We start from the raw sequence: 65,961 nt of genomic DNA, 5'->3' as shown, positions 1-65,961 counted from the left end.
CTATACCAATGGGATATATTTGTCCCACTGCCCTCTACCATTGGGACATTTGTGTCCCGTGAAACAATTGCAAATTGAGTTCACTGAAAAATTGGTAAAAACTTATACCAAATATAAAAACTACTTATATGACCAACGTGAACACCAAGTCTAACTCACTAATGAATTAAATAACACGTTTAAACATAGTAGACAATTATTTACTAACATTACATGACCATAACCTCAAACAACGCATGTTTTTGCAACAATATGGCCAGTATAAAAAAGCTGTTGCTAGCAAAGTTCAAGCTGTGGAGCAGCTGGTTGCCAACCTAACAAAAACTAAATACCCCACTTACATAAAAACACTTAAATTTACCTTTATTTTCATACAAATTATCATTTATATTTTTTCTGTTTTGTCTGGGACATATGTGTCCCAGTAGTAGTGAAAGGGTTATACCAGAAGAAGAACACAAGTGACCAAAGTAGTCTTATTAAGCTTATGTATGCATATATTTTCTTGATTGGGGTAAACAATGTAAATAAAATATATCACTAGAAATATCACAGACCGGAAATACGCGAAGGTGCTTTTCATGTAAGTTAGCTTCTGAAACCTATATGTGTATATATTTTTTTTATTGATGCACAACGCGGACTCTACTATGGAAGTGTAAATAAATTAGACAAGAAGTGAATGGATGAATGGCTGGAATAGACACATTTGACCAACGTATAAATCTTCTGTAGGTATTATTACAGTTTTGTTTTGAAAAGTTAATATAAAAACATATTATATTATTATAACACATTCATATTATTTTATGTTTGCTTATAAAAGATTAATAAATAACTAAAGGAGTTTATACCACATATGTACACACACAGAGGAATCCATACAATAAGAAAAACATACACCCATACAATTTTTATAACTCAATAAACATATATAAGTCAATAGATTTTAAAATTAAGATAAACTAGCAACCTATTTTAGAGTTAAAATTAACATAAAACAATTTATCATACATATAAGATAGAAATACATAAACTATTGTAAAATTGAATCATCAGACAAAATAAAGTAATTTCTTTAGACCAAATACCACAGAATACATTAAATCTTAATATCAAAAACAAGGAGATTGTTATACAAAGTAAGTTTACAACACCAGCTGGTGACTACAATAATGGAATTTATTCTCTTGAATGAGGACTTAATATGAGATTGACAAGAACCTTTATGCATCAAGAAATTTATTTAAAAAAAAAAAAACAAAGTTAATGAACATTTGAGTTATTAAAGACAGTCATACATTTTATTATTTGTGTTGAATTGGTTAATCTCGATTTTTGTAAAAGAACAGAAAAGATATTTACTAGATGATGAACACTTGAATATAGGATGGCAACCAGAACTCTCAGATCTTCAAGGATTACCAGATTAAATCACACCTAAACCGACAAGGATGATTGGAAGATGAATAAGTGTCAATGGAACACACAAAGTAAAACTGGACTTGAACTCAAGTAAGATCTACCCAATTTATGATTCCAAATCTTTCAAAATTCAAACCTTTTCTCTTTTGTATAAATTCAAACCTAACATGCACCAAAACCTTTTCTATGTTGGATATAATTTTTTTTATGTGCCCATGGCAGTATAATTCACGAAACCCTGTATCATACATGTGACAAATAAACTCAATAATAATTGTAAATCAAACGTTTATTTATTTATATCAATAGCTAGTTAAGCAAGGGCAAAGAAAGAGTTAACAAATAAATAAAGCAAAAGACAAAATTAATAGTACACATATTTTCTTCATCGTAATAAAATTGCACACCCATCTATGGCACTTGAAGTTTCTTAGACCAGAATTAGATTACAAGGGTTGTTAGTAGGCTTTTTTTAAAGAAGTAGGGCTTGAAAACCAACATATGTGTATATTATATTCTTTATAAGGACAAGGAAAACTTAACTGTGGCACCGTATGAACGGTGAGAATAGACACTTTTGCACTTTTTGTTGATAAAAAGGCAGTAGACGTCTTTCAGAGGTGTATATATTTTTGTTATTTGCAATATTTTGTTAAGGCAAACTCAACTTAAACACTGGAGATATCTTAAACCGGAAGTAGATTTAAAGGGTCGGAAGTAGATGCTCTTGACCGAAATAGGTTTCTGAGACTTGTGCAAATAGACCATAAATGAGACAGTAAAAATTGTATTTAATTATTGAATCTGGGTAACTAAAGTTAGATCCACCATGTAACTAGATTTTTCTTTGGTGAATGTTACCACTATTAAGTAAAACCATCACTAATGAAACCCCATGGCCTCTAGCAGAGCTTCTCCTCTTGCATTGGTTTCTTTGCTACCCCAAACAACCTCAGAGAAGTTTAATTACTACGATTTATGCAATTGCCAAGGGAGTGTTGCTTTGTGTCCTCGGTCAACTGATAAACGAAGTCAATGTATTCAACCAATGAGAGACTCGGTGGTGCGTAGCAATTATGGAAGTGAACACCGTCCACCTTTGTAACTACAAAACCAGCCTCTGTACTATTATTAACTACACTCTGAAAGGGTATTTGACACAAGATCGGCCTTAGCAGTGCTATCCATTTCCCAAGGTTGACTTGTTAGATGTTTATAATGGCTCCGATATAAGCGCCAAATGCAAATTTAGTTTGCACATGGTCTGGAGAAGCAGCTGTGTGTGTGTGTCAAACTTTTTTGTATGTCTATTGTATTTAAGTATACTTATTGAGAAAGTGTATAAATATTTACAGATAAGGATATTAAATAACAAAAATATTAAATTAACAAGGAAACATAACTTTAATTGAAAATAAACAGAATGTTCCATCAGAAATGTCTGAGAACAATTTAAAATAAATTTATAAGGTTCAAAATGAAAGGAAATTTTGATTTTAATACTAGTTGATGGGCAGTTTCACTCTTTTTCAAATTAAATATATTGACATTTTCATTTATTTCGAACGCTACAATATTAATACCTTTTAATTCATAAAAATTTTCAATTTTTTCATGATTGTGTTTACTGGAATACACAGAAAGGGGCTTGTCATCCCCATGATATTATTATTTTCTGTATATTATTTATTACAAAAAAAACAATTATGTTGCTTGAGTTGCAATCAATACTCCCTTAACTGGATATCTTTCATTAGTTACGTTACTGCTACAATTTTGACTATATGACATGAATTTCCATGTACCACAAAATGGTTTCTGATAGGGTTACAACTGAAAAATTGTTTTCCATAATTTTTGTGTTTTAAAAAATTGGTTTGGAATAACATATTTTTAAAATTTATTGGTTTTTATAAAAGATTACTCTAGGTAATTTCGATGATGCTTTTTTAGACCCATGAAAGTGATGTGGAGAAAGGTTATAAGTGATTGGAAAGCAACTCCAGAGAGCATTCAGTTATACCAAAATAGAGTTTTTAATCCACTATTGAAATGTACCCTTGAAGATCTGCAACCCCATTTCAAAACAGATCTGGAAAGTGGTTTCTGAAAATGCGGAAGTTATCCTTGTGATGTACAACCTTTAATTAAGAGAATAGTTAACAAACAAGTAGAGCCATCAGCTGTTAGCTTAGCATTCCTAGAAGTTCTTCAATCTACAAGAGATGAATGAACTGTAAGGAGAGGAAGGCTTTCAAAGAAGAGAAACGTTGCTGTACTTGAGAAAAAAGTATATCCCAAGAAGAAGTGAACCCTCCTGGACCATCAACAATTAAAGATTAACTGTTATCTTTTAATGATCAAAACCAAGTTTGTAATGATCAGCCAAGTCCCATCAGTATCTGAACAAAGCCTAGCATTAGTAACATTTTCAAAGGAGGCAAAAAAACCAACCAAGAGAAAGAACCATAAGCCACTTTACGACTATAGTGATGAAGAATTAGATGTCAATGCTGAATGTGTTTTGAATGACAATTCAGACAATGGGGATTGGGAATCTTTCAGAAAAAATAAGACATAGAGGTATTTGAAATTGTTGAAGTAGCGCTACCAAAGTTCCAAAAGCACTGAAACTAATAAAAACAAGATATACACATTTGTAATTGTAAAATATTATGTGGGTTATTACCTAGATCTAATTGAAAGCTTTGAAGAAGAGGGGGCTTATATAAGTCCCATGATGATGTCCTTAAATAATTGGAAGTGAGCTGTAAATAACGACATTCTTTTTGTAAATGGAAATACATTGTTGGAGGTATGGAGACTCCCAAAATACAAAACAAAATAGGTATTTTCTCAGTCCCAGTGTTAACTAATGACTATGGAAATAATTAAATACTGTGTGTGTGTTTCTTTTAATAAACAGATTGACGTTCTTTAGCTATGAACAATTAACCAGTTACTTTATACCAAATAAGCATAAACATTTTAGTTCATATCACTTTTGGGTTTTTAAAAATACTAAACACAAATTGTAAAACTCAATTGTATTTATGTTATTTTCCTAGGTCTAAACCCAAGAAATATTTGAATTCTGTCAGTTTTACATGATATTATAAGATACCACAGTGAATTCGGCAGTGTAACTTTGCACCTGTGTTGTATTACTGTTGTAATTAAATTATTATTTCAGATTGTGCAATGTAACCCGCCCTTATGATATACTTTGTACTACTTTTTAAAAGTTTATACAAAAATGAAAATAATAAAAACACAGATTGGATGCATATAAATCTCTTCTTTAGATCTTAGAACACATAAAAATATGTTCTTCCAGGTTTTAAAAATCTTACTTTCACATTGTATAAAGACGTCTAAAAATGGTGCAATGTAGCCCCAGTTGACCTGGTATGTCAGAAGTTCGCCGCAAAAGGGTTGTAAGTAATTATTTTATTTTTATTGGTTGGTCTGCTATAAAAACACGTTTTCATGAATATCAAACTTCTATATGTGATAAAATTTTTGTTGAAATAATATAGAGAATTGAATAGCTGGGAATAAAATTTAATCACTTTTAAGAAATAACAGATTTTAATACAGCAGAATTTAGCAAATTAATGGAGTTATACTATAATTTTGTCATTACTGCTATCACTATTGCCACTCATTATTAATGAAAGTCATTAATATACAAGTAACATCAACATCTAAAGCGATCTTAACACAAATTAGCCGTACAAAGGGATGATCGGTAGGGGTGCAATGTCATTACTCGCCTCAAGCGCAGGAAGTGACAGTGGTTGTATGTATTGTATTCCAACCCGTGTGGTTACAGATAGACTCGTCATGTTTTTAAATTACTAAGCGTATATCTTTTGTTGACACTTTTGCCCGCTGTTATAGTTTACACAAGTATGAGACATGGTTTTACTACGATTATACTTTGAGTTTAACGCAAGTTAAAATAACCTTGAATATTTGTATCAACTGGAGGGGGGTTACAACCCTCGAATTCCCCCGGATACGCCTAATATGTATAACCAATTTGATTTTATACATTCACATTCATAACTCTCATATACACAAATATCTAGTGTTGTCACTATTCGTAATATTTAAATCGTAAATAAATAGTAAAAAAAAAAAAAAATCTATCTTTTACTTATTTAGACTTGTTCTGAAACTTATACATGTTAGTGTTGTTTCAGGTGGTAATTTGCAGTATAAAACCTCACTTATGTGACAGCGAAAAGTCTCTGGTAAGAGATCCAAGTTTTTGTAGCTGGATTTAACACCATTCGATACACTTTGGCAGAGACATACTTTGCGTATTTATTTTATGAGAGTTTTGGATCAAGAAATAAAATTTGATATCCTCACACTAGCTACTGATCTATTTTTAGTTAACCTCAAAAAGTAAACTAGTCATTGTGTTTACTTTGTTTAATTTAAATTTTAAACTGGTGAACCAAAATTTATTCTTGTGAATTAGACTATCTTAAGACGTGAGTATTGTGGTGTAATATCAGACTTTTCCAACCTCTTGGTCTTAGGTAATTTGAAGCAGTGAGATCGGAAAAATGATTGCCAATTGTGAAACAAAACATGGACGGTTTACCCAAAGAGAAATTTAGGTATATGTATGAAGAGTTTATAAAATTAATACAATTTATTAAGTCTCTTTTCATAACCAAGCCTAATAAAATCCTTTTGTACCATATCATCTGGTAATTTTCTATACACTATTAAAAATCATGTCAAAGAAAAGGATGATTAATTACAAAACATAAATAAATAAAGTTTTATTGTCGTTTTTACAGAAAGCATTGACAAAGTCTCATTATACATCTAAGTGACATAGTCAAAATAGTAAGTATTATTGTAATATACCTTTTTACGTGTATTTTTATGTTAATAACATAATGCACAAAAAAATAGTAAATAGTTATACTTTATAAAACTAAACTATCTAAAAGTCTTCCATACTGAAAACCTCTGACAAATCATAAAATGGGTTTTTTAGAAGCCAGTTGTACAGTTTGACTTTGAACAGTTTTGATGGACAATTATTAATCAGATATTGTAATTTGTTGTAAATCTTTTTAGTAATTGATTTTTACTAAAAAATTTTTAGTAAATGACTATGTTGTTTTTTGCTTAATCTACGATGCTCAATAACAATATTACTTTTATTTCTGGTATTAAGATTATGCAAGTTGCTAGTCAAAATAAATGATGAAATGTTTTAAAAAAAATATATAATTCTGAGTCAAAAATGTATAAGTTAATAACAGTTTGCAACTCAAGCTTAATAAAAAGTGATTTACAGTGTTCTAGTGGTTGTGATTTTATTATTAGTTTAATAGCTTTCTTTTGCAGGATAAGGATGTCATTAATTTTAGTGCAATTATCCCATAATCAATCTGATTATTGATTGTAAATAAGTATGTAGATTATACATAGTTTTCAGTTACACAATTTATAATACGTCAAAGTAAACAAATTACTCTAGACAATCTTTTTGAAATATATTAAAAAAGAGGATTCCATGTAAAATTATTGTCAATAAGTATTCATAGAAATTTAGCACAAGAAAAGAGATTATTTGATGTGTCAATGGAAGGGGTTTGTCTTAGGGTAAACAATTTTTTTTTTAGTTTTTACTTCATTTAGTATAAGATCCATTTGATCTAAATCACACTGAGGCTTCCTCAACTGTTTTATTAACAAGAATTTGTAGTTTGTCAAAGTTTGTGTGGATATTTAAAAGAATTGTGTCATCAGCATATAAAAGAGATTTGGTCTTAACAGCACTAGGAAAATCAATGATATGTAATCAAAACAGAACAGAGCTCAGGACTGACTCTTGAGGTACAACATTTTGTTGGACCAGTTTCCATTAATACAAACTTTTTGCCTGCGATTAAATAAATAGTCTTTAAAGAACTTAGCCAGACTCCCAGTAATACTGTAATAGTTAAGTTTTAAGATCAGTTCATCATGGTCAACACAGTTGAAGGCCCTGCTCAGGTCAAAAAATGTTGCCCGAGCAAAGGCTTTATTCTCAAAAGTGTTTAGGACCTCCTTAATTAGTGAATCAACTGTATCAATGGTGCATTTACGTCTTCTAAAACCAAATTGTGATAAACTTAGATTGTTGTTATTTTCCAGATATGCAACAACTTCATCATGTACTACAATTTCTATTATTTTAGATAGGACAGGTATAATTGATACTGGGTGATAGCTCTCAGGAAGATTTCTAGACCCTTTCTTAAAAATCGGGCAGATTCGTGACGACTTCAATTCATCAGGGAAAATACCTTCTCTCTTACATATAGTTGATTTGTTCAAAAAGTATGGTAAATTCATTTAAATATTTTATATACTTTGGAACGTTGCTTTGTCACTGTGTAAAAAATTGTCAATTTATTATGTAAAATGAAGAAAAATGCATGACAAAACTTTTGGGTAGAGAATACTTTTTCATTATTAAGCAAGGTATTCCAATCATGTGACAACAAATTGTTTGTCAGATCATTATAGAAAATGCAGGTGTCCGAGCAGATTTATGCTAACACTGTATGACGTGAAATGACTGTATGACTTTGTTGTGAAATCACTTGTTGAGAGTCATAAATTATGTCCTGTAATAAACTTTATTTACTGGGATTATTATTTTATTTTGAAATATTATATATATATATATATATATATATATAAAAAAACTCGTAGTGGCACTTCACTACTGCTCAACCTCTTAGGTTTCAGGATTCTACCCCTTTAGTGTTTAAATTTATAAAATACTGAAGTCGCATAAGACACATATTATTAAACTATTTGAGAATTGGTACGGTTCTATTAGCACATCTGAACTGTAAAAAGAATATTTAATTTAACATAGAATATTTTTGAGATTTTAAAATTCGACAATTTTTTTTCCACATTACTATGTCAAGTACAACAATAGTATGTCCTATCTCAAATGCTAAGGATATTAAATGAAAAATGTCTTTATCATTGGTGAAGGCCAATAATTTCTAGAAAAATATTCTGTGGATGTACCCACTGTTTATTGTGAGGTATTCCTTAAGCTCCAAACTCCCTGGTAACTTATCGCACCTTAATTTTCATTCACATCAAAGCCTTCATGGAAAATCCTATTGAGATGATATAATGTTAGCTGTGGGAAAAATACCATTTTACTTAGTGTTTTGAGTGCATGGTTTTAAATATTAGAAGTATCAGACATCGCTCATATTAAGTTAGTTTAAGGCTTATGTAACATTCAGTAGATCTGAACGTTACATAACATTTGAGAATTGGTATATTTTTGGTAAATTATATATTTTTACATGATCTATATTTATTCAGATGGATCTAAATAAATATAGATCCATCTGAATATTATTTAGGTGATATTTCATCACACATTGTCTTAATTAATTAACTTTCATTTAGGACTTTATATATCTTTTATTTCTGGTATTGAATGTTATCTTATGAATCTCATCTGGATTTATACATTTACATATCATTTAAAGTCAATAGTTCATAATTATTTATTGTATTAATTCAAAACTGCCAGAAATGCTCTTTGTTTTACAGGAGATATATATGAAGTAACCACAATCCACACTTAATCAATTGTACAATCCATACCAACCACAGACCAAATGAGGAAAAGGACTAACCAACCACTGATCGTATAAATATAACTGCTTATCTAGTGATCTGCTTTTGTTTCAGTCCAATCTGCCCAGATATGTGATTATAGTTTGTAATTTTTGTGTTACTTATATTTTGTGATTTATAAATGAATATCCAACTGAGTGGTTTCCTTTAGTCTTATTTTGCTGGTTACGCTTCAAATGTTTATGAGAAATCCCAATATGTGGCTCTGCTTATTTTTAATGTTTGCCTCTCTTAGGGCTCGTCTAATATCAGGTAAATAACATATAACATACAGTACTAAAATTGTTAAAACCTGTTATTTTTTATATGTTCTAACTAAAGTTCAAATACAAAAATTTAAAATTATTCTCAAGATTGAAAATATCTTAATTCACTAAATTATTGTGAACTCTTCATTAATTAATTTCCTAAAAGATACGGAAGTTCAAATACAGATTTAAAATTATTCACAAGATTAAAAATATCTTAATTTACATTATTATTATGCATTCTTTATTAATTAATTAATTATTCCCAAGAGACAGCATAAGTTTAAATGTAGATGAAATTAAGGATATCAGATGATGTTTCAGCTGATGATGTCGATGTTGAGGATGTACCCAAGTGGCCGTCAGCATACATTGTGAGAGGAATGCTCCAGATCCCGTATGCTGAGATATCTGAACCGTTTGAAGCTTGGTATGACAATAGCCAGGGCTCAAGTAGGATAGACTATTATAATGGTAAGTCAGTCTGGAATTGATTATGTATTAAATAGTAATTGTATGAAGCTATCTTCTAAAAAATGTAAAGCTTTATTTTTCACTGCTTAGTATTTTTGTAATTTATCCAGCGAATTTACATTTTTTGTGTGATATAAAGTACAGTGCGTACTCTTCTTTTCCTCTCATTTTAATCTTGAAAGAGAATGTTTTTGTACAATACAAATTTTATTATAATAATATATTGCAATACATAAGAAGATATACTTTAAAAAGAGAAAAATAGTTATTACAAAGAAAAGAAAATATTTTCATTGTTGTTAAGCATAAATTTACAGGTATGCAGTAGACAATGTCAAAAAATTAAATAGAGTATTATAGGTATTTGAATATAAGCCTCTCCTTTGATTGAAGAAGAAAAACATAATAGTATCCTAATGAGTATTAGCAGTAAAGTTCAACAATGATGTGTATAACATAATTAAAAACCTAATAATTAAATTAAAGCAGGGTTAAAAACTGTAAGTACTAATATTTAATAGTTATTTATATAGTATAAAGCATTTCTGTCCTCTTTTATTGGATAACTAAATTTTGAGTGTAACATTTTATGTAATAATTACTTGAGAGATGGGTGTGATGTCCTTAATGCTCTCAAAACTCAAAATAACTGCTATAAATTAAATAACTTATTTGTCAATTAATATTACATAAAGTTGGAGTTTTCCTTGTATTAAATATGACAGTTGTGGAACCAGGCCATGGAGACCATTCCTCACCCCCCTGAGATTGTGAAAATAACATTCAATAACAAATTTAAATAACTTTCTATGGTATTTCTAGAAGAGAAACGTATTACTGTTTTCGTTCTAGGTTAAGACTTGATTCCAGTTTGACAACTTATTTACTACTACAATCATTGATTAACATTAGAGGCAATTAAATTTATGAGCACAAACTAAATTAAAAACCTGTTTGTTCAGTTTAGTTGTTACAAATAAGGTTATAAATACATAGTATAAATTAAAGTAGCTTTTTTTGGTGGTCCGTCTGTGCATCAATACTTTGTAAACTACTCAACGGATTTTGATGTGGTTTTCACTGTCGGCTTCATTATGGACTAGGACAGGTTCCTAGGTATGATACATCAATATTTCAATAATATAAAGTAGAAAAAGGTTTGTATAGTTCAAATATTGATATAATAAGTCTGTGGTGGCATATATTTATCTCTAAAGAACAACCAATAATAAAAATTTTCATCTTTTAAAGTTTACTTTTTTAATAGCATTTCCGAAACTATTTGCCCAATAAAGTATCCATATCAATGCATTAAGATATGTAAATATCAGGTCAAATTACTATTAAAAGCGAATAATTTTGGTAGATAGGTATTACGTTTAAAAGCCTGCGTGTTTTGGTTAAAAGCCCGTGTGTTTTGGTTGAACAAATAACAGCACCTGTGCTCTGATTGGTCGATCTGGCATTATACCACACTTCATTGCGAAGTGTAATAATAAAATCCAAGATGAACTATAGTTAAGTTAAACCGATTAGTAGAGTTACCACCTTACCTTAATATACTTTTAGATCCTCAAATGTAGGAGTTATTGTTGTAACGTAGTAAAGAAAAACATTTTATATTTTAATCAATTTACAACAATTTAATCTTGACAAAGGTTGTTTTTATTAGGTAAAGTAACTTATACGGTAATACAAAATGATAAAACTTTGATAGCAAGGTAACATAACCCAAATTATGTTATTGTAAGTATATGTGCAGTATTACTTGTTTGTTTTGACAAATCTGAACATAAATAGGTGTTTTGGTTTGATTGAAAGTTTTTTCCTGCCAGATATTAAAAAAGTTATGTTTTTCAAAAACTATGTGTACCTTCCTACTAAACAAACAAATAAGGTTAATATGAGAGTTTCTTTGTCTACTCATTAAAACAGGTGTTTTGCAGAATTGTGGCTCGAAATTGGTAATGGAAATTTTCCACAAGTCAATGGTAGAATTAATCTGTACAATGGAAACCTATGTATTCTGGTAAATGACATTCAAGAATAGTTCGACAAAGTATATCTTAAAACCAATAACATAAGTTGTAAGACTAAAGCTTGTTTCAGAGAGTGAGAGAGAGAGAGCAATTCTATCACCTACAATCGAACAAGTAGGCAAAGTAAATACTTGGATTCTTTCAAAAGTTGATTTACAGACGCAAACATACTACTCTGTAGACACTGTGCAAGATCTTGGTGAGGCAGTTCATTTTACTACAGAATTCCTGAATTCTTTGTAGTCTTCTGGAATACCTCCACATAATTAATTTTGTGTTGATAATAGTGTGTTCTGTCATTTTACTACATAACGTTAATCCCCCTAAATTATGCAACGGTACACGATTTCTGGTAAAATGTTTACAAACCTACATAATAGAATGCACAGTACTGACTGGATGTGGAATTGGAGAAACTGTTTTGATTTCTCTGATTACATTAATTCTTAAAGGTTTACCTTTCCAATTTAAGCAGCTGCAATTTCCTGTGAAATGGTCTTTTTCAATGACCATTAATAAAGTCACAGGGTGACTTAATCTTAATCATTTAATGTTGCAGGACTATATTTTAAACATTCAGTGTTCTTTACATGGACAACTATATGTTGCCCTTTCACGGGTAACTTCCAAGAATAAACTATTTGTGTTGTGCATGAAAAATAACTGATGTAAATAATATGTATTTAGATATTTTTTAGTTATTAATAGTAATAATAAATAAATTATTATAAATTGATCTAATTTCATAAAATAATTTTGATTGTTAAGGCGATTGGTTATCATTAGTACTTTATGTAAATGAACCACAGCAATATCAACGGCACATATTAATTATAACCCATAGGACAGTCAGTAGAAAGGGACACATGTAATGTGCAATAGTTTTGTTTTTATTGGTTTAAATAATAATATTTAAAATCATCTACAAAACCATCCATATTACAGAGTTTCGTAATAGAACTAAAGAATGAGAAAAAGTAGCTAAGAATTTCTCTGCTCTGTTATCATCATGCCTTAATGTTGACGACTAGAAGGTGAGTAAGGTATCTAAATTGTATAGTATTGTATTAAAAACTATTGTATTTCAGTTAAATAATGCTCTTCTGTATCTACACTAAATAAAACAATAACTTTATCTTTATTGGAATGTGATTGTTATTGAGTCCATTATAGTAAGCGAGTGGTTCACGCCCAAAAAGATGCATAATTTTTTTTAACCTCCGACTAAAGGGCACTGGGTTGAAACCAAACTTATTTATCCGAGTGGGCCGAAATTTGTTATTATCAAAAAACTTACCCAGTTTTAACACTAAAAAAAGTGTTGAAATTTTTTTATATTAATTAGGAAAAAATAAATACAAGATCAATCTTGAAATATTGGCTTTGCTATGTAGAACTAACTATCTTTAGTTTTCAAATGTTAAACCAAACACACCGATTTTGTTTTTCAATGTGGTGGGAATCAAAAAACTTAGATGGTAGTCATTACAATGACTGTATAAACCTTTAAAAGTAAGTATGAACACTAAGGTAAAAACTCTAAGGGTTTTTTGTGCACTGAAAAAATCATATAAAACATACTTTTTATATTTGTAGGCACGGTGAAGACTTATCAACTCAGCAAAGATGGCAAGTTTGGTACCTACTACAAGTTGGAACCAGTGCTCACTACCATCAGATGCTTTAAAACCGAAGGCACCTTACACAAGAAAGTCCTGCCTCAGAGTATTCTACCTGACATGACAGGTTATAAAGTAAGTTTTAAGTTTCATTATTATATTAAATTTTGTTTAATTCATCTATTTTAATAGTATAGTATCTCACCCTGAACTTAGGGATGATAACTGAGAAGAGGAGTATCATATTGCTCCAGGATTCTTTGTTTATACCTCATTGTTGACAGTAGAATATTTAAAACGTTAACAAGATTTTGGACATTTGATACCATTATATGTTGTAACAAATGAACACTATATTACAAGAACTGATATCAAAAATTTCTTCATGTGCCAAACCTAAGAAAAGGTTAATATTGCAATCTAATATATCAAGAAATTATAATAATAGACACAACAAAATTCATACTTGAAAATAGACAAATAAAAACTCATACAATGAAAAATCAATACGGTTGTTTCCTTGATCAAGAGAAACCAATGTACAGAGTTTCATATCTCTGTGACCTTTCTTTTTTCCATCTTTGGAAAAAGTGATGAACAGACTTCAACATATTTAGGATCTGCCGGATCCTTAATAATAAAAGCAATTATACTCTTTCAAGCACAGGTTAGAAAGATAAATTAAAAGTAACAAATATAAACTGTATCATTCATTAAGGAACTGGAAACTGATATGTAACTAATATTTGAAGAGAAAAAAAAATTATTTTCAACTACGGAATATACCAGCTGCATGTGAAAACACCGGATTCAGTGGCCAAGTGGTAGGAGGGGGTGTATAGGATCGGTTTCACCTGTTGTAAGCAGACACAATGAGTATTTTAACTTCCTTGTCACTGGAACTGAACATCAGCTTTGATACTTTTCCTTAAATCTTAATATTGATTAAAAATTTCTATCACTTGATATTTTTACCTTTCAGGACAAAAATATTTGTTTCATGTACTTATTTTCAAAAGGGTGCATTGAAGAAGACAGAGGTGAATATAGGAAACCTTTTATAGATACATTATAAGTCTAGTATTAAAAAGATACACATATAATTGTCATCCTATTATTCACAATAAAATTGTCAACACTAATGAATAATAATTTGATTGGGTATAAAATTATCAAAAATTTTACTTTATTTCTTTTGGGTTTGTGTTTTAATTTTTTTGTTTGATATAAGTTTCTTATAAGAACAAAGACAAATTTTACAATGGAAAACAACATGTTTCAGTTTCTTACTTTATGGTATATAAGAGTTTAGAATTTGGTGTTGAATGGTTGGAAAATAAAGGCGAAACATATAAATACACAACACAACTACCTGTCTGAAGACACAGTTGAAGTAACGTGATGTTGATAACTTACGTTACCAACATGACTGCATAAAATATTTGTAGAAAGGTCATAGCACATACATTAACATAGAGAATCATATTTTTGCAGTGTTTACTCACTCATAAACATACAAATTTGGGCTACAGAAAACCTGCTTGTCTTTTTTGGTAAGACTATTGCGGGCTACATATAGCCCAAATCATCTTCTTGGATAACACACTTTGCAGGCTATAAATAGCCCACTTGTTCTAAAAGGGTTTAAACAACGATTTCGGTAGAATATTAGTAAAATGTAAAAACAGCTGTGGTGAAAAAATATTTTGTAAGATTGAATGTGATTTTGTAATTTTCAATGCTTGAAGGATATCTAGCTTTGTTATTATAATATATTTTTGTAAATACTAGTAAAATGTTTAAACTTACGAAGTAATAATGTTTTTAGGTATATAATTATTTGATTTAAAAACTTGTGCCTCCTGTAATAGGTTACAGGTACATTAGTTACAGATTCCCTTCTATAATTTCCAGTAGTAATTGGACAATGGCAGAAGTTTGGGTGAAATTATATGTAAAAACATAATGTTACACTTTATAAGTTTGCTGCTATTTACAATTTCAGTGTAAACTGGTAAACTGACACTCTGTTGCTGGTCTAACAATGTATATGTATTTATATATAAATACATATATATATATAATTTTGAGTCCCGGCGGAGCAAGTACTTTTTTTTATTCAATTTTTATTGAAATTAAATAAGGCTATTGCCATTTATACAAATTTAATCTAAACAAAAGTCATTTGACAGGTATTTGGTCTTCCGATCATATGTTAGTTTAGTTAATGAAACACATATGTGACAGATACGGCCAAATACAAAATAATTGAATCGTAAAAAGTAAGGGCTCTGTGGTGTAATGGTAGCACATTCACCCGGCAAGTGAGAGATCCGGGTTCAAGTCCCGGCGGAGCAAGTACTTTTTCTGATTCAATGTTTATTGAAATTAAATAAGGCTATTGCCATTTATACAAATTTAATCTAAACAAAAGTCATTTGACAGGTATTTGGTCTTCCGATCATATGTTAGTTTAGTTAATGAAACACATATGTGACAGATACGGCCAAATACAAAATAATTGAATCGTAAAAAGTAAGGGCTCTGTGGTGTAATGGTAGCACATTCACCCGGCAAGTGAGAGATCCGGGTTCGAGTCCCGGAGGAGCAAGTACTTTTTGTGTTTCAATGTTTATTGAAATTAAATAAGGCTATTGCCATTTATACAAATTTAATCTAAACAAAAGTTTTTGACAGGTATTTGGTCTTCCGATCATATGTTAGTTTAGTTATTGAAACACATATAATTTTATAATGAAATTTTATAATTTATAATGAAATACAAAATAATTGAATCGTAAAAAGTAAGGGGTCTGTGGTGTAATGGTAGCACATTCACCCGGCAAGTGAGAGATCCGGGTTCGAGTCCCGGAGGAGCAAGTACTTTTTGTGATTCAATGTTTATTGAAATTAAATACATACATACATATATATATATATATATATATATATATATACAGGGTGTATATTATGTCTGGAAACACCCAAATATATCCTTTAATAATTTAAATATAAATTTGAAACCTCTTACAATCTTGATAGAGATTGGGCATCTACTTTTTGGAACAATGTTTTGTTATGTCACACCAACGGGGGACGTCCTGCCGAGGGTATCGTGAATATCCTTAATGGAAGCCTATACCTTGTGATACATAATTTTAAAGGTAATAGCTTACTGAATTGAATGCCACAAACCGCATCTCAAGGGAATTATTCTATCAGAAAATAGAGCATTTTTAGTATTGAAAATTTACTGATGTTCAACAATGTAATTTTAACATGGTTCTTGCCACAAAATGTGTTACACTAATTTTTTAGCATTTTTTTAAATGTTCAATTAAATAAAACAAAAAATTCATTTTAAGCTGGTTCTATTAGCACAAATTTTCCAGTTTTTATTACAGTACAATTATGGAAATACTTATGTTATTGATTTCTTATTACAAATAAAAAATAATGTATGCTGTTAGAAAAGTCTTACAACAAACGTTTTACCTGCATTTGGTGTCAAAGCAATTGTTCGAACTGTGTTCCTTCTACGGTTTGACAATGAGCCAATCTTGTGTAAAATGATTCGACAGAGTTGCCTAACATTTCTTCAGTTATCAAAGCAATCTCCTCTATAATCCTGTTTCTTAGGTCTTCCAAATTATGAGGCTTTCTTCTATAAACATTGGATTTTAAATGACCCCATAGGAAATAATCGATTGGTGACAAATCCGGAGATCTTGGAGGCCATTCGATTTCTCCTCTTCGGCCAATCCATTTATGAGGAAACCTTAAATCCAAATACTCTCTTACATGTCTCCCATAATGGGGTGGAGCACCATTCTGCTGAAACCATACGTTATCAAAGTATTCTCCTGATGCAATTTGAATAGCTGGGATTATTTCATTTTGGAGCATATTGTAGTAAAGTTCGGCATTTAAATTTCCATTGATGAAAAAGGGTCCAACAATTTTGTTACCTAAAATTCCACACCATACGTTCAGTTTTTTGGTTGCTGTGAATGGGACTCAGTAATCCAATGTGGGTTTTCACTAGCCCAGTAACGGCAATTGTGCCTGTTAACATTGCCATTTAGGAAAAAAGTTGCCTCATCAGAAAATAGTATGTTGGTCAGAAAATCTCTATTGTCATCACATTTGCGCATCACAAGTTCACAAAACTCAACTCTTCTGTCTTAATCATCCTCACTTAACTGTTGGACTAAATGAACTTTAAATGGTTTGTATTTATTAATTTTCAAAATCTTACTCACAGACATAGGGTGCATATCATGTTGCTGTGCAGCTTTTCTGAGCGATGTATGTGGGTCTTCAATAAATGTTTGCAAAACATCTAGTGCATGTTCTTCATCTGTTGCAGATTGTATCCTACCCGACTTTGGCCGATTACGTACACTCCCTGTCATTTCAAAACGCTCAATAGTTTTTGATATTGTTGAAACACTTATGGGATTCCTTTCTGGGAAAGTGTCATTAAACAAATTACAAACTTCCCGATAAGATCTTTGACGATCGCCATATCCTCGCATCATCAACAGAGTAATTCGTTCTCTTTCAGACAATTCCATTAAAATGCCAAATAAAAACTGAACTACTGTAATTAGATAACTTGTTGACAGCAATGCTTCAGAGACACTGATTAACTCGATAGGAATGATATGACCTTTGTCCATTTGTAATTCCCAAGCTTAGACCTGTCTAGTGAAAGCTCCATGCTCAACAAACTGAAACCTGTATACCAGATGATTAATAACACAATAATGTTTCTCATAGGCTAGTGACCTTTGTCTCTTTAAACCTTCCTGCTGACTGGAAAACACCAAGTACAGATTCATAAGTAATCAGAGAAAGTGACTCATAAGTTTTATTCATTGTAATAAAAACTGGTAAATTTGTACTAATGAAACCAGCTTAAAAATAAATTGTTTATTTTATTTTAATTGAACATTTAAAAAATGCTAAAAAATTAGTGTAACACATTTTGTGGCAAGAACCATGTTAAAATTACATTGTTGAACATCAGTAAATTTTCAATACTAAAAATGCTCTATTTTCTGATAGAATAATTCCTTTGAGATGCGGTTTGTGGCATTCAATTCAGTAAGCTATTACCTTTAAAATTATGTATCACAAGGTATAGGCTTCCATTAAGAATATTCATGATACCCTCGGCAGGACGTCCCCCGTTGGTGTGACATAACAAAACATTGTTCCAAAAAGTAGATGCCCAATCTCTATCAAGATTGTAAGAGGTTTCAAATTTATATTTAAATTATTAAAGGATATATTTGGGTGTTTCCAGACATAATATACACCCTGTATATATATATATATATATATATATATATATATATATATATATATATATATATATATATATTCAAATTGGCATAAAGTATTGGTTACAATGTGTTTGACAAGTGTTTCAATCTTTTTTAGTTAAATTTAATTAACATAAAACAAAATAAGAATATATATTTTTAGATTTATAGGTCTTTTTTATTTTCATTGTAATAATACATTTGCTCCAACAATGAATTAAAATGGGTCAGTAAATGTTTAAATTTTAATGTGAAGAAATGTTCAGTTCAAGGAGGAAGCAGAAATGAGAGGTGTGAAGGCAGAGAAGTGGGAGCGAGTGTCAGTGTCCGATACTGTATTCACTGTCTATCTCTTTTGGAAGGTAAACTTTCATTAAATACGATTTCTCATCATTCAACTAATCACAAATTTCCTTTACTTATCACTTCTGCTATATTATTGTAAGAGTTCATGTGTTTTACAATAAGATTGATACAGAAATTTCATATTTATTTAAACATAAATATGTTCATTAAGTGTAATTTATAATCCTTTGGCTTTGTAAGGTATCACATTGTTAAAAAAGTTTTTTACATCTGAAAATGCTATTGTATTTATAAGTTATAATATTAACAGACACTTTAATAATACAAAATTATAGTACATTCTATATTCTATTCTGTTGAGATTCCTTTTTGCGTTGTAACTTATAACTTTTACTTAAATTAATTTTAATTAAATTAATCTGTTTCATATTTTTTAATTTACAGAAGGAAGCAAGCACCAAAGTTATCATACCATTACGTTATGAACAGAAAGGGACAGACCATCATTACATGGACTTTGAATACTTTTCAGCTACTGCTCCGACTCCTGCAATATTTCAAGTCGAAGACAGTAAGTGACTTTTCCTCTGAAAACATGAACAAGTTGCTGCTTGCTTTATGACTAACAACAATACATAATCACAACCAAATTTGATAAAATCTGTAATTTTTTGTCAGGCTAGGCTCAGATAATAATTTGTTAGTGTGTGAAAATGTTATGCCCAATTAAGAATTTGAACCCTAGGGTCCTAACTTTCCAGCTACAAGGGATGTTAACTCAAGTTGTAATAGAGTTAGAAAATAGTACATTTTACAAAGGTACGTTTTAAACATATTTGATGATGTTCTGTAGATTAATATTATTATTCTTAAGGTTACATAAATTGTAATGAAATTATTAAAAGGAAATTGATTGACAATAGAGGATCTTATATTGGCCAAGCAGCAATAAAATGTTGTTACAATCAAACAATTTTGTTGGAGTTCAAGATTTCTTCAATAGGTTGTCTTTTAGAGTGTTTGTATTAAATGCACAAGGGGGTGTTGCAATGGATTTAACTGACCAAATTGATAAAGAACTGAACACTTAATTTTGCATCCATATCAGATTCCAGGTCAAAATTCAAAATTAATATCGCTAGTTTACAAAACATTATTGTTATTCATTGACAATTTTAAAGGAAAATGTAATTGTAGTATTGTTGCTATTTAAATTTGTTTACAAATGTATTAGGTATATTAAATTCACATGATAATATATTTGGAAATTTAATAGAATATTGCTTTAAATTTGTTGTTTCTAAATTATAAAAGTTTATAATATTTCAAATCTTTATAAAATGCACAGTAGATACTTAATAACAGATTAAGTCTCACCAAAATTAATGTCCTGTGTGCATTTCTTATTAAGGCCAGGGAAGAGAAATTTAATTGATTTTGTGTGACAATAGACAGTTTAACATTTTTGAGTCTTTCCCTACTGAAAACACTGTTAAAAAAAAGAAATGGTGATTTGGAACAAACCCAATTTAACAATTGTAACACAGACCTGTACAAAGTGGTGGTTTGTAAAGAGAGGGTTCACTTCAAGAATGGCGAAGTTCATGGGAGTTGAATTGATCTTGGAAATTCATAATAACAACACCAATTTACTCTATCTATTGAAATGTAATTGTAATCTAGAATTTTGGTACATAATGTGATCATTAATATTAATTTGCTTTGGTTGAATTTTGCTAAATGACGAATCCATCCAACATCACTTTCTTGGGAAAGGAAGGTTTTACTCAATTTTTAAGAAAGTAATTTTTTTGTGGCTTCCAGAATGCTGACATTTTACACACACATAGCCTATGTAACATTAAAAAACTTATATGACAGTTAGGATAATCTACGTTCACCTTTCTGTACTGGGGTGTTACTAAAAAAGTTATTATTTTTTTCTAAAAGAAAGGCTTTTTCAACACAGCTTCATTTATTTTTTTAAATACATGTATTCAAATAGTTGTTTAATAAAACCATAATGTTCAGAGACATCATGTAAATCGATGAATGAGACAGAACTTGGTGGGGTAGAGGAACAGCTTGTGTACAGCTTTAACCCTATACAAGAGTTTGTGGATGAGAATATGGACCATGTGAACAATGCTTGGCTCAACTATAAACAGGAGTTCAATAAAATGTACAGCCCAGAAGAGGACATCCAGCGGAAAAATATCTTTAGACAAAAAATGAGGTAAGTTTATACACAGTGCATTACAGTTCACAAATTAATTGAATTTAGTTAATTACAAACTGAACATGGGATTAATTGAATTTGTTCTTATGCAAAGTGTACGAGGTGTGTTCAAAAAGTATTACGAATTTTGTGTATTTTCAAAAATTATTTATTTATTCGTGAATATCTATTTTGTCCCCTTCAAAGTAATCCCCCTAGGATATTATACACTTGTATACGTTTTTCCAATCTTCGAAGCACTTCAAAAAATCATTTTTTGTATCTTGTTCAGCTCCTCCTTCGATGCCATCTCTATCTCGTCAATTGTGGCGTAGCGTTGTCCTTTCATGGGCCTCTTCAGTTTCGGGAACAAGAAAAAGTCACAGGGGACCAGATCTGGGGAATACGGTGGCTGCGGTATCATTAGTGTGTTGTTTTTGGCCAAGAAGTCGTGTACAAGCAGCGATGTGTGAGCAAGGGCGTTATCGTGGTGCAAAAGCCAATTTTTGTTTTTTCACAAATTCGGGCATTTCTGGCGGATTGCTTTGCGCAAATTGCGCATAACCCCTGCAATCGAAGAAAACTGTAAGCAAAACTTTCACATTCGACCGAACTTGGTGTGCTTTTTTCAGTCTTGGTTCGTGCGGCAACTTCCATTGAGATGATTGAGCTTTGGTTTCCACATCATAACCATAAACCCACGATTCATCACCAGTTATGACCCTCTGGAGCAAATTCGGGTCGTCGCAGACAGATTCCAACATCTCATTAGCAATATTCATGCGATGCTGTTTTTGATTGAAATTGAGCAATTTTGTAATGAATTTTGCGGCGACCCGTCTCATGCCCAAGTTATCGATTAAAATTGAATGGCACGAGCCAATCGATATGTCTAGGTCCTCAGCAATTTCTCTAATGGTGATTCGACGATTGGCCAATACCATTTTCTTCACTTCATCACTTTTTTCGTCTGTTGTTGAAGTGCTCGGGCGTCCGGCACGCTCTTCGTCGTTCACATCTTCTCGGCCTTCTGAAAACATTTTGTACCACCGATAAACGTTGCTTTTGTCCAAAGTAGCTTCTCCGTATGCCACAGTCAACATTCGGAATGCATCCGCACACTTAATTTAGTTTTTCACACAAAATTTGATACAGGTTCTTTGTTCCAATTTTTTGAATAGGTAAAAATCGAAGACGAACCAAAACACGTGCAAGCAAAGCAGCTGTCAACAATTAACTGAACATTAAAAATGGCCAAAATTGTCAACATAAGTGAGAGACATATGTACCAACAAAACGCCACAAAAAAATTGAAATTCAAATATACGTAACCACGAAAATTCAAAATTCGTGACACTTTTTGAACACACCTTGTATGGGAGATAAATTGTGAAAAGAATCTAACAACATGTTAAATATTTGTGTTAATGTCTTCTATGATGTATTGTGTTTTAACAAAATTGTTGATGTGTGTTTGCTTTATAGAAATAAACATACAGGCTTAATTAATAGAGTTTGCTCATATTTCACTTGTATGTATAATGTACCCCAAAGCATTTTTTTATTTATAAAAGAAATGTTATTGTAACCTCACGACTTCTTGCACTGGAAAAGAAAAGGTATGTTTATTACTTGAATGCTTAGGGTACAAAACACATTTATATCAATTTAGTCACTTGATAAATAATAACTACTATGATGTAATAAATTACTCACATAATGCCTATAAAACAATATGGAGATTAATCAACAATGAAGTATCTAATAAGGACAAATATCCAGTCTGTTGATGTTAGTTTTCATTTAGGTATGGGGGAATATTAAATATATTCTGAAATTTTGATAGTTCACTGAGTTATAATTTTCATGTGATAGGTGTCTGTAACAAAGTATACATTGAGATAGATGTCAAAAATATATAGTCAAAACACCTTGAGAATGATTTATTCTCCTTAATTCACTCACACATAATTTATGGACTCGTCTATGGTGCCACATCACACATATGTTAAATTAAATATTTGTTTTACAAAAAAGACAGAGTTATACTCAGTTTACATTGGTTAGATTCTGTAAAGGACCATTTTTTTCAGAATTTAAGAATTGTTTTTTGCTAGTATATGAAACAGTGATTTATGTATAACAAATCAGCAGCCAACTACCTACTCTTGGCTCAACCCATCATTATAACACCAGAAGCCGTGATAAGCATACTTTTCCTTGTCACAGATTAAAGCTGTTTACAAAGAAGCCATTTTATGCAGGAATTAAATTTTTCTATCAACTCCCTAGTAATTTAAGAATAAAAAAATTTAGAAATATAAAACCTGTTGAAAAAGAGTTCCTGGTGAATAGTCTTGAAGAATTGTTTGAAAAGTTATAACTTTTTATTTTATATTTCATGAAAATAAAACATTATTTTATTGTATGATAGGTAGTAATAAAGCGGAAAATTTGAAATTTATTTAATGATTTAATAATCTAAGAGTAAGAAAAGTATTTTTAATCATATCTTCATAGAATTTATAAAAATATTGACACCATTCATACTATACCATATACTTTTATTGAGTAAAGTTGATTGATTGACTTCCAAAAAAGTGGTAGTGAACCTCACAACCTAGTAGCAATATAAGTAATTATTTTAAAATTAAAGTGACTTTTATTGACTTCTAATAGAAATAAAATAAAATAATAGATAAAAAATAAAAATAAATAAAATAATAATAAAATATGATTCAAGAAGCACCTAGTTGATAATCCAAATATATAAAAGAAGCACAGTGAACTGGAGGCCTTAGTTCCATCCTGTTTAATTGTAGCAACTACAATTAAAGCATGATTTTTGAAGTTTAGATTGTGTTTAATGTTAATGTGACGCAATTTTAGAAAAACATAATATTATATATCTGCCATTTAAACTCCCTATTTAAACTATTCTAATTCATGATTACAATGTTTAGTTTACATGCACATGTTCTATACATCTAGGCAACATTGATTATATCAAACCTACTCTCTAAATGTGTATATGTTCCTAGTAAAAGGTAATTCATCTGAGTGTGAAAGAACTGGATGCAGTCAAGACCCAAGGTGAAACCTTAGTAAACAAAGTTCATACATTCAGAGGCAGCAGTGACATTGTTACTATGCCTAGATCATGTGTTCATGAAGATCGGCTACGCCGGATCTTCGTTTTTGAGGGCAGTGCTCGCTCAGACACTGCCCCCTCTGCGGGAAGTGGTTGCCAAGCACTCCCGATCCTGCGCGGCCTCTCTCGTGCTCGCGCGGTGGTGTTTGTGCACCTCAGTGCCACATAACACAGCCATCTCTCTGACATTCAGTTTTCCATTGTATATGTGTTAAATAAGAAGCTGTCCTTTAATAAAGGTGCCATATGTTTCTACCCATCTCCTTTGTTTAGTGTCTACTCAAATATGAAACTCTAACTAGATAATGATCATTCCTCAAAAGTAGAAATCTTAACAGAAAATAAACCTATCACCCTAATGTGACTGTGAGAATTGCAATAACCTTGCTCTTCTTAAGGCTAAATTTACTAACCAAGACAGGTGTTTAAACTGTGATCTCAATTGGAATTATCAGAATAACCAGTGTACTACTCTGAGTACAAGATGTTAATAATGTAATCAACAACATATACCATTGGAACTTTTCATATCATCATAAGCTTAGGATATTACTTATTTATTTCTTCATTTATCTTACTTACTCAAGGGAATGATTTGTTAGAAATCAATAAGAAATGTATAATATAGTTGAAGTTCTGTATGATTTTAAATATTTTTAAAAATGAGAACAGTTGTATAAAAATCAAGTTTTAACACCTATTAAAAACTGGTATTACCTCATCAAGACTTTTAAAGTTATATGTTATATAAATATAATAAACGTGCTGCAATTTAAAAATGGTTTTCAAACTCACAGGCTGCCCTCCTGAGAAAGTGAAATGGTGGCACAAAAATGTAGCTTGGCATGATATGTAGTATAGCTCTTATTGGTTGTGCAGTTGCAGTTTTGTGAGTCAAATCTTCTAACACATTCAGTTGATTCCATAACATTTTTGACAGTGTCCAAATATAACCTTTTTCACAATTGAGTTAATTTAAGCCATATAAACCCAAGAAAAGCCACTGCAACTTTCTGGAATTACCTGTTGCTCCAATAATATATTCAGATGGTGATAAACATTGATGAACATGATTACATTTATTTAATTATTATTTTTAACATCTATAGATTTATAACATCCACAAACCGAGCCAATCTGAGTTACTCATTGGGCGTGAACCATCTTGTGGACTACACTCCTGAAGAGCTCAAGGCACTCACTGCTTGCTCGTTCAGCAGTGGCTTCTTTGATGGCGATGTACCATTTGAGGAAATTGGCAATGAGACATCGGATGGTTTATCAGTACCTGGTTTTTGGGACTGGCGAAACAGAGGAGCTGTCACACCAGTCAAAGGTTAGTCACTGATTATCCAGCTATCTAATCACATAATTATTATATGATAAAACGTCTTAAAACAAAAATCAAATCCATTAAAGACCTACTTTATAAAGTATGTCGTACTTGCTGTAATACCTGAGGTAAATCTCAGAAGTTGTAGTTAAGTGGAGTAAAATATGTTACAATTGCTATGATGTAGTTTTAAAACGTTGTCAGTATTAAATATGTTTTTACTGTTTATCAACCCTAGAAGTGAGGACGAGCATATGTTTAAAAATTAAAAAAGTTTATAGTAGAAGTATTAAGACAATTACTTTGTTTAATTAAAAACATTTATGTTCTTTTAGATATTTTTTTAAACTTAAAGCTAAGGAAACCCTTCATTGTACTTAGGCCTACAAGGACCTTTGTGCTTCATTTCAAAGTGATAGGGTTTTCAGGATTGGTAAGGTTGGTGGTAGGGACTGCCTCCTATTGAGATCTCATGAAGAGGGACAGCAGTTATATTTCAGCAGTAGATATTTCAACCTTTCCCCATTTGCCATTATTGATGTACCATTTTCTGGACATCCATCAGATATAAGTGATACACAGTTTCTGCTGTGCATAGTTGAAGTTTATTGGGAAGGTATAAGTCAGCCAGAAGTGAGCGCTCTTGGGGACTTCCAAATATTACAATAAACTTTTATTGATAAAAGAAACAAACAAAAATCCCTAAAAACATAATGTTTGACCAATACTGTGATTGGTCTACTGAATAGGATGCTAAGTTTCTAAAAGTGCATACAGAAATACTTTTGAAACACGTTTGATTCAGTATGAATTATTCTGTGGTTGATACAGTGGGATATTTACAAGTATAGAATTGCAACAGTGCGATACTGAGGAGATGCTATAATTTCTTCATAAATTTAATTGCATGTGGATTCTTCTTTACATTAATACATTTTCTATGCAATTTTGAAAAAGTAAGGTGTCTAAATATGCTGGTACCTTTGCTTAATAGCCTTAAAAAAAAAAAAAAAAAAAAAAAAAAAAAAAAAAAAAAAAAAAAAAAAAAAAAAAAAAAAACTATATTACCTTTTACTTTTAATATTTATTATTATCCCAGAAAACGTATTGTAAATGTTGCACATTAATGCATTTAGATTTTTTTCTAGCTTATAATATCTTGTATGTATTTGTTCAAAATAATGTGTTCTACGACATATGTTATGTTTTTAATGTTGACCAATTGACATAGACTCCAGATTCCAGATGACAAGTCTGTGAGTGTCATATGATACTGTACTGAGCAGAAGGTAAAGTGCATTTTGTATAACTCAACTTTACATTTGGTTATAGCTCTGCTCTGTCTGTCTGATTATACTGCACATTTTATCTTAACTTGATCCTTACAAATAAGGATTATGTGAGTGATAATGTGGTGATTGATGTGGGTTATAGTTTTACTTTCTTAGTGGCACTCTTTTTCTAATAACTGTTATTGGGTTTTTACAGGCAATTTTTGAAAAATTCACATAGGTAACTTCACTCTTACATTGTTTTTTCACAGTAGATATTTGTTCACACAAATTTACAAAAAATACAATTTTTACTCTAAATAACAAACATGTTATTCTTCTGCATAATTTTTGTTATCTTGGGAATAGTTACTATATTTTTACTATCCGTTTGAAGAGTCCAAAGTTACAATTGTCATTAAAAAACTTTTATTTCTCACATCCTCCACTTAATAATATTACTAAACATTTATCTTTATTCTAATAAGTGTTTTGAAACTAATATCTTGAGGAAAAAGCTTTATGAAATGATATATGAATAGTGCAGTTTAGTATTTATTTTTATTATTTAAATACAGTAGTAGTATATTACACCATGTATTGCATAACAGGCTTTACTGAAGTTGCATACAAAATTTCAACTCTGCAGCTCATTTCATTCTGATAGTTGAGCTACATGTGTTACCCCTTGGGGGTAAGAAATTGAATTCTTTCAATTTAATTTAATAGCTTTATTCTGTTCTGATTTTGATAATTTTCAGAGCAGCAATGTATTGTACTGAGCAATTTTGTTTGTTGCATTTATATTCTATCTTTTGTTGTTATACTGTTATACTAGTTTTATGTTATTGTTTTGTCTATGCATTCCCTATTATCATTAAGTGTTTACAGTAACACATTTTTGTTCCAGATCAGGGCAACTGTGGCTCTTGTTGGAGTTTCAGTAGTACCGGAGCTATTGAAGGGGGCTACTTTGTAAAGACCAGACGTCTAGTTACCCTATCTGAGCAGGTCTGCCATTGACTGCACATTATAAAAATATAATGTTTTTATAATTTTCTAACAAATCTACACCAATAGTTAATTAATATATTAAATCATATATATTTTATGCAAAAGATGTAAAATAATGTTTTTATGTTTACTAGCTTATATATTTACATCAGCTTGTTTTCTAAAGACATTTTGCTACCATCTTTAAAAACAGTTCATTTATGATTAACACATTTTCAGTAGAATCTATGTCTGGATATTGGGCTACAGCTGTCCATAAAACCAGTTTTTATAACTGAAAATATTGATTCATCTCTCTGATAAAATATTGAGTTAATAATATAGACTCTTCACTACCAAAAACTGTTTAGATATCTTGTAAGATTTTAAGGCCTCCAAGTGTTTAAAATGATAACTAATATGCAAGTCATTAAAGTTTTGCAATAGCAAAAAGTTTATATTCATTAATCTTCAAAACTACGAATTCATTTTCAATCTAATATTTACAATAAAAGCTTATGGATTCTTCCTCCGTTCTGAATGTGACAGAAGAGGTTTCTTTTTTAGGTTTTTTGCTTTGACACTAAACTTCTTTACTTACAATAGATTTTTGCTGATATTTAGGTTTTGATGGATTGTTCGTGGAACTACGGAAACAGAGGTTGTAATGGAGGGTACATGGAGGGTGCCTTCAAGTGGGTCATGAGGAATAGAGGCATTCCCTTGTCCCGAGCTTATGGACCGTACCTTGGAAGGGTAGCTATTATTGTTGTTCATAATTTTTATAACACATTTTTATTTATATATTTACTATCTGTACAATGTGATTTTATTTTATGTGTCCATTTTCTTCTAGGTAGATTTTCCGATAAATTGCCCTGTTGTGATTTGTTTCATATCTAAGCTTGAGCAAAGTTTTGTGTAATCTGTATCCCTGCCCTTTAAACCCAAAACATCATTAATTTGATTATTTAAATACCTGCGGAATATAGCCACATAGGAAATAGTATATATGCAGACAGTAAGGTTTAGATTGTTCTTTAAGTACAATCCTGACAGAGCAAGTCATTTTTGTACATCAATCTTTATTAGAATTAAACTACCCTGTTACTGAAATGAAATGAAATGAAAGAAAGTTTATTTCCGTTAAAGTTACAAACTATTACAATTAGTTTTAATATCTGAATTTACAATTAATGTATATACAATAAATAACTAAAAGTATTTACATAGCGTATGGAAATTAGCCTACATGCACAAGCAGCCTATGCGTAGGCTAGAGTCGTATTATTAATAAATATTATGTATATAAAACTAATCTCCAGGAATACAGCATTGATATACATCTTACAGCAAAGTTACTGTAGTCTTTATTTAATAAAAAAAAAATTATCGCCATTAGTGTATTCCAGTACCTGTCAACCGGTTTTTTTCAAGTTTACTGCCGAAGGTGGAGATAAATGTAGTTTTCAGTAATGTCTACTGTTAGCTGTTAGTCGTAGGTAAATTATAATCATGAGTAAACAGTTGGTACAAGAAATTGTCATGACCGCCCACACTCGGACAGTAACAGGGCCTCGGGTTCCTCAAGTCCAATAAGCAGTAGAAAATTTTTAACTTTATGTTTGAATATTTCAATAGACTAAGGTTCAAATAAAGAAAAGTTACTAAATTTGTTCCATATATTTCTAAATAAGGTCTGAGATATATAAAATGAGTTAGTATTTGAATACGACTTAATTAATGGTATAACAGAGATCCCCACTCTATTAGAGTGCCTAGTATTATAAGAATGTGACTTTAAAGAGAGAATTGAAGAAACATTTTTATATATGTTTGTTAATATACTTTTTATATACAACTGGCGCAAGGAAAGAATTGCTGTTTCATGAAAAAGATTATAAGTCGGATATCTTTTATATTTCCTAAACCCTACTTTTAAAATACTTTTCTGGATAACAAAAAGAGGTTAAAGGACCGATTTCCGAACTCTTCCTCAGCAATGTTTCCAAATGATAATAAGGACTGTACGTAAGCAAAATACATAGTTTTAATTTCTTTGTCATGTAAAATATCACTTAATCTTTTGAATGGATAAATGTATTTTCCGACTTTTTTTTAAATAAGCTACATGCTCCGTCCACTTTAAACGATGATCGAAAACCACACCTAAATACTTTTAGGACACTACACTCTCTATACTCTTACAATCACATATTAAATTTGTGTAAGTTCCACAATTATGAATTTTCAATTCATTGAAAGGGCATTCTGTATTAATACTTAAAGAGATTGGCATAAATTTTGTTTTTAAGATATTTAATGACAGAATATTTTGATCCAACCACTGTATTATATTCATCAAATTGCTCAATGCCTTGGCCTGTGTTTTCAGCCAACATCTTACGGAGATAAATATTAAACTGTCATCTGTGAACAAAAAAAGTTTACCTTGTAACTGAATTTTTGCAATATTGTTGATATATATAACAAACAAAATTGGGCCTAATGTGCTGCCTTGTATTACCTTGTAGTGTACATTTTGTGGATTGCTATTTTTTCCGCATATAGACACAACCTGTTTCCTGTCATTCAAGTAGCTAGTGAACCACGCTAGAGCATTACCGTGGATTCCTATCATTTCCATTTTTTTTAGCAAGATTGTGCGATCAACTGAGTTAAACGCTTTTTTTAAATCTAAAAAGATTAGTAAACACCTATTATTTTTTGAAATATTGTCGTTCAATTCCTTATTTACGTCAAAAAATACATCGTTAATATTCTTGTCTGATCTAAATAAAAATAAATTGGCACACACTCAATATATTGTTGTTTTGTAAATATGATACTAGCTAGTTCTTCACTATTTGTTCTAAAACTTTGTAAAACACCCTTAACAATGAAATAGGGCGGTAGTTGCTTTTGTCGGTAAAGCAATTTGATTTATAAAGGGGGTAAATTTTTGCCAATTTGAATTTTAGGGAAAATACGCCAGTTAATATGCTTAAATTAATTAGATGTGTTAAAGGCTACAAAATAATATGCATATTAGACTTTAACACGTTTGCCGAAACCCCATCCCATCCAGGTGCGGATCCTCCTCTCAGTCCAGTGATTTGTCGTGCAACCTCTTTTTCAGTCACAATGTGTATTGTGAAGTCAATGTTTAATCTAAAGTTAGAGTCTCTCACCACTGGGTTCCCACTTACAATGATCTCGTCTGCTAACTTTCTGCCAACTGATGAAAAAAACGTATTGAAATCATTACTAACTTGTTTTAATATTTCTTTGTTATTTGTAGTCGTTCCAGGAAGAAAATTTTTGATTGGAAACACGTCTCTAATTTCAACCCTCCTGGCCAATTTTTATTCCATTCAGTTTATTCCTGTAATACTGCCGCTTTGCGTATTTCAAAGTGTTGCTCAAATGCTGCTTAAGGTTTTTAAATTGGTTTCGTAATTCACAATTAAAAGGTTGCTTTTTAAGAATTTTGCTTATTTTGTCTCTTTCCCGTATAGTGTTTATTAGGTTGGTTGAAATCCATGGCTTGAGTTTTTTCTTATGGGTAACAGGATTTTAAATTTGTTTTTTTTAACTTAATAATGCTCCTGAAACAATATGAGCAAAACTATTTGCACACTCATTTGTATCACAGCAGTTCAGTATGGGTTCTCAGTGAGTATTAGTAAGATTGTCTGTGAACAGTGCTCGGTCTATGTACGTGATGGGCAGTGAGGGCGTGTCCTGGGCAGCACTCCCGAGTGCAATACTAATACATTTTTTATTGTGTTGTATATAATAGTTGTCAAGAACTTCAATAAAACTGTTTACATCGCTATCAAAAGTTCTATATATTGCTAAAAAGTTAAAGTGCTTATTATAGTAAGTAAAGTCAAGTGAAATGCTGTATACGTCTCCTAAGGTTATTTGTGATGCTGTCACCGATAAGCCTTTGTTTACATATACAATTACACCATCGTTTTGATTTCGTCTTTTGTCCGTCAGTACAAGGTCAAACCCATCTATATTCACCTCCTCCTCTCCTTCCCCAAGCCAACATTCTGTAAAAACTATAATATCTAACTTGTCTACTAACAAACTTAAATTACACTGATAAAATGCAAAAAAATTTTTTTAAACTTATAATATTTGAATGAAACACATTTATATGGGTAAGTGTACAATCCCTGGAGTAAGAATAAAAATTTCTATATTCATCTATACAATCTATTTCAGTGCAAATAACTGGAAGAATAGTATCATCATTCATGCCTTTTCTCTTATTTATTGACAGGCTACTTCATAAATTGTGTATACTCATATGTTAATTCAGTGAATGCATTGTTTCCCTTTCAAACCATGCATTTCTTTTTGTGTGTGCTGTTACAATAATTGTAAAAAAACCAATTAAAATATTTTACAACTCTATTCTTGATGATAATGCAATAAATATTAACACAGTGATCTGTAACATTATCTTCTTCTCAAGAAAGTAGAGTGATAATCCGACTCTTGCATGAGTTTGAAGATATTTTTATTTGTTTGCCAAGACATCTTGCAATAGGTCATTAAAGGGTCTTTGACCTTTTTAATGGAATTGACCCCTTACAGAACTTATTTAATATTTGTTTTAATACTAGATTCAATAATACTAATTCTTTGGGAAATTGAGTACCAAAAGAATGAGATAAGTTAATAAGAATACACTTATCTGTATTAAAAACAACACAACTTAAAAATTTGTAGTCGATTTACCCCAATATTTTGTTCTGAAGTACTGTATAGTTAATTAAATTGCTATTTACATTAAAATTTCAATGGTTAGATTCTATGATAGTTTGAGCCTAAGGTTACACATATTTAAAATTTCAGTTTTTAGGGTTTTGTGAGGTGCTTAAGACCAGCAGGACTGGCAGCCATCTTGAGTTTAGTCCTATAAGAACAATATTACACTTCAAATACTTTTAAGACTTTATTTGTAGTCCCATAATTATAGAATTGTACACATTTTAAAGATATAAGTAATACGCAACTAAACGCTTTTAAGTTTTTCAAAATTTGTATTGGTTATTCAGAAAATAAATCTTAAAATATTATTTAGGTCTTCATTTAAATATTTTAAAAGCGTACACTTTAAAAAGAAACTATAAAGCATTTGTGTGTGTAGATATATTTTTAAAATTAGGCTTCTTCCATAATTCTATGACTACAAATAAAGGCACAAAAGTGTTTGAGGTTTAATATTATTCTTATGGGGTTGATCCTAAGATCAACTCAATACAGCTGGCTCAAACAGTTTGTTTCCTGTGAAAATTTAGAATAATATAATATAACAAAAATAACATGACAGCTGTCATATGAACTGGAGCATTCCATATTTAACAGTTGAGTTATGATTCTTTTTAATGCAGCAAAACTACTGTCATATGAAGAAGGGGATGCCAGAAGTGAGGATCAGAACCTATGGTCATGTCAAAAAGCTGTGCCCCATCTGTCTCAAAAAGGCTTTGATAAAGTATGGCCCCGTCGCCATCGGCATGCACGCTAATAACGCCTTCTTGTACTACAAGCGAGGAGTCTTCAATGACAATAGATGCCGTGAGTGGATCTCCTTTTACAGATGAATGTCCTTACTTTTAGAATCCGTGGGTTATGATCATGTATTCTCATAATGTCTCATTATTTTCTATTTTTATAAAACTATATTATTAATGGTTCATGATTTTTTTTTTTCAATCATCAAACTGTTTCTGGTATGAGTTAAGTGTATTACATTTTTTAACAGCCTGCAACATAAGAAGATAAACAATATATGCCATTGAAACATTATTGTTTTTTTTTTCAATTTTGTTTGGTAACAAAACAGTAAATATCAGCTATCTGTTCTATAGCTAGTCACATATATTCATTCGGATCCCTACTATGGTTATATATCTGAATTGAAGATTACTCTTGTTTGTGTACAGCAATCCTTGAAGGGACTCCCTACTTATACAAAAGCTCTAAGCTGTGATTTCTATTACCAACAAAGACATTGGTTTTTTAATTGCTGGTGATGTTAACATCATTATTCTGGAGTCCTCCAATGAATCTCTTTAGTTCATCGATCTCATTAATAGTTTTAATTGTCTCACTACTATTCATAGAATTATGCGAAATACCTATAATGGTGACTCTTGTCTGGACATTATAATAAAAAAACACACATCTCTATAATTCTAGTACTGTATTTAAATGGTTTTCTGATCCTGAAGGACAGTTATCAAAAGGTGTTTTTACCAAAAAATTAACAAATGTGCATAGCTACATTAAAATTTATAATTTTCAATTTGAATGATAGCAGTCGATTCTCCAAAATTATTATATAAACACTGTTTTTAACATTCTCTGATATTGTTATAAAAACTTAAACACTTCATTTTTATTAGACAGAAAGGTGATTTTATAAGGCCAGGGTAACCAGAGTAGCTCACTGAGAACATTCAGGAGAGCCAGGGTAGTTTGCATGATGGGTATGTTTTTGCAGCTTGATGGTCCTCATAGTCTCACAACTTCCTAAAGCAACATCACCAGTAACTCATTCTTGTTTCTAAGTTCAGGCAGGCAGAACAATCCATAAATCACATCCGAAACCCTGTTACGGGTCGTCTCAGCCAACTACCATTTGCAATAGCTCTTCCTAACTCACAGACTATTACTTCCATTTCATCAGTTCCACATTTTCTTTTTCAACAAAAAGGTTCCAGAAACTGTACAAGTCTTTTATCACTGTACAAGCATACCTTTGAAAAAAGATTGTGAAAATGGCAAAAAAAAGGCAAATGACTAGTTATTTGTAACTCTAATAATAAATTAAAAGCAACTTGGGAATTTGTTAGGAGGGAAATTGGTATTGTGAATAAAAGCAACATTAAAATAAAGTTAGGTATTGATGGTAAGGAAATCATTGATCAATTGACAATAGATATTTATTTCTCAGTCAATACATAGTGTACATAGAGAATTGTCATAGATTTCAATATAAGGTCATCACTAAACATTTTTTTTAGATACAGTAGACGCCCTCTAACCGGCCTCGGGTCAACCGGCCAAGAAGCAAACGATGAGTCATTGACGGGTCACAACTCGAACTGCTATTTTGGGATGGTTTAGACAATGCCTGTTCAGTTGAGCAGGTGGTTCCGAACTTGATACATACAGTTAGTTGGCAGTTTTAAGTTGTGCAGTTTAGTGTTGTGTTGTAGTGTTTTTAGGTGTGCAGTTTTTATTAAATGGACTAACAGTTTGAATGATTATATACTTTTATTTAGTTTCAAAAATGAGTGAAAGAAAACGTAAAAGAAATGTTTTAACTGTAAAAAAAAGCTCGATACGATCCAGCGAATTGACAAAGGCGAATCAGTGAAAAAGATATGTGATGAACTTAACGTTGGGAAAAAGCACTATCAATGATTGGCGACGTAATTGCAAATCCTTACAGGATTTTTGCACTAGTGTCGAAACAGAAAAGGTGTTGACGAATCGAAGAACATTAAAAAAACCAACAAATGAGATGGTTGACGATACGTTATGGATTTGGTTTATGCAGGAGCGGCGAAGAGGAACTCCGATAACTGGACCACTTTTACAAGAAAAGGCAACTTTTTTTATTAGAAACTAGGAAAACAAAATAACGCAGAGATTTCAGCCAGTGATGGATGGTTAGGAAGGTTAAGAAGAAGCAACATTGAGTAAATTTTGAAAAACATTTGTGGGGAAAAAATGTCCGCAGATATCGTTGCAGCAAACGAGTTTGTAATCAAACTAGGAAAGATAAGTGAAAGAAAAACGTTGACGAGACTGGTTTGAACTTTAAACGTCTACCACAAAAAACATTCTCTGTTGGGAATTAAAGTTCAGCTCCTGGATTTAAACTTAAAAAAGAACGAGTTACACTCGCCTTATGCACAAATGCTGCAAGGTCACACAAGCTCCCACTTTTGGTTATTGGGATATCTCAGAAACCACGAGCGTTTAAAAACGTAAATGTTTCATCACTTCCTGTGTTTTATCGTGCCCAGAAGGCAGCATGGATGGATGCCAACAGCTTGTTCTGGTTTGATGACTGGTTCATGAATGAGTTTGTTCCAAAAGTAAAAGCATATTTAAAGAAACGTAAATTACCAGAAAAGGCCATTCTAATCGTAGACAATTCTGGCACACACCCACCTGATCTTGAATGTGAAGAAGCCCCTGGTATAAAATTGGTTTTCTTCCAGCGAACGTCACAAGTCTCATTCAACCTATGGACCAAGAAGTCATAGAATGCTTAAAGAGACGTTATTGGTGCAAACTACTTTCAGAAATTTTGGGGAAGATGGACTCGGGAATGGAACTTATATCAGCTGTTAAGATCAGCACTTAAATATTAAAGATGTTATCCACATGGTCGCAAAGGCGTATGAGTAAATGTCTAGCACAACGTTCATTAAATCTTGGCGAAAAGCCTGGCCAGACATAGAAAACGTGGTTGTTAACCCAGCTGAAGATGATAATGAACAACCCATTTTAATAATTGAAGAAGATAACAACACAGCTCTTCTTAACGACTTAAGAAAATGTAGTACTAGTGATGATCATCTTGAAGAAAAAAATGTAAATGAATGGGTGACAGGTGACGACCTTGAAAAAGATTTTTTCAGTGATGATCAAATCGTAGAAAAAGTCGTTGAGGAGGAAAGTAAACAAGGCATTCCAGAGGACTCAGACGAAGACTATCAAGCAGAAGAAATCAGTCACGAAGAGGGAAAAAAGCACTTCAGTTGGCTGCAATGTATATTGAGCAGCAAGACCTGTCAACAGCAGATGTGATGTTCATTAAAAAGTGGAGAGACTATGCCTTCATAAAGACGATGGAGAAGAAAACACAAAAGAAAATAACAGATTTCTTTTATTATTTACCGGATATTTAATGTACTGTCCTGTTTCTGTGACTAAAATTACCATACTTCGGAAACAAAATGTAAGTTTTACCTTTATATTTTTCTTATACAATGTAGTACAGTATTATTGTATTGTTATTATGTATTCTATATGCCACTGATCTTTAAAATATTAAAATTTCAGTAATGTAACCTTTAGAATTAAATAACTATTTTTTTTTTTTTTTTACCGGTACAGTATTACGTAATTGGTACGTATACAGTATACCAATTAAGGTTATGTTCGTCGGATTAACCGGCCAAACCGCTTTCCGGCTGGGAGTTCGGTCCTGTAATGGCCGGTTAAGAGAGCGTCTACTGTAACACAAAGCTAACCAGTTCAATATAAAGATTCAGTAAGAAGTTTAAAAAATTATTGACAATAAACTATCATAATCTAAAACTACTATTACAGTTTAAAATAATAAAAAGCCCTATTTTATATGAAAGAGTCATAAAAAAACTCATTTACCGAATAGTATCCTTTTATTATCAAAATATTTATATTTCCTTAAAAAACCTTGTGCTGGACACTAACTCTTTGTTGTATTTCAATATTTTATTTATTATTTTACAAATTATGAAATTTATGGATTTTTCAAATTTAGAAGAGCAGTGTCGTTTCATCTATATAAAATTATGTCTGGTATTATGTTTATTAGCGTTTTTACCATGGGAAGAATTATTTTTATGTTTTGTGTAATATTTGCATAACTCATACAGGTATAAACTCGATTAAGTCTTGATTTTTGAATCCTTAAAAAGCTTCCTGCAAGGATCAGTGGTTTTTTTTTATTTATAATTCTTACAGCTCTTTCGTAGTAAGAATATTCTATTAAAACTTACTAAAGTTGTTCCTCTTCAGATTCCTATACCATAGTTTACCAAACTTTGAAACAAAGCAAAATACACTTTTCTCAATACTTCACAACTAACAGTGTTTGATAATATTTTTATTAAAAAACAAATTGAATTAAGCTTTTTTTGAAATTTGTCCAACGTGGCATGAAAAGTTCAAATTAATGTCAATATGAACACCCAGAAATTTAGCATTAGTGGAATCAACAAAGTTGGCATCAGTACTATTTTTGGTTAATCTTAAAAATTTGATTGTGTCTGTTTTATTTTCATTTAGCTTCAATTTGTTGGTTTATGATACAGTTCATAATATTGGTATCCAGCAATTGAGAACCCCTCTCCCTGACAATCAGTGATGTGTCATTAGCTTATTGAATGGTTCTTATGTTATCAGCATTAATAATTTTAAGTCAGCTACAAACACAAGAAACATTAAAGGGCCTAGTATTGAGCCTTGAGGGTATCCTGTATGGCTTACCTCCCATTGTACATTGTACACATCAATTTTAATGGGTATATTAATTGTACTCTGTTAAGGATGATTAAAGATAAAAAAATATTCGATATAACCCAGATTCTCTAGTTATCAATTCCTTGCAAACATTTTTTGCAGTACCACTGGTTTCAATGAGTTACAAAACATAAAGCACTTAAAACATGCACATATTTGCTTTTAATTTTTTTACAAATGATACTAATTGTGCTTCCCCAATAACTGAATTTGTATTTTACAGCCAAAAATAAAATGAACCATGCTATTTTGCTTGTTGGATATGGCAAACTCTTTGGGAGAGATTACTGGTTGATCAAGAACTCTTGGAGCAATCTATGGGGTATTGGTGGTTACGCCCTCATGGCTATTAACGGGAACATTTGTGGGGTCATGCAAGATCCTATGGTTGTCCTGTTTTAGTTTTTAAACTTAACTCATTTAAATTTTCATTGTTAGTCTTAACATTTTAGGTTTTATAGATTATGTATTAAAGAATATTAATTTAGTGAGTTGTATCATGCAATAAATATGTGGGTCATATTGAAATCTCTTTATTTCCTTCATTACTTAGTTTTATATATACACTCCTGGACAAAATTATCGCAGCACTTATTAAATTCATTTTCTAAGTTATTAATAAATCTCTAACCATGCTGTAAAAAATATATTTAAGAGAAAAAGACAAGGAAAACTCAATAAAATCTGTGTGGTTAGTTATGTCAAGATTTAATGAATAAAACATTATAATTTAATATGAATTAATTTATCCATTTAACTACTTACGTAATTTAACACATTATAATTATTCCACTTTAGTTGAAAGTTAATTTCCCCTTATTTAGTAACGGGTATTACCCCCTCTTGCCTGAATCACTGCCAGGAGCCTCCTAGGCATACCTTCAATGAGGTGCTGGATATCTTCAATAGGTATTCCCTGCCACTCCTCTTTTACAGCACGTTCCAGCTCTGCAAGGTTTGCTGGAGGTGGATTTCTAGCACGTGTTCGTTTTTTTAAAGTGTCCCACACATGCTCTATTGGGTTTAAATCAGGGCTTCTTGGTGGCCACTCCAGGGTAGTGATACCAACCTCTCTTAAGTAGTCTGTCACTGTTGCGGCACTGTGTGGTCTGGCGTTATCGTGCATTAGCACAAACTGAGGGCCAACGAAAGGTGCAAAAGGTACAACATGTTCTTGTAGTATAGTCTCTACATGCCTAGGAGCATTTAGAGCTGGTCTAGCTATTGTTACTAACTCTGTACACGCCTCATAATTAATTCCTCCCTAAAACATAACAGAACCACCCCCAAAAGGTACCTGAGGTGAGAAACAGGCCTGAGCGAAACGTTCTCCACGCCTTCTCCATACACGCTCTCGTCCATCCGGAGACCTCAGACTGACTCTTGTTTCATCAGTGAAGAGGACTGCCTTCCAATCCTCCACAGTCCAATTGACATGATTTTGAGCAAACCGTAATCTCATTACTCGATGCCTTCTGGTGAGAAGTGGGCCTCTGGCAGGTCTTCTGCTGCTCAATGTACCTTCATGGAGACGTCGGCGTATAGTTCTACTTGTAATTTGGACATTTCGAGTTGTTCTTAACATTGCTTGCAGCTCTGTACTTGTTGAAGTACGATTTCTTAATGCGTTTAGTCTTACAAAACGGTCATCAGCTTCGCTTGTAGCCGGAGGACGGCCCTGACCTCGCCCTCCTATTGTCGCTCCTGGTTTCTTGAAACCGCTGAACCACTCTCATAACAGTTGTGTTGTGTATGCCAAACAAAGCAGCAACTTCTCTATACGAACGCCCCTGCTGTACAAAAAGCCTTATTCTAGCCGCTTCTCTCGGTGTCAAGAATCGAGGCATACTGCTGTTGCACTTCCACCACAAAGTAAACTCAGGCGCAGACTGAGAGGAGAAATGTCATTACCCTTATAAACATTTTCAGTGAGTCACATTATGGAAAAGAGCAAGGTTGTACATGTCCACATAACACACTATTGGAATTGTGTAATCATTAAAATAAGATAATTAAGTAATAAAAGAAAATTATTTAGTGCTGCGTTAATTTTGTCCAGGAGTTTATATGTGTGTGTGTGTGTGTACATGTGCACGCGTGTAGCAGTAGATACGAATACAGCGCTCTGACTCACTTAATGGGTACAACAGAATTGATGTAAAATCCTGTCCAAAGTTCTATAAGCCACTGCTGTATAGATTAAATTTTGTTTTTAAAGTGCTATGAATTAGTATGGCTAATATACCTCTGTTGTGTGCTTCTAACCAGTTGTATTGAAAGATCTTGATAAATCTTTTTAAAATATGCTTGGAATAAATGAAAATCCGTCGGAAAATAATAATATAATCTGTTAAAAAGACCTAAAGTTCTCGTAAAAACTTTACAAAGTTAATTGTAACACATTTATTATTTTAATTGTTTTTCCCTGTGACAACTAAGTGTAAATTATCTCTTTTATTTATATCTCTAATTCTTTTATCATCTAAGACAGTCAAAAATATATTAGACAAATGCACTTTAAAGTGTTCTAACTTCGCAATGATTGTAAACCCAAATTTATCTTTAATTTTTTATAAATTTACAATTTATGCTTCTTTTGTCCTTCTAATTTATTTAATTTCTTATATACTTTGTATCTTAAATCACCTTCAATTCAACTCTTTTAAAAATTCCATTATTTAGTAAGAAAAAAATGCATTTAAGTAACTCATTTTCTTACGATTTGATAAAAACAGGTGACATTATGCCCTTTATATTTCAAGGACTTGAACTGTAGAATGCACATTGGTGCCCAATAACAACTTTTTTTAATATTCAATTACTTTCATTAAGATATATTCTTCAAGTTTTTTCTCCAAATGTACTACGAACTTATACAAATCTCAGGTTTTAAATTATAATCTAATTGTATATCTAACTAGTGAAATATCACAGTTATTATCTGATCATGATAAATATGTTTTTATACCTTGAAAAATCTAATATATTCTTTAAATATGTGTAGATATTTCTAGATCATCATAAGATAATTCAAAATGTTCATTTTGTGATCTAAATTATGTAACAAATTTTATTTTATCTTGTGTCCATATTGTAATTTTCTAAGCAAATGTTTAGGCTTAAATCTTTCATACAAGATTAAATTGCAATTTTTGCAAATCCAATATTTTGTATCAATAGTATCTCCTTGTTCTGAACATTTATAACAGTTTATCCTAATGGCATCTTCATTCATTTATAGTATAACAATTTTTGTTGTAAATGCAAAGAGAAGTTATAGAACTGAATCTACCAAGAAATAAATTTTTCAGCACAACTTTTGTGTTTATATTTTTACAACTATGATATATAGAAATAATGTTATTCTTTATTTCTTTGTGGCTCTATTTCTTAACCCTTTGAGTGCCACAGCGTCGCTAATTTTGACGCTACGAGAAATGCATAAAGTGCCAGCGTCGCCAATTTTGACGTTTCGTATTTCGATAGTATTTTATATAGTACAAGATTATTTGGGCCAAATAATCAGACGGCTGTATTCAATAGGTTCCAAACTATCAATAAATACGAGTTTTATGTTGTTTCTCTACTATTTTATCTGTGAAACTTATGTTGTTTGGGTATTTATCAAGAAGCCACTATTTTTGGACGAGTTTTCCTTATCGGGGACAAAATAAATTACATTGTTAAAAACAACTGACTTTATTTAACCTATTTTGGAATGTACAAGTTATTACGACAATCAATTAAATCAAAAACTATAAGAACAACGTTTCATTATTCGGAAATGTCAGGTCATTCGTGTGTCTATTTGGAGACGATTTGGAGATAAGAAGTATGACTCATCGAGTATTTTTCTATTCATTATGGAAGAAGGAACGTATAATGAAGTTTATTTTGATCTCTGATAAGGAAAACTCGTCCAAAAAATAGTGGGCTGTGATAAGTACCTGTACGATGATTCTGTCTTACAGTCACGCGACGTAGCGGACGAGTACCGTGTTGCGTAACGGCCTTTCTTGTTGTTTATGTGCCGATAACCAAGCATTTGAGTTAATACAAAATAAAATAGTAACTTATGTAGTATTTTACTGTATTTCTTTACAAAAGTAATGTATGATTTGAGTTGTGTTCAAGCAAAAAACGTGAATTTTCAGTGTAAATATTATTAGGGTTATTATTTAGTAAATGTAAACTTTTATGTAAATATGTTAGCAAGTATTAGTTTCTAAATTTACTAATCATAATTATTTGTGTTGTATTAATGTTTTATTAGATTTATTGGGAAAACTACATCATTACTAAGTAATTTCTAAACTCTGACAAATGAAGTACAGTTTATAAAATGTCGGTACCGGGCAGCATTTTGTTAATACATATAATGCCATGTTTTTAAAATTCTATAATAAGATATTACACATGGTTTTATTTATAATCATATGGCCTTTATCATGGTATAAAGAAAAAAAATCTTAAAAATACCGTATACACACAAATTAGGTCGAAACTTCACTTTTTATACAAAAGTAAAAAACTTTTTTTATAAATACTGAAATTTTTTAATTTTTTAAAATTAAATTTTATTTGTAACGATATGTATCATATTCTGCATTTAATAAGAAAAAAAAACAACAACAAAATGATGGAAATCTGTTTGGTAGTTATTTTACAACAGCTTTTTTCCCAAAAGCTTACAAATATGCGAAAAACAGCGTGGCACTTTATGCATATGCCTTCGGAAAGTACCCGTGGCACTCAAAGGGTTAAATTGATCAGATTGCTTACTTTGTGGCCATTTTCTTCTCTCACTATTTTAGGTCTTCAGTAAAAATAGAGTAATGCATAGTCTTCAGCACATCCCTACATACTCGTTCTTGCTTTAACTGGCAAGTAAGAAAAATGACGTTCTACCAGTTTTTTTCCATAATGGAAGAAAGATAAACAAACAAGTCCTTAACCTAAAAAAAATATATATCAAACCAAGAAATGTTCACAATTGAAGCTAATCTAATGCACTGAATTTACATGATTAATTCATCTCACTCAAACCAATACATACATAAAACCAAACAAGTGATTAAATGATTTTCCCAGAGAAAAATTAACTTTTATGTGTTGCTATTCTCGCAACAATTAATTTCACTCTATTTAAATATTATGGCAACTGATGCAGGCGAATGGTGAATCAGTATTACTGCAAAGGCAACTTTACCGTGAGTTCCTTTAGTTCCTTTACACTTCATTTAACGTTCATATACGTTAAACTTTTCACATGTAAATAAAATATATTTAAAGGACGGAAATCGATCAACTGTTGTTAGAGTGTAATACTAAACGGAAACGTTATTTTTAAACTTACGAGAAGCTTATTTTGGTCAGTGTTTACAAATATTTACAGATGCTTCAAAGATTGATACAGGTGTTGGCATTGCCTTCTACATCCCTGAACTTGATATAGTCAGTAGATATACAGAGTAAATAACATTTTCTCTTTTTACAATGCTGAGGTGTTAGCAATATATAAAGCATATTTAATATGTAAATAATATATAAACCAACGATGTAGTGTTGTGCACTGACTCACTATCTTCTGTTCAGACAATGGACTCGATTAACAGGGGACGGAGAGCAGGTGGCATAGTTAGTATTGGATATTTACAAAGCCATTATATCCGGTGAAAAAAAATCATAAATATCCTTATGGGTTCAAGGCCATAGTGACTTTATTCATAATGAATATGGATAAATTGGTAAAACAAGCAATAACGGAAGGAATTGAATTGACTCACATTAATATAGCTTATTAAGACTTTAAAATGTACAGAAAACGATTTTACAAACACAAAGTCAGCAATCTGTTCTCGACAGACAAAGGTCGTTGGTACAGGCATTGTAAACATCAACAAACCTAAACCATGGTTCCAACATATTAGGCGGAAGAGAAATGACATAATAAACATAATCAGAATAGATTCGGACATGCTAAGGTTAATAGTAAATTAAACTTAGTAAATAAATACTTCACTCCCCTTTGTCTTAAATGTAACATGGGAGTAGATGAAACAATATACCATATAATTATTGACTGTTCCCAGTACGATTATGCCAGAAAGCATTTCAACCAAATCAAACCAAAATTCCATACTAAAATCCCACCAGTAAAAGGCATTATACATATAAAAGACTTAAATTATCAACACAAATATTTAACACAATAAAACAAAATTTAACGCCCACAAAACATATATGTCATTCTTTATCCGAGTCCTCTTCTTCGGGTTAGTAATACCATATTGGCGAGAAGACCTCATCAACTAACATTATCCCCAGTACCAAAACCATTAGCTGCTTTGTTTTCCTCCACTTTAATAACAATACTCTAAACATACATATTTGTACCTAAAAACAACCAATAGAAACATTTAAATGAACCTAAGTAGGAAAAATACAACACAGAATGTAATAAGGCACAGTGAACATCGCGGCGAAATGGCCACGACATAGTAAAAAAAACTCATCACTCAGTTCCCTTTCCAACTATTTTGAAGGTTGGTAGAGCTATTGTCATTCTAACACATTGAAACTTTAACCTAATAGCTTCAGGCTAATATATATTTCTAAGTTTTTTAAGTATTTGAGAAAATTGCAAATTCCTGTATAACGTACAATAGTACACTCTACTATGCATTATTGTAGTAATATACATTACTTGACCTCAGTGACTACTAGACTACTCTGTGTATAATATATAAAAATTTAAATATAATCAAAATCTCATAAATTCTGCTACTTCTTTCTTTTGTCGAAAAAGTAGTAGTTTCCAGTAAATGAACGATATTTTACTCTCCTTCTTTATTTAATTAATGCTTTTGATGTCAACTATAAGGCTCTCAGGGTTGCTAAGATGGCATATTTGGGTCAAGGCCCGAGACATAGCACAGCTTTAAAGGAATTTATTTTCTTAAAAATTTTAGTGTTACATAGCCTTTCAGATCGTTAATTCAAAACGCTCATAAAATACATGCGTAAGAATTATAATTCTAAGTACGAAAACTTTGATCAGAAGTATTGTCTATCTGTACGAGAGACTTTTCGTCGTCACCATTGGTTTTATACAGCAAATTACTACCCGAAGTCGCACCAATGTGTGTGGGTGCGTGTGTGTATGTGTGTATATAGGCTTTAATATATGTATATATATATATATATATATATATATATATATATATATATATATATATATATATATATTTATATATATATATATATATATATATATATACAGGGTGATTCATGATGTTCTCCCCCACTTCTACAGCACATTGTACTAGTAAAAAATTAATGAAAAAAATGTTTATATAAACATAGGTCCGAAAACGCTTCGTTAGCGAGTTACAGCTAGCGAAAGATTTCGCCTGAATTCCTGGGTAAAGAGTAAAATAAAGCCATACTGAACTTTTTGGAAAGGTTAATTAAGTAAGAAATATCGTGGATTCTTATGTATTTTTACCTGAATAGAAGCTAATAAAATAGGTTTCAGAAATGTAACCTTTAGTAGTTTTTGAGGGATTCAGGGTTTAAATGCAAAAAATGGGGGGCACGAAACAATGTTTTTTTATTTTAAGTTTGATGTACAATAACTTTGTTAAATTGGTAATAAATACATAAAATCAACAAAACATTTATTGTAGAGAATTTAATTCTGAGAAAATTGATATAATCAAAGTCTAAAATAAAACAGAAATAAGTAACCAAAAAATCGATTTTTATTCAGTATAATAACATTACTAGTTTTAAGCAAAATTAATCAGGTTTGGGCCAATTGTACGCACCTTTTTTTATAATAGATGTTCGAAAATGAGGCCATCAATTATCAATACATTTTGCAGCACGTTTGTGTAATTGCTTTTGTTGCGTTTCTTAATTTTTCAGGACTTCCCTGTATCTGCACAGCCGAATCCATTATACGGGCAATTAATTCATCACGAGAATTCACTTTTGTCTTGTTTTACAATGTCTTTCATCCATCCCAGGATGCAATAATCCAATGGGAGATAGATCTGGTGATCTTGGTGGCCAAGGGTGAGGCCCTCCACGACCATCCAGTGTCCAGGAAATTGATGATAATAAGTAAAGCAGAAACGGCACGTTAAAAGTGGGGAGGTGACTCCGTCATGCTGGAAACGTAACAAATTTTGTCTGAGATGTAAAGGAAACATTCTCTAACTAGACAGCTGCGGCAACTCTTCTTGAAGGAAATGCAAAAGATAAACTCAGCATTTAGGCGTCCAGGTAATATGTAAGGTCCAATCAGCCGATTGTGCAAAAGGCGCACACCAGACATTGACGCTAAATCGGTGTTGAAAGTTCTGTTCCACTACCTCATGTGGATTTTCTTCTGCCCATGAGTGTTCATTGTGCAAAAGTTATTGACACCATCCCGAGTGAATTGTGCCTCATCCGTAAACAAAAATACGCTTGTAGAGTTGATTATTAATATTCAAAAAGTTGCAAAACTCCAAGCGAAGCGGACCATCCACTAGCTGTAGATGTTGAACCTTTTGTTTATGAAACGGATAAAAATTTGTTTCGATTAAGTGACCTCCACACCGTTGACTGCGAAACTCCTATCCCGCCTAGAAATACGTCGTGTACTTACACCTGGACTGCGATGAACAGCATTAATAACAATATCATCATCAAGTTGAGACAGCTCTGTTCTAATAATTGGTTCTAGTACTTGGTAGTGATCCTGTACCAGAAGAGTACGAAAAGTTCCTGAAATTGTTTTTGGTATCTGGAATCCTCCTATTAGGGTAACGTAGTTCATATTCTTCTACAGCAGCTCTAGCATTACCATTACAGTAAACCAAAATAAAAACCATTATTCAGTGTAATATTCCTCTGATGTAAATAAGTAAGGCATTTTTCGCTGAATAAACAATCGAATTATAACTCACAGAAAAAATTGCATTTAATAACACGATTCACAGAACCCGATCTCCTGCTGTAGCTTGCAAAAACACCACTAATACAACGTTCTAACGTAACAGTACAGAATACCATTGTTGATCAGCTGTTATTCGTGCGTTACAACCTTTAGAAATTAATAAAACAAAAAAACTTGCATTTCGTTCGATGATTAGTAAACAATAATGGGAAAATGTTATTTGCTTCATTTATTTTCGAATATTTGATATAAATTTTTATTTGAAAAAAAAATAACAACGTAATAAAAACATGATATTTTTATTTTACAAAACAAATTTATTTAACAGTTAATCTTGTTTTCTCAATTTATCTCATCATTAAGGAACAAACATTTTTGTTTTTGTTTTATTTTAACTAAATACCGTACGGTATTTCTTTACAGCTAGTAATGTATTATACTGAATAAAATCGATTTTTTGGTACTTACATTTCTGTTTTATTTTAGACTTTGATTATATCAAATTTTCTCAGAATTAAATTCTCTACAATTTTAATGTTTGTTGATTTTATGTATTTATTACAATTTAACAAAGTTATTGTACATCAAACTTAAAAAAAACATTGTTTCGTGCCCCCATTTTTTGCATTTAACCCTGTAATCCCTCAAAAACTACTAAAGGTAACAGTTCTGAAAACCTATTTTTATTAGCTTTATCAGGTAAAAATACATAAGAATCCACGATATTTCTTACTTAATTAAACCTTTCCAAAAAGTTCAGTATGGCTTTATTTTACTCTTTACCCAGGAATTCAGGCGAAATCTTTTCGCTAGCTGTAACTCGCTAACGAAGCGGTTTTCGGACCTATTGTTTATATATAACATTTTTTCATTATTTTTACTAGTACACATGTGCTGTAGAAGTGGGGGGAGAGAACTTCATGAATCACACCTGTATACAGGGTGTTCTGAAAAAAGGTGCCCATAAGTCAGGGCGTGATTCCTCACATCAAAATAAGAAAAAAGGTCTAAATTAAACATAGGTCCGAAAATGCTTAGTTACCAAGTTATACAGGGTGAAAGATTTTCGTCTGAATTTCAGTTCCCCTGCTGCAACGAAGCCCTACGGGTATTTTGTTGGCTGTTAATTAAGATGTACAATTTAGCGTATACTTTATGTAAAATGAACTGAAAAATCGAATAATAAAAAACCGTTTCCAGACCTGTAGCTACAGTAATTTTTAAGATATGTGACGAAAATACGCGAAACTTGGTCCCGAAAAACAAGTTACATTTAGGTTTGAAGCAGATTTTACTATGTTTAAATGTACAATAAACACAAAATATTTTTTTCACGGTACTTGTAGAAAAATTTAATTTCGAAGAGAAAGATGTTAAAATAAGTCTATAATAGACAAACGCAAACTTTAAAAAATAATCCTTAATTACATACAAAACGCATGAAAAAATAGACAAAATCTGTTAAGCTCTCTACAAATGTAATATTTAAATTAAAACAGCTGTTTTATTAAAACAAATTAATGAGTTACTATTATTTTTTATCAAGTAAATTGTTTTTAACAATCATACATTATCATACATAAAAAAGTTATCTGAATTATCATTTAACAAAAAAGTTACACTTGTCTAAAAAAATATCCTAACCACGTCACAGTAGATGTTCAAATTGTTTCCCTCATTCAAAATACAAGCATCCAGCCGTCTTCTCATAGACTGCCGAACTCTTTCGAAGATCCCAGGTGTCTCACGGTATCCTTTGAATCCCGTTAACAATCCTTATTCGCAAAACTCTTCTATGGTTATCCACAGGCGAGTCGTAGACAAGCGTCTTTAAATTTGTCCCCATAAGAAAAAGTCTAGAGGTGATTGAGGTCAGGTGACCTTGCAGGCCATGCTACTGGGGGCTCCTCGACCAATCCATCTGTTTGAATATGCTACATTTAAAAAATCTCTTACTTGTAATGTGTAATGAGCTGGAGCTCCATCCTGCATGAACCACATGTTGTTGCGTGTGTATCAGTGGCACATCTTCGAGTAACTCATTCAGATTAGTCGTCAAGAAAATGTAAATAATTTTCACCATTGAGCGTATCAGGTAAAAAACTAATAAAAATTTTATCACCCAAAATAGCAGCCCATACGTTTATAGAAACCTGATATTGGTGACGGTTCTCTGAAATAGCACGTGGATTTTCAATTGCCCACATGTGAGTATTGTGGGTGTTAAGAATAGCCATTTCTTGAAAATTTTGCTTCATCAGTAAAGATAATGTAATTTAAAAAATGTGGATTTCTGCACCTTTGGATAAGCCATTGGCATAGCTGAACACGAGGAAAAGTAATCTCGAGGCGAGCAAAAGAGCCTGGCCCTTTGATAGTGATAAGAATGCAACTGCTGCTCGTGTAAAATCTTCCAGACAATTGAATTACTAACACCGAAATCCAAGGCTAGTTCTCTAGTACTTCTTCCAGGTATGATTCTTTATTTCGTCCAACACGCCCTCCTCCAATTCAGCTGTACACGTTGTACGTGGCCGTCCTGATCTACCAACTTTTCCAGATTTAAAGGTTCCCGTCTCGCTTAGCCTTCTATGAATGGAAGAAAACATTTTTATGAGTCGGTAACTGTCTATGAAGGAAAAATGTTCCTGATAGAGTCGTCTAGCCTGACGACTGTTGCAATGTGCAAGACCGTACATTAAATGCATGTCTGCCATTTCACCATTAGTGTACATAATATTCATATTACCTGCCATGATGAATAAGATATTATTAGCTATCAAAAATTAACTTCACGGCACTCGCACTAACTTGTATTAAAGTAACAGATTCAACACACGCACTTAATTGAGCAATGGAAAAGTAGAGCTGCTTGTAATGTGTATTTTAAATTATTATAAGCAATGTTACATTGTTAAAAACTTATGTTTTTTTAAATAGAAATTATTTTGTTTCTCAAATGAAATATTTTAATAAAACAGCTGTTTTAATTTCAATATTACATTTGTAGAGAGCTTAACAGATTTTGTCTATTTTCATGCGTTTTGTATGTAATTAAGAATTATTTTTTTAAAGTTTGCGTTTGCTTATTATAGACTTATTTTTACATCTTTCTCTTCGAAATTAAATTTTCTACAAGTACCGTGAAAAAATATTTTGTGTTTATTGTACATTTAACATAGTAAATCTGCTTCAAACCTAAATGTAACTTGTTTTTCGGGACCAAGTTTTCGCGTATTTCGTCACATATCTTAAAAATTACTGTAGCTACAGGTCTGGAAACGTTTTTATTCAATTTTTCAGTTCATTTTACATAAAAGTACGCTAAATTGTACATCTTAACAGCCAACAAATACCCGTAGGGCTTCGGTTGGCAGCAGGGGAACTGAAAATTCATGACGAAATCTTTCACCCTGTATAACTTGGTAACTAAGCATTTTCGGACCTATGTTAATTAGACCTTTTTTTCTTATTTTGATGTGAGGAATCACGCCCCTGACTTATGGGCACCTTTTTTCAGAACATTCTGTATATATATATATATTTATATATATATATATATATATATATATATATATATAATATATATATATATATATATATATATATATATACATATATTAAAGCCTAATAATTTTTTTTATCTCAGTCAATTGGTAATTTTGTACATACTATTAAAAATTATGTCAAAGAAAAGGTTCTTAGTTACAAAGCATAGAAAATGAAGTTAGCAGGTGTATCTTACGAATGTGTTGTGACGTCATGATTTCATTGACTGCCGATTGCCGAATGGAATGACGAGTCGATGAGGAATTTCTTGAGATTGCAGTGACAACTTCTACCATTTGTTTTCTTGTTTATTTTATAGGCTTTTATTTAAAGTGATGTTTGTTTAATAAGTTAATATTATATTCAATGTAGTCGACATGTCAAGACACTCGAAGAATCACCATAAGGTTGATAGCGGAATTACTGTAGAAGTGAAAAGCAAGGTAAGTTGTTTTACTCACCAGAACATCACTTTCTTTATTGTGTTAAGATTATAAGTTCTTAATATTTTTCTGGTTACATCGGTGTAATTCTTTTAGTATAGTAATGATAAGTTTTCACTCATTGCCCTCAATTTTAGAGGACTGGCCATCCAAATTTGTTTAATAGGTGTGGTTGTTTACTTTACAATTTAACCTTACTTTGACAATCCTATGCAATTTACAATTTGCAGATCACAGTCAGAATTATAGACTGTTAAGTTCTGGAAGTTGAAATTTTAAATCACTTCTCATCATTATATATTCCTATTTTGGTGTAATTTATTGAATCAAGTTATAGTGTTGAAGAGCTTGAATTTGAAATATAGTCCTGCTATTGGCCTAGAGATTTTAGGGCCTACTTTGAATTAGATAGGCTTTAATTTAAGAAGATTATACATGATATAGAACATGGCCTAAATGCAGTCCGTAAGCTAAGAATTGGGTAGGGTACGATAAGCGGACCTGGTTTTTTATATCGAAATTGGCAAACGATATTACTTAATCATAACCATTGATATAATCAATCGATACTGATTAATTATTTTGAACTATTAACTTAAATAGTCTATATCAACAGCTGTAAACACTTTAAAATAATAGGGTAATACTTCAAGGCAAATCTTAAGAACAGCGACTACCGCTCCGATCGCCGTAATTTTTTGCATTCTAACACAGGTTAACGTAATTTCACCGAAAAAAATAGTCCCGATTATCGCTGAAGCCGTTTACTCCCCCCCACCACCAAAAAAAATTTTTGGAAAAAAATAAAATTAATAAAACCTGACTGACAGTGCATTTATTCGTTTTTTTTGGTGTTATTAGTTCGCAGGGCACGTAATTTCACCGAAAAAAGTAGTCCCGATTATCGCCGTAGCCGTTTACTCCCCCCCCAAAAAAAAAATTTTGGAAAAAAAACAAAATTTGAAAAACCTGACTGACAATGCATTTATTCGTTTTTTTTTGGTGTTATTAGTTCGTAGGGCAGTAGTTCATGTACTAATTCTAGTATAAACTCGTCTTATCTTATCAGTAATAAACGCGCGCCGCTTATCTTTTGCCTGTAATGAAACCTGCGTTAGTTCTGTCTGAGTTTTGTGTGTGTAAGCAGTCATGGCGTGATCTGGGCTTGGACTTTGCAAGCTCGAGTTAATTTTTTTTCTAAAAGAGCAAGCAGCGCAAAGCGCTGCGCAGCGGGCAAGCATCGCGTGATCTGAGTTTTGAATAGGGAAGCTAGGGTCTTTTTAGCGTGTGACAAGAACCATCGCACGCCATTTCAATAACTTCACTAATTATTCCTTGTCCATGTGGGTTTGTTTGTTTACGTCTGGCGGTCTATCGAAGCCGTCCTACAGGTCACGTGATCCGCCCGGCCAATCGGAAACTTTCCTGTTTGTCACGTGACTACTGTCAACTCATCAAAACGACCATGGTCGGCCATTGTTTTTAATTTGATAGTCGAAAATCTTGTTATTTATGTGTTTTGTATTGCCAACATTGTACTGCCGTAAAACTGGTTTTTATATGTTAGCGATAATCGGGACTCTTTTTTTCGGTGAAATTACGTTAACCTGTGTTAGTACGAAAAACCTTACGGCGATCGGAGCGGTAGTCGCTGATCTTAATATTTACCAACTTCAATTTTACATAAGTAATTTTGATGGCAGTCAATTTTATAAAACTACACAACACTGCTTCGAAAGATGATAAGACATAAATAAAATATATTGTTTTTATGGCTCCAACATGTTGGACTCGTACTGAAAAACCCATTATGTGAAATTTGTAGGAAAGAAACAGCTGTAACTGTGAGAGGAGCAAATATGGTCGTCTTCAGTTTTCCTAATTTTTGTGATAATAGTTTGTTTGATCACTTTAACTTAAATATTAAATTCATATTTCAATTTAAAACATATGATTGTTATTGAAGACTATAGATACTTTTATATCGATTGATAGTCTAGGATTTGAGATGCAAATATTAGGTATCGATAACTACATTCTTCGATTTAAAATACCAGGTCCGCTTATCGGTGTAAAAGTGTTCATATGGACCACTTAAAATTAATTATCTAAATGTTATTGAAATATTACCTTCTCAGGATATCCAAAATAGCCAAATCAAAGACTGCTACAGTATAATAAGCGGCCACCAATACAATTGACTGATGGGTATCGATTTTAACTATCGATACTATCGAATACAACATTTGACCTATATATATTGAGAATTAATCATTGCCAGCTCTCTTTATTTAGACTAGTGACGTCATTACTAGCTGTTGTTATTTAGTTTATTTAGGAGAAGGCTAGCGATGACAACAAGAACAATGGGCGATGAATATGCAAATATTGGCTCAACATGTTTTTTTATTAACACTGAGCAATGTTTTAAATGGATGCAAGAAAAGGAATCCGAACATACACAATGTCCAAAGTAAATCCGAAGTAGCCTATTTGTATTGAGAATTAAAGGTGGTTCGAAATCAAATAATTTTTCGCTACAAAAAAAGATAGAACAAACACAATGTTGTCTAAAAAGACACTTAAGAAGGCTTTTTTGAACATTCTAAATCTTGTATTATGAATATACCGAAAATCATATTTTAATCAAACAAACTATGAAATTTTAATAATTAATGTAGTTTTGACGGAATCAGTACCTGCAGGTGATGTCACTGAAAAATACTCCAATCTGGATTCATATCTTTTATATTTAAGTTTAATTCAGAGAGTAAAACTGTTATAAGTGCCTTTGAAATTTCTCGAATTTCCCTCCAATATTTCATAATATTTTTTGAATAGTTCCAATGATTTCAGTTACAACTGAACTATTTTAACCCTCTAAGTGATGGTAATATGTTGCTGGAATGGCGGGCTATTTTTCAGATTCAAGCAGGACTATCTTATAATTTAAAAATAAAATGCAAATTCTAATATGAGCAATGCTTGTTATGTATAAATTTTTTCGTAATAAACTACAGAATAACATAGTATAGTTATTTTGTACATACCTTAACCTTTTTTTATGATATCCACACAAATGTTCGAAAAAACGTTTTTTTCTCCACCAAACTTTTCATTTTTACGTTCTGTAACTTTAAAAATGTCATTCCTAGGAGATTATGTTAAATACAACCTTTATTCACAATTTAATTCTAAACAAAAAACCTTCAATATAATATTTTTTCTATTTACAACACTAAAAAAGTTATATGGGAAAAACTGAATCTAGAAAAACACTTTTTCTAGTCAGAATCGCTAGAAGTTGCTTGCCTTTTCCTCCCTGTTGTGTAAGGCCTATAAAAGTGCTGGAGTTTAGGGTAACAAAGAGGGTGAATACCGCAGAATACACCCTGGACACCAATAAACTTTTGCTCGTAACCAATTCATCTTCTGCGTGACAGCCAGTTGTCAACAGTATAACAGGTTTTCTTGTTTTTTTTGTTTGTATTTTACCAAAAGAATGTCATCCTGCCTGTAATAAATGCTTTCTTGTACCCCTAAATTAGCACTAACAATACTTTTAGCAAGTTCTTTGGAGTTTTTATTAATTGTTTCTGTTATAAAAGTGTTTTTACTTAGCAACTCACGGGCCAATGGAAGTTTTGTGTAATAATTGTCTGTAAAAATAACCGTGGGAGAAAACTTGGGATTATTTCAGTTAGTACCATTGATTATTTCAGTTAGTACCATTGATTATTTCATCGTGATGTTGATGATACTATATGAAATGTATTTGAAATTTAGTGGTGAATGCAACTGTGCAAACTAGGCGTAAAAATAATTATCGGTTGCCTAGCAATAAGCGGCAATGTGAAGCGACTTCTAAGACGTCGCTTGCCACGTCACGGCGGCGTAAATAGAACGTCTCAGACGTCGCTTGCCACTTAGAGAGTTAAGCCAGTGTCGAGAAATTCAAAGTCTAAATAGAGACTATAGTCGAAGTCTTTACCTTTTCAGTTAAAACATTTATGATGTAATAAATAATGGTTTTTTACTGTAGTTGATTAAAATCCAAATGAATGAAATAAAAATAAACCCAGACAAAAGCTTCTGGTAATTCTAAGCAATATATGGGTCAACCTCGATTTTTCTCATATTACAATATAATGTTCCAATAGTCAATTAGAAAAGGAAATGATTAGAATTTCTTGCCGGAAAGCAGTTATAGGGAGCAGGCAACTCATATTACATTATAATGTTCCAATAGTCAATTAGAAAAGGAAATGACTAGAATTTCTTGCTGGAAAGCAGTTATAGGGAGCAGGCAACTGCGAGAATTACCTATTAGTGATCAGGGGCATTGACGTGATCTGGGCTTCAAATTTGGAACTACTCGAGTTAATTTTTTTTTCTAAAAGAGCAAGCAGCGCGAAGCGCTGCGCAGCGGGCAAGCATCGTGCGTGATCTTCGTCTATACTGAATTGATTCAGGCCAAAGGAATGACACAGATTACTTTACCAGATTTTTATGGAGATTTTGTATTGGGCGGATTATATTGGTTTACTTTGCTTTCCAGCATGTAATTATGTGTTTAAAATTGTTTTACATACATTACCTACATTATATTGTAATATGTAATAACAATTTATAAAAAATTTTTAATAAAAAAAAGGATCACGCACGATGCCTGCCCGCTGCGCAGCGCTTCGCGCTGCTTGCTCTTTTAGAAAAAAAATTAACTCGAGTAGTTCCAAATTTGAAGCCCAGATCACGTCAGTGCCCCTGATCACTAATAGGTAACTCTAAGCAATATATGACCGTCTGGCAGTTGCCTGCTCCCTATAACTGCTTTCCGGCAAGAAATTCTAGTCATTTCCTTCTCTAATTGACTATTGGAACAATATATTGTAATATGAGAAAAATCGAGGTTGACCCATATATTGCTTAGAATTACCAAGCTTCTGTATGTAATGTAATATATTTGTAAAGTGTAACTGAGTTTGACAAATGAGTAACAACATTTACTATCTAAACTGATGTTTTATATTTATAATTGTTATACTTATTATTTTTTACTTTAGTAGGTGATTAAAAGCAAATTTACTTTCTGCTGATTAAGGGGAGCAGACCTCCCTATCTTCCGCCATGTTAGCCTATGTACCTTTTTCTAAGTAACCATTGGAGATAGTAATCTGAAATTTTTACCACTATCTTATACTATTTGTATCAACATTTTCTCCAGTGGGTTTAAAAAAAATCTCAAATAATTTTTTCACAATACTTTTTTTAATTTAAAACTTTTACGTAAAAGTAAGCATAAAAATATTAATAATCTTTTTGTTTTTTAACATATTTGAAAACCGGCTGGAGTAAGTGTGTATAATGATACCCAAAATGTGTGCGCCCAGTTTCAATGTCCTAGCTTCAATGGTTCCTGAGAAAAAGGTACATTAATTAGTACAAAAAAACAACATTTTTGGGAAAGTGGATTTTATTACAAAACAGATAAAACTTTTACCTTTAGTAGTGTCTAGTAGCATAAGAGGGGTTGTCAGGGTCCTCATCTGCTTCAAATACATCTTCAAGTACCTTTCGCTTGAGAGAATTGGCTTGGCGACACTTTTTTTGAATTTCTTCAATAGCTTTTTCTGCATGAGCTACACGGCGATCATCAAGATTCTTCATTGCCCTAACAAAGTTAAATACAGGTTGCAAGTTCAGAAGCTTGAATACAATGCACTTGCTGACATTTCCTTTGTTGTAGCAAGTAATTGCATCAAAGACTCCCAGTTTGTGAGTATTTATGTGCACAAAAACCTTTTTCGGTAGCCTACTCCAGATCACACTGTTTAGCGACTCGCTAACATTTTGTGTCCCGCCATGAACACACTTGCTCAACAGAACTTCATTTGAAAGGTCTCTAAAAACAGGTTTGATTTCTTTCATGATAGTAGCAGATAGGTGTGTATGGTCTGTGTGTTTGTAGGGAGTTTTGGCGATTTGGTATTTGCACTAGGAATCATTGTCGCTTGGGCACAAAGCATGACAAAGTTCTTCATCTGTAGAGCCCAAATGAAAGTACTCTGCCCAAATAGCACTTTTCATGGCTTGGACTCCTTCCTGGGCATTTCTTCTTATCCATAATACAACTGTATCATATTTATAGCAGCTTCTGTCAAACGCCCTTTGCCTCCAATAGTTTTATTGTCTTATAAGACTTTTTTACTATTTCTTTGTTGGTATGTTCTAAGCCTTGTGCCCATCCTCTTCTGGACATGGCCAACACACTCCATTTTCTGAATTGTGAAGTCTGGGCCATAAGGTTGTTAATTGTAAACTATTTCAAAGCCCTTACAATCACCGTCACCAAGATAATGACTGTAACGAACTCCGTAGTTAGGTTCAGATCTGAAGAAAATGTTCCGAACTCCAGCAACCTCCATTCCCCCACTAGTCCCGGAATAATTGGCTATACATGTCTCACTGTGATTGTTTGTAAGTCTTTCTTTGCACTGAAAAAATTTAGAAAAAACCTCATCATCTAGTACCTTGCCTGTAGTCACGCTTGTAGCTATGACAACTCCATTCAAGGATGAGTAACCGCGACGGTGCCAGGTTCCGTCGAATGCTACAGCCAAATTCCTGTCTCCATCATTCTCCTTTACAGCCTTTTCAACAGAACATTTCATGCTTTCAACACACTCACACTTTTAGTACTAGCTAAAATTAGCTTATTGTAAAATGCAAACTTTGAATGTTTAGGTATGTTCAGCAGTCCCGCAAGCATTTCTCCTGCTTCTTGACCTAGGCCTACTGATCGCAAGGCGTATACAATCCTTACATTTATATCATAAACTGGACGACGGATTGTGTTAGGCCCATCTTCTAAACTAACATTTGTGACAGGACAGCTTGAATCACTAGATTTTGCCTCACATTGCAAACACACTAGTAGTGTAAAAGCTAAGCCTACTCTTTTGGAAGTAGACAATGACAAACAACCATAGCAATGTTTACAAACCGCAACTCGATGAATAAGTTCCTGAACTGCACTTACACCTATAATGTTATATTCAAACGTGCAGTTTTCAAAATTGTTTGTATTCTTCACGATGTTGAGAGAGCTTTACTTTAGAGGCACTAGTATCTTTAGGCTTAGCTTTGCTTTTATTTGGACTTGGAGTCTGTGCAGATGTACTAGGCCTAGATTAGAACTAGATTTATTAGCATGAATACCAAAAGGTTTCTTCTTTTTGAAAACTTCAGATCTAGGCATTATACAGTCATTACTACACCAAATCAATCTATAAACAGTTTCACTTCACGCAAAACACAACTTTACTTTTTGCAGAAAATAAAATAATAAGTAAACTTATAACCTCAAATCTTGTTACTACAGCAACAGATTGTAAAACAAAACACAGAACGTTAGCAATAAACATTGAAATGTAAACAGCCACCAGCCACAGCCTGCAAAATAACATTTTCATCCAAAACAAACGTACTATATACGAAGAGGTATTATACAAGATTGCATGATCCACAAAACGTTGCAAAAATTGCGCTTACAGGGCTCTAGAAAAATATTTTTGTATTTAAAAAATAATTTTTTATTATATGCAAGTTCATAACTTCTGCCATACTGTATTGTTTGTTTGACTCAGCAGCACATTTTACAAAATTGTCTTTACTTGCTTCATTCAGGGCACAACTTTTGATTCCGAGACTTCTTCATTGTCACTTTCTGATTCGACCTGAACTGGTTTTTGATTCAGAACACTTTGAACTAGGATTCATCACTGATTCCTTCAAATGATGATAGGTCTTTATCAATCCCTAAATACTCAACAATTTCTGTACTTGGAATATTACTCAGCTCTCATTTCACTAGTTTTTTCTCTAATCTCTACCAAATTAATTTGTAGGCCTATGTCTTCATCATCTTCAATAGGATCATTCTCATTAGGAACATCGTCATTGTTCATAATACCTGGCCAGAGTTTCCTCCATGATCTTTTAACTGTTTCATTCTGAACATCATTCCATGACAAAGCTGCAATAAAAATTGCATCTTTTATGTTAAACTCGGCTTGAAAGTCCTTTACACTGGACTCAGAAACAACCAATTCTTGTATGAATGAGACTCTGTACTTGTATTTAAAGTTTTGAATGACGCCTTGGTCTATGGGGTGAAATAAAGGCATGTTTGGAGGAAGGTACATGACAGAAATATTATCAGAGTAAGTTCATTGGCAGAGGTATGTACCCTACAGTTGTCTAGCAAAAGAGTGGCTTTTGTATCTTCTGGTTTTCCCAAGCTGACAAAATGAGATTTTACTGATGGTACAAACTGGTGAAAACCCAGTCTTTGAACAGTTCTGCACTCATCCAAGCATTACTTTGAGCTGCATAATGCACTGGTAGATGAAGGCCCTTAAATGCTCTGGGTTTTTTGGATTTGCCTATTATAAACAGTTTAAGTTTATGATCACCAGATATATTCCCACAGCACAAGACTGTCAACCTGTCTTTGTTCATTTTAAAACCTTTGGCACTTTTTTCGTCATGACGTGCTAAAGTGGAGTTACGCAGACAGTGCCACAACAAGCCGGTTTCATGTGCATTGTACATCTGGAATGGACTAAGGTTATTTTTTTTCAATGAAATCTTGAAAAATATTTTAAACTCATTTGCAGCAATTTTGTCAGCAGACAGCGTCTCCTAAAAACTTTGTTGTTTGTCTCGTTTCAACGGCTTTAGTTGTTTCCATTTGTAAAGCAATTATTTCAAGTTTGGCTCTTTGGTTCCTTATATCAGAGATGGTTGATCAATATTATCTTCTTCTATAATAGCATTATGATTTTCACCTCATCTAATTTTGCAATTATTTCTAATTTTTGCTTAATCTTTAGGGTTACATGCTTCCGTTTCTGTGTAGGCTCTTTGTCGTCATTTTTTACCAATTTTAAAAACATGGTACAGTATATTTACAGAAAAAACTAGTATATCAACACAATAATTAAACAAGCAGTCTAATACAGCGCACTGTACAGTGCAATCGCACAGTAGGGAAGAGGGGGACACATGTGGACAAGAAGCACAAGTGGAAAGTTTCAATTTTCCGACTTGTTCCTGACCCGTTTAGTTCAAATGTAATTCATAGAACAGTGTTGGTATATAACACTGCTGTATGAATAACGTTTGATCTAAACTGGTTAGTTGTGTGTCGGGGAATTGAAACTTTCCACTTGTGCCTTTTGTGCACATGTGCCTCCTCTCCCCTAAAGTACGAAATTGTTTCCGCTAAAACACACTCACTTTTCAGTACATATGTGAATATTGTTCAGTACAGTATACAATAAGTAAATTGAAACAATAAAATTAAACAAGCTTCACTCACTTACGTACAGTACTTTACTGCGCACTACTCAGGATGATGGAAACAAAACCAATGACTGAACAACAAAAATGGTGTGGTGTTTGGTGTTCCACTGGACTGTAGACGTATCCGAAATTTGCCGAGCAGTCAAGATGGTTAGTCCACTCAAGTTTACTGCTCAGAGCGTGATGCTTTGTGGCCTCTGAGTGTTGGTTGTAGCTGTCGAGTTGGTCACTTTACAATGTTCATTGTGAAGGCAATTCTATAATTTTTGTCTTTTGCTGTTGATAATAGATTATAGACAATTCCGGACTAAAAATGCCGGTTTTACTGTACTAAGAATTGATGTAACTCAATGTATTAAGGAACGAGACTTTAAAAAATCCTGTTTCTATGAAAGGGTTAAGGAACAAGACTTTAATGGCGCAGACAATGCCAATGGCGCAGTGTAGTGGGTACGGCGGTTATCGCAAGATAACCAGATCAAGCAACGCCGAGCGTGCCTGCTGCTTGGACAGGTGACCGCTGAGCGATCCTGTCCTTGCAAGCGGCCCGCCTGCCCGGCCATTGGTGGTGGTTCGGAAGTCACCTTTAAGCCGTTGGTCCCCAGGTTAAGTGTTAGAGAGGGCTTCTTAGCCCTAACTTCGCCTGGTAAAATAAGACATTCTTTACTTTACTTTTTTTACTTTAAAAAATCCTGTTTCTATGAAGCAACCTTTTAAAAAACAATTTAGAACAATGTTATTTTTAATATTGATCAAAGAAAATATTACAATAGTATAATACGTCATAGTTAATGTCCAATTGCTTTAAATGACCTTGGACTCAATCTGCCAATTGATGATTGTCTCTTCATTGGACAGATAGCACATCTGGCTTGAGCTTATCTATCTCTTAATTGGATGCATTTCCGAGGGCTAGTATTAAAATAATTATAATGTTATTTTTACAAAGTCTTTCTGTCAAATTTTGGTTCTATTTAAGATGATTGATAATACCATTACAGCGAATTACATTTTAAAACTCCAAAATATTCATAACAGTTGAATAAAACAACTTAAAAAATTTTAACCACTAAAGGTGTTGTTATACGTTCCACAGGATTATTGGAAACTAAAAACCTTTAAAATGAATTGAATATTATTTATAACTCATTGAGACCAGTAATCAAACTTTTTATGTTCACTTTATTTATATCAAAACCAAATGAATTAGCCTATAGCGTTATAACTAATGTAGCCTTACAGTACTTTAAATACGTCTGCATTTCCCCGAAATGTGTACTGCTTAGATACACCTCTCATATAAATTGAGTTTTTAGAGAGATGAGAGCCCAGAAACTGTCCCACCTGTCCCCCACGTGACAGTTTCAGGTGTTTAATTTTAACAGGTTGCCTTATTACATTCCGGAAAGTTTTGATAATTATGTTTGAGATGTATGATGTTCCACTATGTAAATGCCTTAAGAGTCTATAGAGGCTGTTGACCATTTTGAAGTTACTCGCATAAGAACAATGTTACAAAGTAATCCATATTTCTCTGTTATTTATAGTTAAAACATTCTGGTTGAGGTGTCATATAACTGTTATATAAACACAAAGAATGATGGATTTTTACGATTTTGATATTAATATTATGTTTGCTAATATATTGTAAAAAGTAAGATTCAACTTCAAAGCTTATTCATGACAATATTGTTTTGTTTTCCAAGCAATTTACTTTAAAATTTTAATAAGGCCTGATACTTTAATTGGATTCCAAGTGAAGGGATGTCCAAACACAGCAGAATATAAAACTAACACTGACCGGTAAAGTGACACAACTGAGCTTCCGACTGCCCTGCTGGTGGGAGATTCGACAGCTTCAACGGAGTTTTATTTGGTTTTACCGTATGTGAACTTATATGCGTCACGTTTTACTTGAATTCACTGAAATTTTAGAGAACACCTTACTGGAGATCAACCAGACCCACCATCAGATGTCATAAACTCGCGTAATCAACAACAGAACCAAAACTTAGTAAGTCATCAACTGCCCCTTCCTTGTGAGCGAAAAAGAGCTCTAGTGTCAGACGTCTTCCAACCTATCTAGATATGTTAATTTGTTATCATATGTTTTATTCTCTAAATGAACAGTTTTGTTTAATTGAATATTTTAGCCATTGTTTTAACCCTGATTATGTTTGTTTTATGTTAGGGCCTAACTCAATTGTGTTTAATTAAACCTAATTTCAAGTAATCTCTTTGTGTTACATCTATATCACAATGTTCCTATTCATTAATCTCAGACTTGCAACGCTGTTAAAAACGGTGACCAAACAGACTCAGAATTAAACAATCAGCACTGTGATTTTAACACAATAAGTTCTCTTTCATTGCCTACAGATATCCATTCAAATATGTAATATATGAAGTTGGTAAAAGGTGTGTTATATTTCAGTTTGATGCAGAGTTCCGAAGGTTCTCTGTGTCCAAAGCCACCACAATGAAGTATGACGAATTCCATGGTCTTCTGGAGAAATTGCATCGGCTTGGTGATGTGGCATTCCTCATCTCCTACACAGATCCCAGAGACGGCGATCTGCTGCCGATAAACAATGATGACAACCTAGCGAGAGCACTACAAAATGCTAGACCCCTGCTCAGAGTAATTATACAGAGGAAAGGTGAGCAGTTATGCTGTAGTCATTTGCTTTTTTTGATAACTGTGTTAATATCTTCCTGTTGCTAATAATAATAGTTTTTATTTTATTTATCCACAGAAAAAATTTTACGTTTTCAAATAATTTGTGATTGAAGGATTCAGTGTAGTTAAATGGATCTTGAACTGTTACCTGGTTAGCTTGTATTTAATCACAACCTCATCAACTTTACAGATAGAACAGACACATGTTGATCCCCTCCACTTGTTCCTGTCAATCCAAATAAACTGGTATCTGTGTAGTTAATAATTTAATTCTCCCCCAAATAAATTGTATCTATATTTTTAACAATAGACAATAGTTATTCTTTAATACTATTTATTTAGTTATAATGTTTTTTTAATTATTACATTTTCTTACGTGAATTGTATTATTATTATTTGTTTTATTTATGTTATTAAAAGAATAAATGTTTTCCTGCTCATTCATTGTCTGTGAAAGCTTTATCTAATTGATTGCTAATGTTTTGCAATTGTATGAGATTGTAAATCAAAATAACAAGACATTAGTTCAGCTCAAACACAGTGTTTTAACCCTTTGCAGATTATCTAATAACACAAAAAGTGAGCCAAGAATGTGAGAAGAAAGTGAGCATTTTAAAAAAAAATTGCAGAAGTTCAGGAAAATCCATAATTTAAAAACTGAAAGTCATATCTTTCATCTTCTACTTTTATTTAATTAAAATTTAAATGGGAATTCATCTTCAGGTATTCCCAGAATTCGAAATGTACATAGTATGAAAATAAAAAGTTTAAAAAGTGTTAAAATGTTTATAATATATACAAATTTTCGAGGCTACATCTCTAATATACAAAACCATGATATTATCTTGCTTTGCTTACCTACCTACAGGCTTTTCTGACCATTTTATCAAAATATATAATAAAATAAATATAAATGAATAATTGAAATGCTTTCGATATATGAAAAGCTTACTTTTTAAGAGTTAATATCTAGATGTCATCAAAGTAAAGTATTATGTATTGTAGGATAGGCCAGTAAAGAAATCAGTATATATTACAGCTGAAGTAATTTAGCAGAAATATTACATTGTTGGACTAGGATTTAATATTTCTTTACACCAGTCAAGCCCATTTGAAGATTTTAATACAGTACAACAAGCGGTGTAACAGCTGTTAATTAATTGGCTCTTCATATAAATTAATTCTTGTGTAAAACCAACTACTTAGTCATTTTGTTCTCCTCCCAAGAGTTGATTTTTAATTTCATTCAGCAGTTTATATCAAACACAGCGATCTACATAATAATCTCCTCCTAATGCAATTGTTCCAGCTCCACAAGTGATAAGCTTCACTAACACTCAACCAAACACATGATAAAACACTATCAGGGTGGCCACCCGACCGGGAATAAGCCATGAATTTTTCTGAAAACCGGGAAAATTTCAAAAATAATTTTTCCACCTCGAAAAACTTATAAAATCAAGACATAATTTGGCAGCTTCTTAAATCAAGAACTGATTCTCTCGAAACATCGTATTTTACGTGACAGGGAATGTGAAATTGTGAATTACGATCGATATATATGTCCGTGAGCTACATCTGACGCCGGTTGATCTAAGGTTACCTCCACTAGTGCAGTGAGTTTATCTTGGATAGTTCTACTTCTGTGCCACGGCAAGCCTCTGCCCTCCCCCCCAAAAAAAATACGTAATAATGCATTGGACAATTAAAATCGGCTAACCGACTGTTTCGGACTTCGGCACTAAACGAGTGGTACGCTTTTTAAGCGGCAGAGTAGTAGTAACTCCGATACAAGCGGGTTTTTTTGTACTTAAATATTATTCAGTCGTTGAATGAGGTCTCCGGAAGAAGTTGTCCAACCTTAATTCTTGAGTGAAAATAGTGTTTTGAAAAGACGTGTGTTAATTGATAGTACAGGCCTAAAATGTACAGTGTTATAAACAGGCTTAAGAGTCCGGATCATTTAATAATATAATGTTTGATGGTTTGATAAGAAGTATAGTCTGGTTTTTTGAGTATTCCAGAATATCAGTTGGATTTTTACAAAGCTTGATAAGATACCTTTTGAAGACAACAAGTAATGTCGAGAAGGGGGCGTTTTCGTCCTGTTGCACAGCAATGACAGAATGAGCTGAGGGGTGAGCGGCAGGAGAAACATTTAATGTCTAGAATTGGCGGCGGATAAGCGCCTGCCGCAACCAGTGTCGGCTATTAAAATTTCAATTATAAATTCAGTCAATTATCATTCAATTGTTAACTGCCATGTGTGAACAAACTTTGTCTAGACTTCCGGAACAACCAGCGATACAACTGTAGCAAGTAATTGCGACAGTTCTTGTGAGTAAAATTGCTATCTTGTTCACATTATGCTACAGTAGTTGTGCAAATTCTCTCGCAACTTTACTTGTCAATATAAACACAACTTAATGTTGGTGCCAGTCTATGGACGGTAGACGCCCAGTCGATTGAATCAACCACGCTCATCAGTTTTCGTCGTCAGAACGGCATTGGTTGGATGACAGCTGGAAATCCCGGAACTATTTAC

General features: G+C 32.2%; 2 protein-coding genes across 4 annotated transcripts in view; both read left to right on the top strand.

Annotated features, from left to right (window-relative positions):
- Positions 1-5,660: 5,660 nt before the first annotated feature.
- On the top strand, positions 5,661-38,953 carry LOC124368184 (cathepsin L-like proteinase). 3 transcript variants are annotated; one of them, XM_046825472.1, is made up of 11 exons: positions 5,661-5,684; positions 9,693-9,842; positions 13,478-13,635; positions 19,097-19,192; positions 19,581-19,707; positions 21,168-21,372; positions 25,615-25,841; positions 28,020-28,120; positions 28,727-28,858; positions 33,514-33,700; positions 38,655-38,953. In XM_046825472.1, the coding sequence occupies exons 2-11, from the start codon at positions 9,752-9,754 to the stop codon at positions 38,831-38,833; spliced, it is 1,503 nt and encodes a 500-aa protein (XP_046681428.1). In that variant the 5' UTR covers positions 5,661-5,684; positions 9,693-9,751; the 3' UTR covers positions 38,834-38,953. The 3 variants fall into 3 exon arrangements, with proteins under 3 accessions (XP_046681428.1, XP_046681417.1, XP_046681422.1); XM_046825461.1 differs by lacking the exon at positions 5,661-5,684 and adding an exon at positions 9,032-9,372 and having other exon boundaries at positions 9,681-9,842; XM_046825466.1 differs by lacking the exon at positions 5,661-5,684 and adding an exon at positions 9,035-9,372.
- A 12,191-nt stretch (positions 38,954-51,144) lies between these two features.
- LOC124368174 (partitioning defective protein 6) overlaps positions 51,145-65,961 on the top strand; it is a 50,051-nt gene continuing 35,234 nt past the window's right edge. Inside the window, exons 1-2 of the mRNA XM_046825453.1 lie at positions 51,145-51,370; positions 63,171-63,396. Coding sequence (XP_046681409.1) covers positions 51,305-51,370; positions 63,171-63,396 — 292 coding nt within the window. The 5' untranslated portion in view covers positions 51,145-51,304. The remainder of the gene's footprint in view (positions 51,371-63,170; positions 63,397-65,961) is intronic.

The sequence above is a fragment of the Homalodisca vitripennis genome, chromosome 1 (genome assembly GCF_021130785.1).
Source record: "Homalodisca vitripennis isolate AUS2020 chromosome 1, UT_GWSS_2.1, whole genome shotgun sequence".
In the NCBI taxonomy this organism is placed as follows: Eukaryota; Metazoa; Arthropoda; class Insecta; order Hemiptera; family Cicadellidae; genus Homalodisca; species Homalodisca vitripennis.
This window is presented reverse-complemented; position numbering and strand designations above follow the sequence as displayed.

Excerpts from the sequence above, each read along its gene's own strand:
- LOC124368184 (XM_046825461.1), top strand. The coding sequence starts at position 9,297 with ATGTTTATGAGAAATCCCAATATGTGGCTCTGCTTATTTTTAATGTTT. Across the intron at positions 9,843-13,477 it reads TAGGATAGACTATTATAATG|GCACGGTGAAGACTTATCAA; the intron begins GTAAGTCAGTCT and ends TTATATTTGTAG. Across the intron at positions 21,373-25,614 it reads ATCTTTAGACAAAAAATGAG|ATTTATAACATCCACAAACC; the intron begins GTAAGTTTATAC and ends TAACATCTATAG.